Source organism: Myodes glareolus, chromosome 5, assembly GCF_982192425.1.
Source record: "Myodes glareolus chromosome 5, mMyoGla1.1, whole genome shotgun sequence".
Classification (NCBI taxonomy): Eukaryota; Metazoa; Chordata; class Mammalia; order Rodentia; family Cricetidae; genus Myodes; species Myodes glareolus.
This window is the reverse complement of record NC_142030.1, coordinates 114864200-114936288: the sequence shown is the minus strand read 5'-3', so window position 1 is coordinate 114936288 and position 72089 is coordinate 114864200. Positions and strand designations below refer to the sequence as shown.

At 40.1% G+C, this 72089-nt stretch overlaps 1 protein-coding gene and 1 long non-coding RNA gene across 4 annotated transcripts; one reads left to right on the top strand and one right to left on the bottom strand.

Moving 5' to 3' along the window:
• Positions 1-36674: 36674 nt before the first annotated feature.
• On the bottom strand, positions 36675-52971 carry Serpinb8 (serpin family B member 8). 3 transcript variants are annotated; one of them, XM_048443882.3, is made up of 8 exons: positions 52671-52946; positions 49384-49464; positions 46718-46899; positions 45354-45491; positions 43031-43148; positions 40942-41084; positions 40292-40444; positions 36675-39423 (listed from the first exon to the last, which is right to left on the bottom strand). In XM_048443882.3, the coding sequence occupies exons 3-8, from the start codon at positions 46883-46885 to the stop codon at positions 39019-39021; spliced, it is 1125 nt and encodes a 374-aa protein (XP_048299839.1). In that variant the 5' UTR covers positions 46886-46899; positions 49384-49464; positions 52671-52946; the 3' UTR covers positions 36675-39018. The 3 variants fall into 3 exon arrangements, with proteins under 3 accessions (XP_048299839.1, XP_048299840.1, XP_048299838.1); XM_048443883.3 differs by lacking the exon at positions 49384-49464 and having other exon boundaries at positions 52821-52971; XM_048443881.3 differs by lacking the exon at positions 49384-49464 and having other exon boundaries at positions 52671-52944.
• Positions 51593-55133, top strand: LOC146895020 (uncharacterized). Its single transcript, XR_015001478.2, has 2 exons — positions 51593-51757; positions 52427-55133. It is a non-coding gene; the product is annotated as an uncharacterized LOC146895020 (long non-coding RNA).
• Positions 55134-72089: the final 16956 nt, after the last annotated feature.

Genomic DNA, 72089 nt, shown 5'->3' with positions numbered 1-72089 from the left:
TTGACTGTCTTGGTCCTTTCCCCCCTTTCCCCCTAATCTCCTTTGGCTTCCTGCTCCCCTGGTCCTTTGGTTCCCAGGCTCTCTGCTTTCCCCTCTGACCTCTCCTGTTTACTCTGGACTTTCCTAGATGCCTCCAGTTGTGCTTTCCTTTTTATCTATAATAAACCTTCTCCTCCAACAACACCAAGAAGCACCCCAGTCCTTCCTTTCATTTCTTTTTTCATTCACTAACCACTAACTACATTACTATTCTACAGAGCTCTATCAATATGATAACACTGCAGAGCCAGCATCCATCAGGACAGCAAACAGCTGAGGAGTGTCATTTTCCTTTGCTTGCAATTTTTAGAGGAAAAAAAAAACAAAACAAGAAAATGCTTAATTTTATTTTTATTTTGTTTATTTACTGATGCTGGTGATTGAAATCAGCACCCTGCACAATGCCACTAAATCACTCCATCACTGAACTACATCATTAGCTCCAAATCATAGTTTTTAAAACCGAGAAAGTATAACAAAACAGCAAGAAAAATAAACTACAAACCCAAAACATGAAACACTGTTTGTTTACCCCTCATGAATTTCTTTATACCTTAAGCTATCTTCCAATATAACGGAAGTCATATTTCACAGCATCTCCTACTCTGCACTTATTTATCCTGTTTTGCTATTAGCATATTTAGAAGAATGTATCTTGCTTATCTTGCACCCCTAGTTCTTAACCAAGGTTATGTTCACATAGAAAAGTGAAATAATGAGTAAAAAGATAAAAATACATCATGTTATTTGGCTCTTGCATAGCATCCATTAAATTTTAGCAGATTGAGAGAACCTCTAAATACATACTGTTAACCCTGAGAGGCTAGTAAAGGCCTTTGGGAGACTCCCAATCAGCAACAGATACTTCCTGTACCATTTGAAGATGGTGACTGGAGATGCTGCCTTCTGAGACCATTTATTCATCTTTGAGAAGAATAAATTAGAAAGCTGTTTGTATTCCTGAGCTGACATGCTTGACTTCCTCCCACAAATTCTGGTTGTATTCCAAGAGATTTCTGTGAATAAATATGTCTCTCAGAAGATTATTTGTTATTGATTATCAAAGCTTGTCCCTGCCATATTTCATTTTACACCAAAGTGTTTACAGTCATAAATTTTCATAAAATATAGCTAGAACCTAATTGAAATTACTCAACATAGCAACAGCAAAATGATAGCTTTTCTCACAGGAAAACTAACCCTTGTTTAATCAAGACATCGGAAACAAGCAAGCACTATGGTTTGTATCTGTAACCCCAACTACTTGGGTAGTTGAGGCAAGAGGATCAAAAACTCAAGTCTCACACTGACAACATAAGCAAGACATTGTCTCAGAGCAAAGTTTAAGCCACTGTAGAGCATCTGCCTAGCACATGCTAGGCCGGTCCTGGATTCAACTGCAACCCTCTCGTACTGAGGAGAGGGAGAAATGGGAAATGAAAGAGTACAGCTGTAAGTCTTGGAGTGCTAACAATACACCCTCTGGTTTCTGTAAGTGTGGGCACAGTGAAGCCATGGAAGCAGAGCACTCCATGGGTAGAAAGAAAGGTATGCTGGGGTTTCAGACTTCCAGACTGTTGACTCTCCATGGTGGGAGTGGGGAACAAAAACAGTAAAAACAGTGGAGAAAGCCCTGTCAGTTTAAAAAGGACAGGTAGTAGTGGGGGAAGGTGTGTGGGCCAGGACCAGACCACCTGGGGGTTAGAGTCGCAGGAGGTGGGGTGTGAGCCTGAGGGCTAGTGTGGGGACTGTGCTCTGTGACAGCTTTGTCCGGATTAATTGGGAACTAAACGCTCATCGTCGCCAGGGTAGCCAGATTTAGGTAGGAATCTTCTCAGGGATCCAAGCTGAAATGGTCAGAATGACACAGACCTTGTAAAGTTTAATGAGAATAAAGCAGGATCCTGTATACACAGGGTAAAATACAGTAAATGGCTCCAGCCATGGAGAGCACTGAAAACAGTGAAGGGACCTGAGCAACAGTATGATCAAAATTGATCACTTTTATTTTCATTGTCGATGCCGGACATGATAGTAGAGGTCTAATAGACTCTCACAGGGCAAGTCAGCTTTTGGGTACTTGTTCTCCAGGTGTGCTCTGGACCCACAATCAGCAGAGTCTCCAGGTTCAGGCTTTCCTCACACAGGTTTGAGCAGAAGCTAGCAGCTAAAGCATTTGCTTGTACACAGCTCATTTTGTCAGCCGGTGTTGTGTGGGAGAGAGGGACGCACCTGTTCATGCTCTGTTTGTCCTTCCTCTGGGGTCCCTTCACATATAATTGCTAAGGGCAGTCATATGAAATGTAAATCTTCATTTCTATGTGGCCCGGCTGCTCCCACCAGTCACCTGAACATGAAAGATGTTTGTCTTGATTGCATCTCAGGATTGAACGAGCAGTCAAAAACTGCTCTCACCAAGGCTTTATCACAGGGGCTACAAGTCTCCATGACAGGACTCCTCCTGAGGCAATAAAGCATCCCCTTCCATTAGTGAGAAGCATATGAAGGTGTCAGAACTGCTTCCCTGGGACAGGGGCCCCTCAGGCAGGTAGATGTGCTATGTATGAAGAGAAGTTTTCAAAAGCTTTCCGCACTCTCTGCCTTGGGCAGAGCAAACAGGGCTGAGACCATCAAAGATAGCTGCTGGCCTTCAGGGCTCCTGTGTCAGATAGTAGATTGAATTTCCTTGTTTTGCTCCTCCCCACTACACTTGGTTCTGGTTTGTTTGGTTTTGATTTTTCATTTTAGCATGTTTATAAAGTTAGTCTCCTTTAATTTTCTTGCCCATCCATGTGTAATAGTGAAACAGAATAAAAAACCAGAACTCCCTCATCAGAACTGACTGAAAATGAATGGAATCATCAGGGAAGATCCATGCATGCTGAATCCCATCTTGGATCTTCCCACTTGAAAGTCCAGCAACATACAATTACCCCCAGTCCAAACAACAGCTTGAGCTACAAGTAATTAGTCTGTTTTCCTTTCTCCCTTCCCACAGCAGTGGAAGCCCAGAAGTCAGGATGGAAAAGGAGATGTAAGTTTAGACCGAAAGACTATTTTCCTCAAGACTGCACATTTGAGAAGTTAGCCAGTGAAATTCTCTTCTATGTTTTAAAGGATAGGCATTCTGTTTTCACATCAATACAACATTGACATGAATAAATTTTTTTATGACTGTTAATATGTTTTCAGATCGTTAATTAGTGTATTTTAAGAACACCAATTATACATAATTCTTCATATTTAACAAAGGACAAAACAGTGCTTTCAGGAAAATGGAAGGATTGTAACTCAGCTCAGAAGGAAAGCTAGGACATTTCTATTAAGTCTATCAGAAACCATGAGAAAAAGACTCTTTTTGTCTACCTTCCATGAACTTACCTGATATTTGACCTGAAGAGAAGAAGAAGTAGGGAGAGAAAAAACAGATCTAATGGAGTAAATCTTTCCTCTAGCTAACAACTCACTAAGGTAACCCAACTCCAAGGAAACTTTGGTTCTTCTTAACTTAATTATCACTTAGACCTAAAGTGACCCCAAGTGGAAAACAGGGTCTTCCAGAGAGTCCCTATCCCTAAGATCCCAGAAAAAGTACCCAGATCTCCACCAAGATTCTGTACCCACGGCTCAGAAAGCATCATGGAAGAGGGGGCAATAAAGATAATGGAAAGTCAGGTGACAGTGGTGCATGAATTTAATCCCTGCACTTGGGAGGTGGATCTTTGAGTTCGAGGTCAGCCTGGACTACAAGAGCTAGTTTTAGGACAGGCACCAAAGCTACATTGAAACTCTGTCTTAAAACCCCAAAAAAAGAAAAGAAAAGAAAAAAAAAGATTTTCAGAGTCAGAGGCCCAGAATGTCTACTCTGTGATCATTTCTACTAGAAATGACAGGGAACACTCACGATACTTCAACAATATGGCTGTTTAAATAGTCCCTGGAGAATAACAATATCAATAGATAGGTTAATGTGGAAGGGGAAATCTCATGGGATGCCACACCTAAACAAGATCTATGGGCAAATAAGGTTTATTTAAAGTAGAAGAGTCTTTCCTGAGGCTCAGCCCCCTAATTTATTATCCATTTTATACAAATTATATAACTATTATATATACATATATATATATATACACATTTATCTGTAATATATATTTAATAAAGTAAAACAAGCCATGAATTAGGGCGGGAAGAAGATGAGGACACATAAAAGGGGTTAGAAAGAAGAAAAAAAAGGGGAAATGATGCAATTGTATTTTAATTAAAAAATATTTAAGATTCTGATTTCATCCCTAACGCTTAACAGGTATTCCATAGGTCTTAAATCTCTTTGCCTTTTCAAGATTTCATTTTCTGCTCTGATATGGCTGTTTTTGTGTGCTCTCTGACACAAATGTCAACTGGTTCAATGACAAGCTATAAAATCTATTCAAAATATTGAATTTTGGGGATGTTAATGCCAATGTAAGCCATGAAAGGAAACTTTTCAAGTTAGTTTTTATTGGTCACATTTTAATTGTCAGTGGAAACATTTAATATTCTAGTTTTAAGAATTAGTGAATACAAACTGAAAATGTCTCAGATAAAAACAGGCAGTAGGGGACTACCACTGTTTGTCATTAGGAGCATGTCAAAGAGATAGATAGCAAGTCATATGAAGAGTGATGGACCCCTACAAGCTAGCCAACCTCTAGTCAGCTGATGCTCCAATCACAAGAAAAATATAATATAGTCTGGCAATTAAGAAAAGACACAATAGAAATAAAGAAGAAATAAACAAAAGAAAGCAACATCTCAATCTTTGCCTCAACTTATTTGATAATCTCTTCTAAAGTTTGGAAGGCTATTCCATAATTAAGTGGATGAAGAATAACTGGAGTTCCATTATTTGATTAAATCCAGTCATGCTGGACTCTTGCACAGTCATCTTTGTAAAGTTGTAATGTGTTAAGTAGCACACATGTCAGATAATACAAGTGACTTACTGAAATGTTTTGCAATTGAGTTAACCCAAAAGATTCAATGTTTAAAAATTTGCTTAGTAGCAAATACTTATTTATACTTATAATATACTTCTTTCATAATTGCAGGTGGTAAAAGCCATTCCTACTGAAATGGAAACAATCATTCCTGCTTCATAATATGAGTACTGAAAACTCAGAGTAGCAACAGTGAAACAGTTTATTTTACAACCCTGTAAAGTTGGGTGTTACTGTAGTAAAAAAAACAAAAATGAACAATGTGTAAATTTGCAACAAAGCAGTGGTTTTTGTGTCCCTGATTCTTTTTCTCTTCCCTCTTTAGTTTTCACTGGCAGAATTCTCTAGAAGGCACAGTCTCCTCAGCATATAATATTGCTCCAGATTTACCATCACATTGGCTCAGGATGTAAATCCTCATTTAGTGTGTATCTTGGAACTGGAGATTTCCTATTTTTCTAAGTAGTTCAGTCCATAGACTGGCTGTAACATTGCAACCCTAGGGTAAACTGAGGGTGCCCAGACCAACCAGCATTGACTGCCAGCTAAGAAAGGCAGGGAACTAGTGGCTCTTGCTCACCTATAGTTCTTTGATTAACTCTAAAACACATCTCATACTGAAAATTAATCATACTGGTTTATTTGTTATGTTAACTTAATACTTATAGTTGGTAGGAAATTTTATTATTTTCTACTACATTGTCTGAAAAACTCTGTTTTTTCTGTTGAGGGTCGAGGTGCAGTATTTTTTATCCACTTCTTCTGCCTTTCTCTACAATACTGTTAATGTTCTAAAAGAAACCAAACTTCCTTCAGTCCTAATTATCAGTGTTAATATGTATATCAAGCCCAACTCATTGGACATAGACATCTATTATCAATGGTGCGTGAAAGGAGATATGTAAGTCAATTGTGGATTGCTTAATTGACTGCTTTTTTTGGAAATATTGGAAAAGAATTGGGATCTCAAATCTACAGATTTCTCTCTGGCCACAAAAGAGCCTCAAACTGCTGAGGGACACCAAGTAAGATCTAGAATAAAGACTGCCCAGTCAAAGTCAAAGTCACAGAAAGAGAGACAGGAACAGAATGTTTATGAGAGTGTCAAATATATTATTCTCATTTGTTACTTTATAACATAATTTGACTTCTTTAGTAAACATCACCCAAGAGAAAAATATCAAGACTAACTCCATTTTGATGGTTCTCCCACCAATGTGCTTTTGAATACTACAAGGAAGTATTAACTTTTCTGCCATTTAGATTGTTTAGAGCTGCGTAAGATTGACTCAATTTCTTCCCTAATGAATAAATTTCTTCTTTCAGCTATTTAACAGCCAATTGGACAGTTACATCTCACACCCCTCTAAGGGAAGGAAAGAGAAATCATGCCCAATGTTATTGGAATCATACACTCTTCACTTATGGATTTTATTGTTCTTTATGTGTTGCTGGCAATTTCAGATGCTACAGCAATTGAAGTGTTAATTATGCTGTTGGGCCTGGTGATCATTTTCCCAGCTGTAGGAGGGAAAGAATGGTCTTGATTATTCAGAGAGATGCTCAAATAGTGTCACTTCATCCAAACACAGCTACAGCCTTCTAGTTCCAGGAAGGGCTAGACTCTTTATACATTTGTCTTGTAGACACAAGCTAGTACCTGAGACATGCCAGGCTGTCATAACAAGATTAAAATTAATTTGACTGTGAGCTAAAAATTGTGCCAGAGCTAAGCTTTCTGTAAGATGAGAGCAGCCATATAAGATTCACAGTCAGCTTTTATCCCTATCCAACAGAAAAAACATATATCCTCTCAACTCTTCGTTTGAACTGTATATTTTACAAGGCAATACATATAATGCATGTGTGTGCATCTGTGTGTGCTTGTGCATGTGTGTTCATGTGTGTGCATGTGTATGTATGTGAGTGTGTGTGCAAGTGAGTGTGCATGTGCGTGTGGTGTGTATAATGTGTGTTAGATATACCTGTATTGGACATGTGCATAGTAGATGTTCATGGAAGGGGAACATATGTCTATGACTGGAAGCCAAATCAAGACTTCAGGTGTATTCCTCTGTCATTCTCTGTGCTATTCCCTAGAGACAGGATCTTTCAAATGAGCCAAGTGCTTTGCAACGCAGCAAGCCCCAGTAATCTTTCTCTCTCCACCCAGGTTTTTTAACATGGGTTCCTAGGATTGAAATTCATATCACAATACTTGTACAGTAAGCACTTGTACCCATCTGCTTACCCCCATACCATGTCTACGAAGAATCTGTACCCGACTAGAAGCCCTACTGCGTTCATCTATTGCCACCTTATTCTTCGCCCCCAATAGTGCTTCTTTGCTTTAGGATAGCATTAACATCCAGCATGTGCATTGAAGAGTTCTTAATCCACTTTCTGCCCTATGATATTTGTGGAAATAACACATCTCCCAACATCTCTAAGCTATTAATAGCACTCAGAAATTATCCCTGTCTGCCACTCCAGGCTTGCTATTTACTGGAAAAACAGACATTCAGAATTCACAGACTGCATAGCCCTTTCTATTTGGGGTGAAAGATTGTTCCTACCAAAAGCCAGAATAGAAGCAGTGAAAATGAACGCACTGATTCCTGTGGACAATAATGGTCAACAACTCCAAACCCAAGAATGGGGGTGGGAGACCCACCTCCACAAAGGGGGACATTTGAGCTACCAGAGTAAAGCCCTCTGATATGATACAAGTGATATAAAGCATAATACTGAATTCCTAGTTCCACAGTGACAGAGCAAATGAAAAATAAGAATGGAAAGCTGGGTAGTAACCCCTGGCAGGAGCTAGCAAAGCACCAAGGTTCAGGGAGGCACACTGTGTTGGAACAGAAGAGGGGTATTAATGAAAGATAGTGAAGGGTTGAGCACAGACATGAGGAATTAAGGAAAGAAACCATTTCAGCAGAAAATCAGTAAAGGGGACTACCAGCACTCTGAAATCCACACCTGTCTCAGAGAAAGGGAGGAAGAGTAAGAGCTGATGTTATCATTTCTAATGCCATGTGACCTGAGGCTATATCTATGAGGGGCAGTGATTCTGTAAGGGGCAACAGTGGGCCACCCAAGGCCTCGGTGGGTCCCCTTGGTGGTGGAAGACTGTGGTGGGAGAGAGACAGATAGATACGTCATGCAGAGAGAGCTGGGGTATAGAGTTTATTTAGTGGGTTATGGAGGGGGAAGGAAAGGGGAGATGGGGGGAAGGAGAGAAGGGAAAAGGAGAGAGGAGAAAGGCATAAGATGCCTCACCAGAAGAAGGCAGACAGAGAGAAAGCAACAGCTCTGTCTGGAGAGGAGACTGGAGACCGCTTGCCTCAATGGAAGGGGAGGGAGAGGCTGGAAGTGGGCAGAGCTTGACTTTTAAAGAGACAAGATACCCAGGTGACAGACCAAGTCAGTAGATTGCAACATTACAGACTAGGCTAGCAGATTACAGCATCTGATACCAAGGATGGACAGATAATCACACCTTCATGGGGACTGAGGGATGCCTCATCCAGTAAAGTTGTTTGGAGAGCAAGCCCTAAAATCTGAGTTCAATCCCTGGAAGCCACAAAATGGTTCAAGGAATGATTCAACTCCATGAAGTCATCCTCTGACTTTCAAACACACAGGACCTGGAAGGCATGTTTACGCACACACACACACACACACACACACACACACACATACCATTCATGGACAGGGGAGAGAAAGAAGCAGAATGTGAGCATCTACCTGCAACATCTACCTGGGCTGTAACTACACGGTACAAGGAAGAATTGGTTAACGGTCCGAAGTGCATATGACATCGAGGAAAGGAGAAGAGAGACATGGTCAAATTGGGTATGGAGTGTTTGTGGCTTCTGATGAGGAGAATGACTGAGGAGGAAATGGGGCCTTCCTGTCAGCTAGTGGCTGGTGTAATAGCCGGCTGGGAAGACCCCTCCCCCTGAGAGTCACCTTGATCCGGATTCCACATCCGGGAAGCTCACCAAGTGCTGACCCCTCCCCAGGGAGGGTCAGGACCACTCCCACAAGCTATTTGGGCCGCCTCTGAAAAATAGAACAAGTGGTACCCAGGGTTTTCATGGGCTCCCCTCTCTCCCTTTCACCATGCTGTTCCTGCCACCCAGGAGCCCTGCATTTATTAAATTTAGGCAACTTTTATTTGGTCTAATCTGGTTTAACTGATATTATTTGCATCATCAGAGAGGCTCCTCTTAAGATTATTCCTAACAGATGATGGTTTCCCACCAAGAGGGTTTGTTTTTCCCATGGACTCAGCACTGCATGCTGGAAAACACCCTTCCTGTGCTCTCCACCAGGCAAGATCAGCTGGTGTGTGTGTATGGGGGGGGGGTCCTCTTTTTGAAGTATGTGGCTGGTAGGGTCCCTGGGGTGACCTATTAGCTTTTCAGGTTTGCTGTTGAAGTCATGGTTGCACCAGAAGCCTGGCCCGTGCTGCAAAAGCTGGACTTTCACTGAGATGAGATATAGGTGTTAGAGACGTCCCCACTCATTTCTCATACATCCCCATTTTTGACTCAAGGATTGCCCCGGTGAACGAACGGTGACAGACTTGAGTCCCAGAGACAGCATGGATGTCTAATGGATTCTTGCGATTCAAAGCTGATTTCTAAAATGCCCTTGGGTGGCCTTTTACAAGCATCCTTTTAAGTTGGGGTTAACATCTAAAGCAAACAAGGCTCCAGAGCCCGTGGTTTCTAGATGCGTGCTCCCTCCTCACTACCCTTCCCTCAGCTACTTGCTGTTTGTCTCACTCTGGGTCCCTTTCCTTGCCCTGCCCCCAGCTGTTTACTGTGCTTCCCTGGCTTACTCCTGTCCCTCCCCCCATCGCTGCTGTTTGCTGTTTGTCTCACACAGGAACTCTCTACCAGGGATCCATTTTCCCCTGTCCTTCCACTCTAAACCTGTATAAATGTTTCATCCTTATGTTTCTGTTCCCTCTTACAGCATCTGCTAATCTGGTCCTTAATGGGACCACCTCTGTGCCTTACTGGCTTTTGCCATCTACCTGCTGCAGGATTTTTTTAAATCGGTCAGCTGACACAGGTTTCTAAAAGTGTTTTATTTGTCTCTCTGTTAGAATGATATGGCCATAGTATGTCTGTGTAAGTATGTGGATTTATGTTTCTGTGTGTATGTGTACTCATTTTAAGATAACTCCAGACTAAAAGAGCTCTGGAAAATACAAACACATGGGTAACTGCCATTTTGACCCCACCACCATCTTGGATAAGAGTACCCACATGTATTAGGATATTTGACTTATTAAAATATTTCTTTTAATATTCTTCTTATATTTACTAGCATTGATAAAGTGTAACTCTTAGAATAAAATACACGTCTAAATTTAGCTTATATGCCCAGTTTAAATAACAGATAATCGTACCCAATTCTCAAGTGTCTTTACAGATCTGAGGGTATGGCATTTAACAAAAGAGCATTAACACAGAGACACGCCAGCTTCTGCAGCACTCTATAGCTCCTCCAAGAAGATATGTGGTTACAGAAGGACCTTCTCCCTCTAGACTTTCCCTTGGCCTTGGCAAAACCACTCACACAGCAAAAAGCTTCCTTGATGCTTCAGCTGGGGAATCGATTTTATCCTGCCAAGCCAGGTAGATTAAATCTCCTTCCACCCCACAGAAAAATCTTTGAGTCTCTCATACTCAGCAGCTAATGGCAAGCACTGCTTCTAAGACTGGTGTTCTCCAAGGACCAAGGAGCGGATTTGGGATTGCCTCTGTAGCGTAAAAAGCCATCTCATTTTTGCTCATTTATCCCTCCCAGATCTGTCTAATGGCATTTGATAACTTAAGGTACTGTTAACTTATATCATCCATGACATTTAATAAGGTTTAAATGCTAAAATACACACAGGTGTGCCTCTTTAACAAGCTTCATAGTCCAGGACTAGCAAGTTGCAGGTGTATCTTAAAAATCCAGAGTTCCTGATTCCCTTTCATTGTTTTTTAAAATGTTCATACCTTTTAAACTAAAGCAATAGCCTTTTGCTATGACACCAAGATATAAATCTGTCCCAGTTCTCTTATCAAAAAATCATGTCTGGTAAAAAAAAATTAAGTCTCCAGAGCATTTTGCTAATGCCAGCCACTCTCAAGCATATTTTACAGGTCACTCCTGCTGCCTGGGCCAAGACTAACCTACAAAGCACTCTCCAGATAATTCCAAACACCTGCAACAGCTCCTGGGACTTTACCATTGATACCAATTTTCTTGGATCAAGGGTACCTACCAACTAAAATCTGGTTTTATATGGTATTATGTCCCAGGTATACACCCGAACCTCACGTATACAACCAGGGCACTTTCCTGTCCCATTCTTTGTGGCAATTAATGACTTCCCAAGGCTAGCTCCATTTTATAGGGCAAATAATAACAATTTTTTTTTCTCCTAGGCGCCTGCCTTCTCATCTCTGGTGTAGGAGGTCCTTCTGTCCACGTGTTGCTTTTATTGGTTAATGAATAAAGACCTGCTTTGAGCCTATGGCAGGGAAGAACAGAACTAGGTGGGGAAAGCTAGGCTTTATGTTGAGAGGAAGAAGGGTAGAGTCAAGGATAAGCCATGGAGCCAACTGGAGACAGCAGCTGGGAACTTTAGCGGGTAAGTCACAGCCATGTGGCAATATACAGATGAATAGAAATGGTTTAAATTAATATAAGCGTTAGACAATAAAAAGCTAGAGCTTATGAGCCAAGCAGTGATTTAATTAATATAGTTTCTGTGTGATCATTTCAGGGCCAAACAGCTGGGGACCAACAAATGGCCTCCCCTCCTTTTACACAGCTCCCTCAAAAAAACAGCTGCCTGAGGACTCCGGGATGTTAGTAAACCAGGTGAAACTCCAGCCACACCTCTCGCTGAGTGAAAGCTCACCAACTCCCAGTTCTCCCCTCCTTTACATCACCCCATGCCTGCAGAAAGTAGCCAGACCTGAGCCAAGGCCCCTTTATAAAAAAAAGGAGCCCAAAATGTTGGTCATAATCATCACCTCCATTCACTGTTACCTCTTATACAAAGAGTCTGGAATGCAATACTTGTCTGGGACCCCCACACACACCCCGGGAGTCACCTTGATTCAGACTCCACCTCCAGAAAAGCCTGACATACAGTAACCCCTCCGTAGGAAAGGTCAGGACCACTCCCACATACTATTTAAACTGCAATCCAGAGAAGGAACACATGGTCTCAGGTTTGCATGGGCCCCCCCTCTGTCTTTTCCCTGCCATGCTATCCCAACCACTTGAGAGTGCTGCATTTATTAAACATGGGCATCTTTGATTTGGTCTAATCTGGTTTATTTGTAATTATTTGCATCAGCAGAGAGGCTCCTCTTATACCTAACAGCTGGGTTATCACTTGGAATTTTGTGCCTTCAAGACCACATGAAGCTCCAGTCTATGGGAAGAAGCACTACTCCTGCTTGTTATGTCTGCAGGAAAGCGTTAATTGCTTTATTTATTTGTTTGTTTGTTTTATGTGAAATTGGAGGCTTTTTAGGGAAACTGTCTATTATAAGCAAAGCTGTGAATGAAGTGGAATCTGCCTGCCAGACAGAAGCACTGGGTGGACTCTTGGCCTGCCAGATGCCTGTGGGTGTAGAGAGAAAGGGAGACAGAGAGAAAGAAGGTAAACATGGAACAACTCAGATTCAGGACTATGTGAACCGGCAGACACACACACACACACACACACACACACACACACACACACACACACACACACAAAGAGGAGATGTGCATTTTACTTACAGCAAAAATCAGGAACAACTGGGATGCCTAGATGTTTGGTCCTGTAATTCACAGCAGACAGGCATGTTTGAGACTAGAAATTTAAGGTGGCCACAAATTGTATAAGGATTGAAAGTAAAATTAGTAAGCAGCAAAAACCCTCTGTTTGATTCTTGTAGTACTTCCTGCCCCACCCAGGACCCTGTGTTTGGAAGTAAACCCAGTCTCTCCTGCATGGAATGCAGACTCTGTACCACTGAGCCTTATCCAGGTATCTTTTTACTTCTTATTTCTGGAAGGTCTCACTAATTTCATCAAAATGACCTTGAGCTTGCTATTCTATTGGCACAGCTGGCATTGACAGGTCTTTTCTGTTGCCATTACAAAGATACTCTGATATCTTATTGGAGCAGTAGGATTCATGAGATAAGGTCCTTGGAGACCTTATATCACATGTGAAAATCAAGGTATTCTGTCTCTGCTTGCTATAATACAAAGATAATGTGAACAGGAAACATATAAGCAATTTTACAAGGATCATGTTAGAAATTATGTGGATACAAATATTAAAGTGAGGCAATGCAAGCAGAAGTCAGCTATAATGTACTATTGCACAACAGAACAGCCCAAGATAGTGTATGTACATTTCAAAGAAACTAGAAGAAAGGATTTTGAATGTTTTCAGTACAAAGAAAGTGATAAATGTCCAAGAGGATAGAAACATGCTCCCTGATTTGAATGTTTGCATATACTCAAAAACACAGTGTTTGCATGTGTTGAACTACCATATGATACTCCAAATATGTACGATTTTACGTATAAAAAAGGAAAAGCTACAGACAAAAATCACATAAGAAAAAAATTTAAAATACGAAACTCCAAAAAACTTTCTATCAAGATCAATAGTACCCAACTGACTTTTTAAAGATTTGAAATACAGTGAATTAGGACCTGATTTTCTTTGCATGGGGTACAGAGGGTTTTCCATGCACTTCCATGGTGGTAAGATATGTCTAACAGAAAAGTTTATTGGGTCACTGACTTCAGCATAAAAAATGGGTCACTGTAGTTCATGCTTAACAAACTGTGTATCCTTAATGCAGAGCACTTCTAAAGAGGGAAAAAGGAAAACTTGTTATTCTCAAACTGTCTTATGTGTAGTTAGTATTAATTATGCTAAACAAATACAAAGGATATTTTACTTGTTCCCAATACTAAAACAAAATATACTGTAATAATCTAAATCTTGTAATAAACAAATAGATAAGATACAATAATAACTCTAAAGGAGCAAAGAAAATAAACTCATTTTAAAATGGTCCTTAGCAGGTATAATGAAGAAGATAAATTAGAACAATTAGGAATCAATGAAGATTTTCCAAAAATTGCTATTTTCAAGGAATAATTGAGGAAATATTTGGGAAATGTGATCATATATCAAAAATAGGTCTAAATAACAAATGTGTTAGGCAATTAAAGAAATTAGCCAAGAAACTCAATTAATGTGGCATTATTTTTCAGAACCAGTATAGCAAACTGAATATCTGCAGCACGGTACACAAATTCAGAAGAGGATTGGGAAAAATTTTTCTCATATTTATTATCAGTTGATCTTTTTCCCACTAATCATAAAAATCATTAAAGCTATAACATTAGACACTAAGTGCCCAACCAAAAGTGACAATAGAACCACAATAATTTTGAACATAATTTTTAAAATAAGGCACACATAACAAAACAATATCATTTTGCCTCAGCATCAGATTTAAAAAATAATGAAAAACTGACTTTGCCCTGTGACTGTAGAATACATGTAATTTATATCTGTAGACATGAAAACATTTTACATGCTGATCAATTATAACTCACTTGTTTAGAAGCCAAGCTGTGTAAATTGAGCGTAATTTTTGGCAAGGGAAGACTGTTAATTATCGTCATGTAAAATGAGTTTCTGATGAAAGATCACAGCAATGGGCCAGAAGGGTAATTTCCATTTGTCCATGCCCTCTGATTGATGTCAAGACCAAGCTTGCAACCCTTGATTATGTCTCAACAGTGAGAGTAATTTTAGGATTTAAGCTTTCATTGAATTGGGAGTTGTGGTTAGTACTAGTGTAGGTAGAAAAAGATTCTTTCTAAAAACCTCAAAGCCAAAGGAAAACATAGCTTTAAATGGGAACATTAGAGACAAGTGTTTAAAGGAAACAAAATCATTAATGAAGATAAATGAGTGGATAAAAGGCAGTGATCAGTAGAAGAGCAATGTTCTGAGCTGGTTACAATCCTAATAAATTATTTGCAAGAGAGATGCCCAGAGCCCATGGAGAGGTGCCCTGTCTTCACTCTGGAGCCAGAATGGTCTGCAAACACATAAGATTGCCCAAAGGGAAGTCAGGTTGTGATGAAACTACCCTGGTACTGTTAGAGACAGACAATGGTCTACATCACACTTTTATGAAGAAAAATTAAATCGACGATATAACAAGATTAAGACAGTTCCACATTGTATGTTATTAAATTGCATTTTTTTGGAGGTCACTTTCATGTTCAAGATAGCTAGTAGCTTTTATCTCACTTTCAAACTGCTAAAAAAAAAATTTCTCTACCAAAACAAGTAAAATCTAAAGGTATCAATGCCAATTTATTCTTTTAACTTAAATGTTTTGTATGTCCATATTTCAGTTGCAAATGAAATATGATCCTAAGTATATTTTAAGGAAATATTAGATTTCCATAGCCATGCAACATTCACAAATTATGACATGCTACATGTGTTAGTGATCCCCATCATAGTGGTTAGGTCATGTTTGTACACAGAGAGAGGTTATGTGAGAAATATTTATTGCTCTGTACTACTATAGTAAGTTCAGTAATATAGAGATAAGCAAAACAGTTCTCTGCTCAAAGAATTTATATTTTAGGGGAAAATAGGATTTGTTGGGGGAGGACAGAGAATAGTTCTGATTTTGGAAATAAAAACAAAATCTGGAGATGTACTCATTTTGGTTCAGCATCAAGGGAGCTTCCTAGAGTTGTAGAATACAAGATAAGAAGAGAATCATGGATAAAACTTAGCAAGGTGGGAAAAGACGTTCCTAGGAAGAACAACCCAAACAGAACGGTTGTGGATCCCAGAAGACACTTCCACGGTAGATTTCTAGAGCTGTGTGTATTTCAGAAAAGGTAATGTAAACTGTGTGGTTCACACATACTTTGTGCGGTACAAAAGGCTCAACAGGGCGGTACCAGGAACAGCAGCTATTTCTCTTTGTTTTAGTTTTGATTTGTTTGGTTTTGATTTGTTTTGATACCAGTTGCCTATATCCTGGAGCTCACTATAGAGCAGGCTGGCCTTGAACTCATAGAGATGCGCCTATCTCTGTCTCTCAAGTGCTGGGATTAAAGGTGTGTGCCACCAACACCTGGCTCAAATGGTCTTATACATAAACGACAAAATCTGGCCTTTCTCCAAGCAGGAAAACCAGTTGGTACTGTTGTGAGGGGACCAAGTTCAAATTCTTCTAAGTGTCTGTCCTTTCTTCACAAAAGTCACTGCTCATATGATCTCTATCATCTACAACTTCCAACCACAGAGATTCTAAATACATATAACTTTCAATAAGATCACCTCAAATGAAGAAAAAAGAATAAATATTATCAAAATATTCCAAATAAGACTAATAAGAAAAATTTCTCAAGGTAGGATCATTCATGGTAGAAATGTGACTGGGCTCGAAATAGAAATTCTAGATTATATGTTTGGGAAGGGGATGCTACTGGCCCAAAACTAACTTGATAACAATCAATAATCATAAGTATATTTTATGACAGTAAAGAAAATAAATCAACAGGCCTATAACCCAGGCCTACAATCCCAGCTACTCAAGAAAGAGGAAAAAAAATGACAAATTTAAGGGTTGCCTTGGTTGCAGAGTAAGTTCAAGGTCATCCTGGGCAATTTGAAATGTTCTTGTCTAAAAAAATAATGTCTTGGAATATATTACATCTCAGCAGTAGACCCTTACCTATTGTAGTACAGCTCGGGGGTAGATCCTTACCTAGTGTAGTACAGCTCAGGGGTAGACCCTTACCTATTGTAGTACAGCTCACGGGTAGACCCTTACCTAGTGTAGTACAGCTCAGGGGTAAACCCTTACCTAGTGTAGTACAGCTCAGGGGTAGACCCTTACCTATTGTAGTACAGCTCACGGGTAGACCCTTACCTAGTGTAGTACAGCTCAGGGGTAGACCCTTACCTAGTGTAGTACAGCTCACGGGTAGACCCTTACCTAGTGTAGTACAGCTCACGGGTAGACCCTTACCTAGTGTAGTACAGCTCACGGGTAGATCCTTGCCTTGGTTCTGAAGATAAAGCACGCACACTTTGCCCTGTATGTTTTGTCACACCATACAACACCAACAAACACTGCTTTAAACACCTGAATTAAGACTGCTATATTGTGAATCATAATGCTTTTACTGTTACAGTGTTTGCTGTTCATATAGAAATATAATCTTTTAATTGCAGAGAACAAAAACAATGTTTTTCTACCACCATTCTTCAGAATGTAAATATGAAATTATTCAGAATGTAAATATGAATTCTTGATTTTAAAACTTGCTGTTTAAGAAGAGGTGAGTTAACTTGGTTACAAAATGCCTGCTTTACAAATAGGAGACCCTGAGTTTTTTAGGTCTCCAACACTCACTTAAAAAACTGGGCGCCTTAGAATACATATATATAATTCTATAACCCTAGAATTAGAGACATGGATACAGGTAGATCTCTGAATCTTTCTGGACAGCTAGTCTAGCCAATCAGTGAGCTCTTAGTTTAGTGAGATTCCCTGTCTCAAAAAAGACAAGTTAGGAGCAATAGAGGAAATACATCCAACATCCACCTCTGGCCGACACACACATGCACACACACACACATACTCACACAAAAAATAAACATTTAAAATGTTATTTTCTAAGTTGTTAGCTTTAATTTCATTTTTAAAAGAATTAAATAAATTTTCAATAATTAGAAGAGATTTCTCAGTCATTTCTGAAATGTAATGCACATGTATCTTCCATTCTGTACTGTGTATTGACTATTTCTGTGATCAAACACCATGACCAAAAGCAACTTGGGAAGAAAAGGGTTTATTTGACTTATGCTTCTGATTCACTGTTCATCTTTTACGAAAGTCAACACAGTAACTCAAACAGAGCAGGAACCTGGAGGCAAGAGCTGAAGCAAAGGTCATGGATGGGTTCTGGCTCCTGGCTTGCTCTCTATGGTTTGCTCAGCTTACTTTTCAGAGAACCCAGGACAACTAGTCCAGAGTGGCAACACCTACAATGGACCGGGCCCTCCCACATCAATCACTAATAAAGAAAAGATCCTAGAGGCTTGCTAGGAAAGCATTTTCTCAATTGAGGAGCTCACTTCTCTGCATCAAGTTGTATCAAGTTGATATAAAATGAGCCAGCATATAAAATAGTATTTTTAGTGTTTTGAATTACTAAATAAAAATGCTGATAAACTTTGAAAAACCTTGCTGATGTTCTGCATTCTCCAGTACTAAATATTCAGTCAAAATTTAGCTCTTTATAGAAAAATAAATAAGCACATCCATTCCATCTTTATACAATTTTGCTTTCATCGTTAAAAATGGTAAAATCATATGTATATTAAGAATTGTTTTTAGAAAATATTTTTTTGATTTCTTATCATTAAATATTCTATTTAGATCATTATTTTTATGAACCTGTGCACCTGGGGTCACATAAAAATTTCTTAGGTTAAAGGGATGGCAAGGAGAAAAGGTTTTTAAAAAATCATACTTTTACAGATAATTCTTAAAAAATTTCTTTTTGTCCTCTCTTTTCCTCTTCATATCCTCAAGAAAGCGGAAGAAACAAACTGTGATATAATACATTTGGTTGACTCTAAAGATAAAATTACTATTCAGCAGAAATGATGGGGAAAGCAAAAGCTGCACACATGTAGTAAAAGTGCTTAATCTTCTGTTACTTTACATGTAAGCATTTGTGCTTAAAACTCGGAGCATAGATACCGAGAGTCAGGATCAGTCTTGCCATAAATCATGTCCAGAGCCCAGGCACACTGGCAGGCAAGGAACCATAAGGGAGATGATGAATTGAGTCCCGAAGTATTGACAGATCTGACTTAGAGATATGAGATAGGAAAATTAGTTTGCAATAGAATCTCATGATTAGATGGGATGGAAATCAGAAGGGCTCCTGCAACCCTGATTGCTTTTTTATTATTATATTCTTGGCAACTTATTTGGTACATCAGCATATATTGCAATTTTCACCCCGCAGTCCCTTCAGTAACACCTTGTGCACGAGTGAGCTGTAAATAACAAGGAAAACCAGGGACAATGAACTGTTATTGTACTATGACTAATGAAAATAGGTCCATTGCACTTTAGGAGAAATTTACTTATTCACATGCCTGTGGAGGATAGGCTAATGCTGATACTTTAACTTTGTTTAGGACAAAGTGGAGTAGACTAACTTAGCCAAGGTTATCCAGTGGTTTGTGGAAGTCAGAATTTCACAACAGAGTTCTTCCCAGCATGGCTCCAAGCTACCTCATGAAGAACAAGGGCATCAGCAGCATCTTCCAGCCATACCCCAGAGTCTAAACATAGATTCCATTTCAGCATAAAGCTAATTAGCTGGTTGGCACAAAACGTGCATTTTCAAGCCGAGCTCAATTTTCACAAAGCGTTAGCTGAGAGATTTATATAGGTTTTATCATATTCACCTTCTCCTACATTTCCCTGATTCCCAAACTCAAAAGAACCAAAGGCCTTTGGTAGTCACAGAAGAAATGGTCAGTGAAGAGGTGACAATGAAGATGGATGTTGATGGATGGAGGAACTCATGAGCCTTCTAATCTCATTGTCTGTTCTCACTGATTCTCATTCATTTACCCAACATACCTGGAACTTGCCTAGTAACTGAGTTTCTGTAATGTTAAATTTGGAGCACAGACTGAATTGTGTGTCCTTATGTAACAGGAAAGGGCACTTAACACTAGTGACTGGTTAGCTACTGGAAAATTCTGAGCAACTTTGTGGCACAGTTAGATTGCCGTAATTGGTTATGGCAACAATCTAGATGACAAGAAAAGAGAAGTTACTACAAAGGGTTCAAAGTGAGTCTGGTATCGTGGCACATATCTATAATCCCAGCAACTGAAAAGCCGTGGAAGGGGAATCAGTGCTTACACAGAGAGACTCTATCTAGAATACAGAACAAAACGAGTTCAGAAATGATTTCCCCTTCCCAAGAGAAATATTAAACAGTTGAACTAGGTCATTGTTGTTGGGAATAAAGGGTTGAAAACAGGTGAGAGAGACTTGTACTTACAAAAAATAAAAATAAACAGCCAAGGATAAGGATGCAGGAATGAATAAATGTAGGAATCAAGAGAAAGAAGAATATGTGGCCAACCAGGCTTCTGCTTAGAGAAAGCCACAGGGTGGGAAACTGCACTATTGGCTGAGACTGGACTCAAAAGAGACAAATCGGACAGAAAGCAACTGATTCAGGAGTGGAAAATGTCTTTACTCTAAAGTGTAAATGTCTTGAGTTTGAAGTTCAGGAAGCAGCCAGAAGATACCTGCACTGGGTGCTTTTCCACACAAGTCTAGACATCTAGTGAGATGTACCTGAAGATATCAAAGCATTGCGACTCAGTTCCTTATCCAGCTGCTGCTTATCCTAAATGAAAGTTACAATACTTAGAATTACAAGAGTTGGAGAAGTTCATTTCTTTTCACTTTGGCATCATTTATTTTAATATTTTTTTAAGTTATGAAGTATTCTTTTGCTTGGCGAGGACTGGGAGGATGTTTGGTTAAATATCCAGATGTGGCAAGCATCATTGGACACACTTATAAATAAAGAGTGATAGAGAGTACAACTCACAGATATTTCTCCTGTTTTTCCTTTGTTCCTGCTGCCTTCCTTAGACTTTCTTAACATTTTTCCTCTCTCATCAGAATCACTAAGATAAAAGTCAGCTGTAAACTATTAAAGAAAAGCAAAGAAACAAATGATTATGATTATCAGACTGAATGAATGTAAATAATATCATGTCTTCACTCTATAAATACTAATATGAGTTATTTTTCATACCCATTTTAGTAGGTCTAAGTCCTTTTAAGAGCTTCTGAAGAATGAAACTGTGTCTGTAATAATCAAATTACAAGTTGTAAGAAATCAATTCTAAACATACCGATTCATTTTGCATTGATTTAACCTTGCCAATATTTTTCAAGAGTTTCTTCCTGATATCTCTGCTTTCACTCAAGGTGTCAAGAGATTTAGATGCAGCAGCTGAACCTTTTTATTTTTAATTAAAATTTTTATTTGTTTGAGTTTGAAATAAACCCAAAGTTGATCACTGTTAAGTTTATGAAGAAAAAATGTGAGAATGTTATTTAAACTATAGTAGATCCATTCTCAGTTATTTTGGAAAACATCTCTTTAAAACGAAAAAGTTGTTACTTGTCTAAACTATAGGACTGGCCTTAGTCAATTACATATAGACTCACAGTGACACCAAGTGGTATTAAGTGGAAAATATTTTAAATTTTGGTTTGAAAAATTGCAACATGGTAAAACTGTGGAATTATAGTCAGCAAGTCTATAATCTACCTTTGTATCAGATCTAATTTTTCATTAATAAGTGATTTCTTTCCAGTGAAGACCAGGGTCAAATAAGATATTCTATTTGGACAACCATGATTAGTGTGTAAATAACCACAGTAAACTCAAGTAGTTGATTTTGCTTATGTTTTTAGAAAGAGGCTGAGTGATTTCAGCATGCTACAAAACATCAGTTACTAGCAGTGATCATATTTATCAATCCTTTGGAAAGTTCTACCATCAGAAGTCAAATCCCTTTTGTTCTTTATTAGGCCCACAAGATCAATTTTCTACCTAAAAATACCTAAAATTTTGCTTAAAAGAATGAAATGTTACTATGACAATGTTCCCTTTGAGTATCATACACCATCTTACAAAAACCCATCACCATGCATGAGAAACCTTCTTTTCAGTTGTTGAGAAGGATTGTCCAAGAAACTCTAAAACATTATAGACTATTGTCACTGTCCTTGGTTGTTTTCAAGAGGTGGAAGGTAAGTCCCTATTGCTGAAGACACCATGAAGGTACACAGACACCCATGAGCTAGATCTGACATAAAGTCTTCTCCCAAAGACAGGCTTCCATGGTACCAGAAGGCACCATCCAAGCTTCCAAAGGAGGAAAATAACTATGCAAAGCTGTCATTCCTATGGACCACCACAATGACCAGCTTGACATAAATATCTTGGCAGTAACCAACAGCTTTCTAATTATACTTAAGACTCACTTAACAATAAAGAAATCTACCTGGTACTGGAAACCTACCCAACTACCCAGAACTAATGAAGTTATGGATCTTGGAAGAGAATTTACACTACCAATTTACTAAAATACTATAATTGATAACTATATTCAGTTTTTCTACCAACAGATAAGATTAGTCCTTACTCCTCATCAAGGAAACTTCTCTTTGCAACAGAGGCCATTATAGAAAACCATAACCTATCAAAATGAAGAATTGCTGAGGCCAGTCCCAGCTAATACGTCTCAAATAGAACTCCTGAACATAAAACTCAGGGATCATTGTATAAGAGGGGATGAAAAGATGATAAGAACCAGAAAAACAGGGATCTTGCTGTGAGATTATATCTCATAGGAACATCAGAAGCCACAATTATGAAATCTCACCAACATGACTGCCTAAGCATAAGCTGATATTATCAAAGATGATATCAATATACTTGTTAATATGAATGGGCATGGGGAGGATCCTGGGGCCTCAACCTTAGACAAAGCATTATATAGTGTGGGAAGTCCTTCTGTATATGTGTTGCTTTTATAATGAAGAAAGCATCTGCTTTGGCGTGTGATAGGGTATAGTAGAGCTAGGCAAGGAAAACTAAACTGAATGCTGGGAAAAAGAAGGCAGAGTCAGAGAGATGCCATGTAGCCACTGCCAGGAACAGACAAGCTGGAACCTTGCTGGTAAACTACAGTCATGTGGTGATACACAGATTAATAGAAATGGGTTAAATTAAGATGTAAGAGCTAGCCAATAAGAAGTAATAGAACTAATACGCCAAACAGTAATGTAATTAATACAGTTTCTGTGTGGTTATGTCAAGGCTGAGCAGCCAGAAACAAACAAGTGGCCTCTAACTACAACTATGGGCAAATAAAGAATACTGAGAGTAAGAAAAATAATCCTTCCCAAGGAAGAGCACACCAATTGCTTATCCAATACTAAGCAATTATCCCTTACAGTTATATACAAGTAATATTATATAGACTGAGCAGGTTATAGTTATGTATTTAGGAATGTATACATATATATTGGTATGTTCTTGTTTAGTACATTTGGCTCACTGTGGCTTACACTGTAGTTGTTCTACTTGTAGGCATGAGTCCCATTTTTCCTGTGTTCTTCTTAAAATTTATTTATAGGATTAGAAAATAACACAGTAGTTGAATGTTAATAAATATTAATTCAGAATATGAAATACTAGTGGAAGATTGAAAATGTCCTCTTCAGGGAATTTCAAAACTTCAGACTCAATATTGTAAAGTAGATGATATTCTATAATATAGGGGAAATAATTACATGTGTATTTAGGTGAAAGTTATGTACAAAATACTGAAATTCAGTATTTCTTAACAAGAATAATATGGTTCAGTTTTTCAGAAGCAGCATTCCATCTCACCATAAAATTGTACAGATGCACATAAAATTGGTAATGTACCTTCCATAAAGTCCATACACTGACTTGAAATACTATAAATATAGAACCCCAACTATAAGACATTTGCTTGCAATTTTATTGAAAATCCAAAGACTGACTATCAGTATGGACCATTTAAAGTTAGATCTAGTAAGGCAGATAGGGTGCAACAGCATGTATCTCTCAAAAGAGGTATGCATGTGTAAATGACAGTACGTCACATCAGGATATAGCTCACATAAAGGATGCATATAGACAAACATAAGTGCAGAGTTACATAGAATCATCAGCTATAGTGAGACAGTTATCCTAGAAGAAACAGTACCTGGGCAGATTTTTACAACTGTATTTATTGGAAGAAATATTTTGCAGAGCACTGTGAGAGGAAAAAGTGAACTATGCACAATGCATGCAATGGAGACAGAAATTCTTGTTCTGTGATTGTGTGTCCAGGTCTGAGACATGGGACTAAAAGTTCAAGATTGATATCCAAGATCCCTGATAAACCATTCTCTTCTCAGACAAATGAGGTATATGCCAGTCTAAACGGAATCCCAAGGATACAAGTTTGAGGCACTTGCTCTAGGAAAGTCAGCCTACCACAATTAGGATTTCTATTGCTGTGATGAAACACCATAACCAAAGCAAGTTGGGGAGGAAAGGGTTTATTTGGTTTACACTTCTACATTGTAGTCCATCAATAAAGGAAACCAGAATAGTAACTCAAACAAAACAATATTCTGGAGGTAGGAACACATGCAGAGACCATGGAAGGGTTATGCTTAGTATCTTGCTCATCATACGCTGCTCAGCCTGCTTTCGTAAAAGAACCCATGACTACCAGTCCAAGGGTAACACCACCCAAGATGGGCTGGGCCAGACCTCTAGAGAGAAGTTTCTGTCCCTCCTAGTTCCATAGCCATTCAGTCTCAAAGAAACGCACAGAGACTTACACTAATTGTAAACTGTTTGGCCTATTAGCTGAGGCTTATTATTAACTAGCTCTTACAAATTAAATTGACACATAATTCTTATCTATGTTTAGTCACATGTCTTGGTACCTTTAATCAGTGAGGCATTCTCATCTTGCTTTCTCTGTGTCTGGCTGGTAACCACATATCTCTTTTTCCTCTTCACAGAATTCTCCTAGTCTGGTTGCCCCACCTATACTTCCTGCCTGGCTACTGGCCAATCAGTGTTTTATCAAACCAATACAAGTATCAAATCTTTACAGTGTACAAAACCATTATCACTGATTGGCCCATAGTCAAACTGATTGGCCTATAGTCAGGCAGGAAATATATGAAGAGTGATCAGAGAATTCTGGGAAGAGGAAAGGCAGAGAGTCAGTCACCACCCAAATGCAGAGGAAGCAAGATGAGAAAGCTGCACAGAGAAAAGATAACAAGCCATGTTGCTAAACCTAGACAAGAATTTTGGGTTAATTTAAATTGTAAGAGCTAGTTAATAATAAGCCTGAGATAATAGACCAAACAGTTTATAATTAGTGTAAGTCTCTATCTGTTTCCTTGGGACTAAATGGCTGCAGGACCAAGCAGGACAGAAACTTCCATCCATAAGACCCCATGAATCACTAATTAACAAAATGTCCCACAGTCTGAACTTATAGAGACAACTGCTATCAATTTTCCCAATTGATGTTCCTTCTCTTCATATAACTCTATCTGTGTCAAACTGACATAAAACTAGCAAGCACACAGCCATTTTTCTTTGAACAAAAATACTTATATAATAAATGAAATGAAAGTTTCAATAATTGCTTTGAACTTTGAGGTACTTAGGACAGATTTTGAAACATGAGTTTATCCACAAATCTTTAAGGCATTTCTTTCCATCTTGTGGTCTTTAAGATGTTGCAAAAAGTTAGTCATGGAGTCAGGAGTATATTGTCACAAAGTAGAGAAGGAAATAAAAATCTTGAGTAAACTTTGACTGCCCAATTGATGTGGGATTCCCCTCTCTGCTATGAATATGTTATATTGTTATTGGTTAATAAAGAAACTGCTTTTGGCCAATTGTTTAACAGAATATAGCCAGAATGGAATAGATGTACAGAGAGTAGGGAAAGTCAGAGAGAAGTCAGGTAGCCACTGCTGGAGACAGACACGGAGTGCTGGATGGAACCTTACCGGAAGGCCACAACCATGTGATGAAACACAGATTAATAGAAATGGGTTAATTTAAGATATAAGAACTAGTGAATAAGAAGTGCGAACTAATAGACCAAACAGTGTTATAAGAATATAGTTTCTGTATGGCTATTTCATGTCTGGGCAGCTGGGAAATGAACTAGAAACCCCCACCTATATCCAATTTTATTAGTTTGTTGTTATTGTTGTCTGGTTCCTAGTAAGCCTAACTTTCCAATAAAATTAAAACACACAAATACACACACACAAACAATACACACATACACAGATACATAAACACACATATTTTCTCAGAACTCCCAAGACTGAGCTTACCTTCTAAGAACCAACAACCAACCAAGAGAGACTACTTAAAGGACACTTTCCCAGGATTAAATGAATGGGCTACAAATGTCAGAAGAGTCAAAACTTGATTCATGATGTCTTGTAAATCTGGAGAAAGTGGGTTAGTCCAAGTCCTGATCTTAAACCTGGGAATGGTTGGGTGATGGTGATGATTGAAATTCCAGACAGGCTGAAAGCTGGTGTCTTGTTTGCCAAGACAACTTATGCAGCTTCTTGGTAGAGTACCAGGTCCCATAAGAGATAGCTCTGAAATAAGAAAAGTTCAATGTGCTACAGTGAGCAGAAGACAAGAGGTAAAAAGAGTTTATTTCATTATATGCACAGCTGGAGGGTGAAAATGATATTTGTGTGGTCCCATGATATTTTTGACCACAGAAGTGAAATGTCCTCAGGCTTTTCCATTATTAGAAGAAGAAGAGAAAGAAATAATAAAGTAATATTGTATACTACCCTAATCAATACTTATTTTCAGCTCAGAGACTTCTTTGATCTTATGATTCTAGTGATCAAGAGTTACAGAGAGTAAGGACATTGAGAAACCATGTTCATATGCTATTTGACCTATAGAGACTTTTGTTCTATGAATATTAGTTTAGCTGGGTCAGGAGATGTCACTGACAAGAAAAGGAGAGTCCAGATGTGAGAATAAGCTAGTTATAGAAGGATACAGATCTGGTCAATGGGTCTATTATTACTGAACTCAACTGAAATTTCTTATCTAGTCTTTACATAAGGTTTACTAGAGAATTTCTCATGTTCTCAAGGTGTTTCAGCCAGCAGTACTGTGTTTCCTTCACATTTATGATTCTTTTAGATTGGCCTCTAAATTGTTCAGATTACTGATACATGCTACCATTTTTTAGTACATATGCCATCATATAACAGGCTCTCAACAATTTTTTAATGAAGGTCTAACACCACTTGCTCACTACTCCCAGCTCAGGTGTACCACTAACAATAATTATCCTAATAGGCACACTCTGAAAATATTTAACAAAATGCTCTATTAAATAAGGACATATGCTAAGGTGCCAATCAAGCCATGCAAACTGAGTCTTAGATTCTATATCATAAAAGTGGCATTTGGATTATTCTCCCAAATCACTACTCAAATATTTATGTCTACAACTTTCTAGTAGACTCACTTTTAATAATTTATCTCTATTTGCATTATGGAATTTTGCATGCTTCTTTACCTTATGTTGACACAAAGATGGTAGATTTCTCAAAGGGAATCAAGATAGTTTATTCTGAAGATATTTGAGAACATGACCTGGGAACATAGATTTAGGTCACTTCAATTTCATGAGCCAATGTGGAGACAGTTTCATGAAATTGTATAGTTTTACAAAATAAAGAAATCATTTATTAGGACATGTTTAAAATATGTTGGTGCGTATAACAGAGAGACAGATACAGCAAGATGAGAAAAGTCTTTCTACATGCCCATAATGTTATCTGATGACATTCTTAGGTTTGGGGTTAGTGAAAGTCGGCATCTCCTAAATTAATAGATTTATAAGGGTTTATCTTAGTCATAAGATGTTAGTTCTGACCAAAGGTTGCAAGGACAAGGAATGACTGTTCCACGGGGCTAGAACTAGACCAACATAAGAAAATTAGCCTTCAAACTGCAAGATCCTAAATATGTGTGTGTGTGTATGTATGTATGTGTGTGTGCACATATGCATACATACATACATACATGCACACACACACACACATCTTGAATAGTCTCTGCAGACACAACGTCTTTTCAGTTTTGCTCACTGTCATTGCTATTGATAGTTTTTTTTTTACTGTCTCCTTTGTGGAAAAGAGATCAACCTTTATCCTCTTCTTGATAGCAAGGTTATCAGAGTCCCCGGGTGATGCACAAATAATAAAAACTCAGAGAAAGATACTGGGGTTCAACCTAAAGACCAGAAAACAAAGCAACCAACCACTGGCTCTGACCTCAACCTCAGACCAAAAAAGGTGACCTTGCCTCTAGGAAACCTCAGAATCAGAATCAGACTGAGAGATGTCTCCTCCCATTTTATCATCCTTTCTGTTTCTGAGATTAAGGGTGTGCATCACTATCACCTGGGTTTTATAGACCAATCTTGATTCTGAACTTTTATCTCTAAAAATATCCCTGTATTGTGCTCAAACTTAGGATAGTATGGGTTGCATGGGAAGAATCTCAGCTTTTATTACAGGTCCCCTAAAAAGCCTTGTTACCTAGCAGACAAGTGAACCTTTCCCAGATGAAGGAGTTTGGGGAATCTGCACTTACCACCTTAATGCCCAGAAAAACCTGAAGCTCCAGTGGCTCTATCTGGGAACTGATTCTTGGGTGACTGACCCTCTACTAGTGAAGAAGTGGCTAGGGCAGTCTAACAGCCATACACTTTGTAATAGCACTGTTAATAACACTGCACCAGGGAAGCAAAATGAGCCACAGCCCAGCGGCAGATTTTTGTCTCCAAATTTGCTCCTTTCTCTATTTGAATGTCACTTTTCTAATTAGGAAGCAAAGCAGATCAGCTAGAGACCTTGCTTAGCACTGAAGGAGGCTTGCTAACCCCTTTCCCCGACACAAGGAGCAGCCCTGGAGATCTGTTAGCAGAAGTCTTCATTCTGATGAGAGAAACTTCAAAGGCCCCAAATGAGGAAAGAGGTATCTCTGGAAAATGTTGAAATGATAAATAGCAATATTTCGGCTGACAAAAGATGAAGATGAAACAAATGTTGGAACAGAAAACATGGTTTTATTTTGCAAGCTCTGGCTGGCAGCTATCATTAAAGTCCTTAACTGAAATGAAAAAGGTGTCGATTTAACAGCACACTGGAGCCAACTAGGATTTCTAACGACAAAATTCATCTTTGAAATAACAAAAGCTTATAAAGCAGCAAGAAAAATGTCAATGCAGAAAGTAAAGTATATGGCCCCAAAATAGTCTTGTGCTGAACATTTGTTAAAGAATGGCAGAGGCTCAAGCCACTTAGGGATCATCTGGGCAAACCCTTTCATGTTTCAAAGGAAAAAGTGGACACAAAGAACTTTCCCTAACTTGCTCAAGGTCATGTAACTAGTTACCGACTTAGGAATTGTTAGCGGTCACTTCCTCTGCTTACATGAAGCGAGATTCTGAGAACTTCTATCTGGAAACCCACTCTTGCCCAGTTGTTGAGGCAACCGCACTGAGCACTGCAGATCAAGTTCACCAGATGCAATGACCTGGTATTTGTCTTTATTTCCTTGAAACATGTGATGTGCACTGAACCTGCAACTTTCAGTGACCCACCTTAGTACCATGCCCACAACTGTGTAGATGGTTGCCCTCTGCAGTTAGTTCTAGCTGACATATGACAACAGGGGCAGAGAACAAAGACTTCAGAGTCCAAAGTATAACAAGCAAAAGCAGAAAGAGCTAGCAAAGGCCTGGTACATCCTAGAAATTGAATTGCACAGTACTAAAGATTATACATAAAAGCACAAAGATAAAATATTTATGTTTTTCAAATTCTACATAGTATGGGCAAGACGTCCTGAAAAAAGACAAATCTGAAGAGCCTGGTTCAGGACTATGGAGACATTGGGATGCTGCAGGTCCAGAGGCTATTTACCTTAGCTTTAGCCTCTGAAGCAGCCATTTCTCACCTATCTCTGTGTTGGAACTAATGTATATTTTGTGCCTAATTGATAGAAACTGTTTTGAAAGCTATTAACGTAGCAGAATACCAGTTTCCACCAGCCCCAAACCTAAGAATATCACCAGATAGTATCTTGGTCCTACATAAATGCTTCCCACATTTTGTTGTAACAACCTCTCTGATGTAGTCACCAGTGTACTTGAAACTTGCTTTGATTCATCACTTTCTTTGCTCTGTAAAACTAAGATTATAAAGCTGCCTCCACATTGGACTGTCAAATTTGGAGTGTTCTAAATCTGTGTTCTCTGGACACAGTCTCTTAAAACAGCTCCAGAATAAACTGCCTGTTATTCCCTTTAAGGTGAGGACTATAGTTGTTGCATTGTCAATTATGTGAGGAACTCTCACAGTGAATCACTAGATGAGACATTCTGACCATATCAGACTTTTTCAAAATAAATAATGATGTGTGATGTGTGTGTGTGTGTGTGTGATTAAGCCTGTAGAGATAAAAACCTCAGAAAAGAAAAGAAAGAAAATGAATCAAAATTATTCATACTAAACATATTTTGAAAATAACCTCTAGACAATCTGGTGATGATGTGGAAAAATTGTTCTATGCAACAGAAAGAAACAGAACATATTATTTATGAAATGTTAGGTAACCCAAATCCAGAAAGACAAATATGGTATGCATTTCCTTAAAAGTTAATATTAGTTATTATGTAAATGAAAATGAAGCTAAAATCTGCAGGTTCAGAGAAGTTACACATAGAGAAAGGGACTAAAGGTGACACATGGATCTCCCTGGGAGGGAGAAAGAATATATTTTATAGGTGGGTTTGGGGGAAAGAAGAGAATGGGAGGACCAGGTGAGAAGTGGGAGGGGAGAAGGAATTAAGGGAGGGAATGAAGCAGAGACAGTTAAAACTGAAGGGCATTTGAGGGGCAATATGGAAACCTAGTGCGGCAGAAACTTTGTGTAATACATGAAAACTATCCTAATGAAATTTCCAAAGAATGAGGGAGACAGAATGCCAACTAGCCAACTTTAGTCACTGAACAAAATGTCTAGTACTGGAACTGGGTTTTATTCAATTGAGTTGCTGGCCAAAAGGGTCCCATGGAAAATCCTAAAGAACCCAGGATGTTTGCAAGACCAAAGATTGCTCTCCACAATCTGATAGCAAGGCCCCATTGCTAAAGACAACACTCACACACATTACTGTACATGGAGAGTAGAGAAGGTACCTACATAGAACCTTCACCCCTTTGGTATGGGAAGGTACTCTGCAGGCTACCAAAAGAGAAACATAAACACCACACCCATCCACAAACTCTTTGATCTTGGTCTACAAGAGCTAGTTCCAGAGCAGACTCCAAAGCAACACAGAGAAATCCTGTCTCAAAAAAACAAAATACAAAACAAAAACAACAACACAAGTCAGAAAAAAGGAACAATAAAATGACTACTAATGACATATGCTATAGTCATAAACTGATGCCTTATTCAGCCTTCCTCCTGCTGCAGATCGGAACAAATAGTGACTTACAACCAGACAGTACGAAGGGGGAGGAGGGGCCTTGAAGCAGTTCTAAATGGGATTTCTCCATTCAATCCATCCCCTCAGAGTTGAGGCAACCCCGCATAAGAGGAGGCAGAAGGAGTTGATTAGAACTCTAGGAGAACAAGGCCCTCTGAATGAGTAGAGCAAAGCTCATATGAACTCACCGTGACTGTAGCAGCAATCAATCATCAAGCGCTTGCCCAGGTCTGCACCAGGTTCTCTGAATATATATATTCATACAGCTTTCAGCTTAGTGCTCTCATGTGAACAAGAGGGTCACTGAGGCTTCTGCTTTCTGTTGGACTTTTTTGTGTTTCTGTTGGTTTGTTTGTCCAACGTTGATATGATATCTTTTGTTTTATTTTTTTTAAATTGGAATATTTTTATTCATTTTTTTATTTTTAAAATTAAAGTATAATTACTTACCTTTCTACATTCTTTTCCTTCCTCCAGATTCTTCCATACTCTCTGTCTTGCTCCTTCTTAAACTCATGGACTTTTTTTTAATTGTTATTGTTTTACACACTCACATATGTGTGTGTGTATATACACACACACACAAATGTAAACACAACTTGCTCGATCTATTTGGCATTACTTATAGGCATAGATTTCAAGAATAGCCAATTGTTCTGAATAACCAGTTCAGGGGTTTGTTTGCAGAGATAATATTTCCCCACTATCAAAATTTCTGATTACCTTTAGTTAAGTTTAGGATGTAGCCCCATGAGATTCCCCCCTTCTATGATAGCATGTCTATTGGTATTGGACTTCTTTTGATCTTAGCACCACAACCTACTTGAACTATGTCTATGTCCAAAAAAAAAAAACAATTAAAAAAACAGAAAAAAAAAACTTACTGCCAAGTAACCATATATAAGAACCATTTTCTCAACCTCTTGGACTTTAGTTTATAGAAAAGTTGGAACAAATAAATTCATCACACTTAATGAGGAATTCTTATCGTGAAGTCTAAACTTGATTCAAACTTAGGATTGCCCTGCTTCAGTTTCATGCATGCTAGGATTGGATATAGTGCTACCATGCCCAGCATAATTTTATTTTGATTCTGACCACCATCACCTCTTATTTCTGAACATTTTTTTCTCTGATGACCTTCTGGTATTTGTTTTTCATTGTCCCATGATGGCAAGAAAGATTCATCCTGGTTGTTTTGATTATAGCCCTGTTGGTGGAAAAGGGTTACATAAAGTGACAGACATGAAGGAGTTGGGAGTCAATGAAGTTTTCAGGCCAAACTAAGCAACTAAAGTAGAGAAAAGTGGCTCAGGGTCAGGCATTCCTAGCATCCACTCTGCTTATCTTACGGGTTATGTCCTAGCAGCGCAGGGATGCTGTTTATATTCCTTTGTCAGATCTGTACTTCTGTAGAATATTAATAAACAGTTTAGCCACAAGACTTTACAAAAGCACAACTATCAAGCAACAGACAAAAATTAGCCATAAAGCTTTGCAAAACACAACTACCAAGAATACAACGATCTTTGAAAATTACTCCTGTTTCTAATGGAAATTTTTCAACAAACTCTAACTGGAGATGTCTTCAAGCTGGTAAAGGACATCCATGAAAACCTCTTTTAAACATGACATATAATGAGGAGAAATTGCAAGCTTTTCCCCAAAACCAAAAACAAAACATGATGCATAATTTGGTGCTTCTAATCTAAAACCAATCCAAAAATGAGCAGAAAAATAAATGAAAATTCTTCCATTAGGAGAACAAGAAGTGTTCTCTTCATTGGCAGACATAAGTCCATAATCACATCTTCCCACACTGTTTCTCTCTTACTATGATGAGGTAGCTATACCTTCCTCACACTGATGGCGCAGATTCCCCTAAATAAAGCCAAAATAAAAATTTTGTCTATTCAGTGGTTTTATGTCAATATTGATTAAGGACATCAGACAAGTTATGCTACCAAATCTAACTGTTTTTTTTTACCATATCAACAGAAAATCAAGAGTTAAATATATTTTTATATACTAGTAATGAATAACCAGAAATCAAAAATAAAATGTAACACTATAATAGCATAAGATAAAAGATATTAAAAATATAACAGTAATTGTGAGAAAACTGTAAATTGAAAACTATAAATACACTGCAAAGATAAAAAACTTAAAAATGGAAAAACATGCCTTGTTCATAGATTGGAAGGTACATATGTCTGCTCACTCTAGATTTATGTTAATAGCAATACAATTCTAATAAATACCTCATTAAATTTTGATACAAATAGACAAACTAAATCTTAAATTTAAAGAAGTTCAAGAAACTTAAGCAAAAAAATTTTGAAAAATAAGCATGATGTTGGAAGACTTATTTATCTTCAGAGTTCAGTATTAAGTATAATAATCAAAATTCTGTGATGTTATTGATATAAGATAGACATGCTGATCAATGAAATACAATCATTCAAAACTATAACTTCATATCCATGATTAACTTGCTTCCAACACAGACACTAATGCAATCTTAGATACAAAGGATAACACTTCCAATATAAACAACTCAAAATGGATCCTATCCCTAAATTTACAATTGAAGACTATTAACACTTCTGAAAGACATATAGCTCGTTTTTGACACTTTGGACTAAATGAAGAGATCCTTGATATGATAGCAAACACATTATGCATCAACAAAATACAACATGGTACTTGATTAAAATTGAGAAACTTTAAATTTTTTATAATTATTTTATTTATTTATTTATTAAAAATTTCCACCTCATCCCTGCCTTCCTTTTCCCTCACCCTCCCCACCTCACCTTCACTCTCTAGTCTTAAGAGCAGTCAGGGTTCCCTGCCCTGTGGTAAGTCCAAGGTCCTCCACCCTCCATCCAGGTCTATAAAGGTGAGCATCCAAACAAACCAGGCTCCCACAAAGGCAGTCCATGCAGCAGGATAAAAACCCAGTGCCATTGTCCTTGGCTTCTCAGTTAGCCTTCATTACCAGTCACATTCAGAGCGTCCATTTTGATCACATGCTCCATCACTCCCAGTCCAGCTGGCCTTGGTGAGCTTCCATTAGATCAGTCCCACCGTCTCAGTGGGTGGACACACCCCTCGTGATCCTGACTTCCTTGCTCATGTTCTCCCTCCTTCTGCTCCTCATTTGGACCTTGGGAGCTAAGTCCAGTGTGAGTCTCTGTCTCTATCTCCATCCATCGCCAGATGAAGGTTCTATGGTGATATGCAAGATATTCATCAGTGTGGCTATTGGACAAGGCCAGTTCAGGCACCCTCTCCTCTGCTGCCCAAGGAACAATCTGGGGACCTCTCCTTGGCCCTGAGAACCCCTCTAAAGACAAGTCTCTTGCAAACCCTAAAATGGCTCCTTTAATTAAGATATTTACTTCCCTGCTCCCATATCCACCCTTCCTCCATTCCACCCATCACATTCCCCCAAGCTCTCCTGAATCCTCCCCTTCTCCCTTCTCTCTACCCATCTCCCCTTACATCCACCCCCCTACACCCCCGTGCACCCAAGTTTTGCCTGGCAATCTTGTCTATTTCCAATATCCAGGAGGATAACTATATGATTTTCTTTGTGTTCACCTTCTTATTTAGCTTCTCTAGGATCACGAATTATAGGCTCAATGTCCTTTAACTATGGCTAGAATCCACTATGAGTGAGTACATACCATATTCCTCTTTTTGGATCTGGGTTACCTCACTCAGTAAAGCATTTTCTATTTCCATCCATTTGCATGAAAAATTCAAGATGTCATTGTTTTTTACCGCTGAGTAAAATTCCAATGTGTATATGTTCCACACCTTTAACAATTATTCTATTGAGGGGCACCTAGGTTGTTTCCAGGTTCTGGCTATTACAAATAGTGCTGCTATGAACATAGTTGAGCAAATGCTTTTATAGTATGATAGGGAATCTCTTGGGTATATTCCTAAGAGTTGAATTGCTGGGTCCTGAGGGAGGTTGACTCCCAGTTTCCTAAAAAATCGCCACACTGATTTCCACAGTGGCTGCACAAGTTAGCATTCCCACAAACAATGGATGAGTGTTCCCCTCACTCCACATCCTCTCCAGCATAGGCTATCATTGGTGTTTTTGATTTTAGCTATTCTGACAGGTGTAAGATGGTATCTCAAAGTTGTTTTGACTTGCATTTCCCTGATCACTAAGGAGGTTGAGCAAGACCTTAAGTGTCTTTTGGCCATTCGAAGTTCTTCTGTTGAGAATTCTCTGTTCAGTTCAGTACCCCATTTTTCAATAGGGTTAATTAGAGTTTTAGTGTCTAGTTTCTTGAGTTCTTTGTATATTTTGGAGATCAGACCTTTGTCTGATGAGAGGTTGGTGAAGATCTTCTCCCAATCAATAGGTAGCCTTTTTGTCTTAATGACAGTGTCCTTTGCTTTACAGAAGCTTCCTGCGACATCTGTCACCTCATTGATCGCCAGGGTTGATTCAGCTGATCTGGCTGGCTAGGCGAGTGTCCCCTTCTTCCCTTACCGCTCCATGTGCGTCCCTCCCAAAGCTGCGTGCTCGGCCGAAGAGGATGACCTTCCCCGAATAGAAACTTTAAATTTTAAAAGTATTTTTATGAGAGCAAAAGTCCAAAACATGAATTACAAATAAAAAATTGTGTATAATCCACATATATGATAATTTGTTCTTATTTTAATTCTCAATAAGATAATATACGCAAGTATAATATGAGTGAGAAATTTTTACGATACTTCACCGAAGACCATATATGGATAGTAAATGATTCCATGGGGGGAATGTTGAACATTTAGAGAAATGCAAACTAAAACCATTCTGACATATGACACTTTATATAAATACAAGAATAATGATGGTTGACCACATTTTGGTGAGCATGTACAGCAACTATATTATTGTTGAAAATGTTAAATAAAACAAACTACTTGTGTAAACAGTTTGGAAGTTCTCTCCCTCCATCTGTCTGTCCATTTGTCCATCCTTCCCTCCCTCCCTTCCTTTCTTTCTCTCTCCCAGTATCTGTTTCTGTCTGTCTTTCACTGTCTGTCTGCCTCTCTTTCTGTCTCTCTCTGTCTCTTTCTGTCTCTGTCTCTCTTTCTCTGATACAGGGTCTTACTGTGTAGCTCCTGCTGGCCTAGAACTTACTATGGAGACCAGGCTGGCCTCTGTCTCACAGAGATCCTCCTTCGTTTGCCTCCCCTAGTGAGTGCTAGAATGAAATATATATGTCACCATAAGTGGCTTGGCTGTTTCTTAAATGTTATACCTGCACCTCCTAATTAGTCAAAAAAAGCATTAGGAAACAAATATGTGAACATTAGTGTTCTTAAAAACTTTATTTACAGTTACCAAACCTTGACAACATTGCAAATATCTATAAGATTATGAATGGATAAACAAATTATGTCTATATAATGATGTATAAAGTAGAAACAAAAGAAACTATTGATATATAGTATAATGAAATATATAATATAATGTAATACGTAAAGTATAAGGCAATGAAGGAGACTCTAAAAATGTTTTCAGTAAATGACAATAAGAATACAAAAGACAGATACATTATTCCATAACAAATTATGAAACAATCAGTAATTACCTGAGAGTGGGTGTAAGTGGCTGAAAGGGAACACTGAGTAGATGGATAGCACAGTTACAAGGTACATCACAGAAATGGGGGAGAAAGGTTGTAAGAGCCAGAGGACCAGCAAGTCTGCTGTGCGATTGTGTCTTCTAGCTATGCCAGGGAAGCTAAACAATGAAATCTCAACAATATGGCTACCTAAACAGGACCTGAAAGTTGCAACAAGAATTGACATCTCAATGTAGATAGAGAAAATATAATGGGGCCACACCCTTAGATGAAGAGTTACAAACAATTCACCACTTCTGAGAAAAAGAGAATGTGTCATCCAGGACGAGTCCCCGATTGGTTCTCTAACATTCCTAGAAACACAAATGCAGGGGACACTAAATGGACTCAGCACATTGCATTTATATGTTGACCCATATACACGCATATTTAACTATGGTTAAATACAAAGGAAGAGGAGTCCAAAGTTAAGAGCAATGCCTGTTCTTCTGAAGGTTGTCCTCATCAACTTAGACCATGAAACCCAATATGGACAAGTTCAACAGAACCGCCATATACAGGCTGCCCACACATGCTTCAGCATTGCCAGGGCATAAATTTTATTTCATTTTTTTTCACATAGGATCAGTATTAGGGAGCAGAAGGAAGAGGAAAATGATGAAATTACATTTTAATTAATTTTTTAATGAAAAAGAGATATTACAAAGTTTACAAAAAAAAAGTTGCAGGTGTGATGGTCCTGTTCTGTGTCTTAAGTATGTAGATGCCATCATGGGTACATGCATGTTTCAGAACTTACTGAACTCTACTTTGTTATTCCTGTTCTATTCAATTATTTAGCATTCTGCTCAGTTTCCCCCTCATCCTCACCCGACTCTCTTGGGTCCCCTTCACTCACTCTCAGATTCATTTAATTGTTACACACATACATTTATAAATACAACTTGTTGGATTCATTTAGTGGTGTTTGAATGTATGTACACTTAGGGCATCAGGGATGCATTTGATTCACATCTGAGAATATGGTTAATTAGACATCTGCTTTGTAAGAATTGTTCAGTGTGAAGCTTCCTTTGGGGTTGTGTGCATTAGAAAGTACTGGTGGGGAGATAAGGACCACCCACACTGTGGAACTTCAGAAAGAACTGGGGGAGATGACCACCACACTTTAGAACTTTGTCTCTTAACTACTTCCTGAAACTTACTTACTGAACTTATTTCTTCTTTTCTTTAAATTTATTTCATTTTATGTACACTGTTGTGAGGGTGTCAGATCCCCTGGAACTAGAGTTACAGACAGTTGTGAGAGTTGCCATGTGGGTGATGGGAATTGAACCTGGGTCCTCTGTAAAAGCAGTCAGTCCTCTGAACCGCTGAGCCATCTCTCCAGGCCAAGGCCTTGAACTTGTACTTGAAACTTGTGGGAAGAGTTGTCTAAACGATAGACTTACAGGACTGTACAGTAACACTGATGGAATGAGAGATGTGAGACAGGGGACAGTTACAGCAGTTATTCTGTAGCTGTAATGGGGACCTTCAACTGGCATTGCCTGGTAAGACTGGCAGTGGTGAAGATGCTAGCAGCGTGGGATAGCACTTTGGGAGCTGGGTTGTAAATAAGGCTGGAGACAATCAGAAGCTACTTAGACACTACAAACCAAGTATGGCCTTCTCAGCTCCAAGCTCCCACACATGGCATTAGAACTGTCAGCAAAAATATTCACCAACTACTAAGTATACTCTTTATTTGTGCAGTGAAACCACCTTGCCAATCTGGAAACATGGGATTTTAATTCTGGCATGTGGCAAAAAATGATATGTAAAGTAATCACGTTACACTTTCTTGTCTTTTTGACACAGGTATCAGAAGGTTAGCCTCAAGTTTTCTATGTAGCTGAGGATGACTTCTGGACTGATCCTCCGGCCCTGTACCTCCCAAATGCGAGGATAGCAGGAAGGCACCATCACACCTGCTTTTATAGGGTACTTAGGGTGGACCCCAGGGCGTGGTGCTTGTTATGCAAGCGCTCTACCAACTGAGATGCATCCTCACCCCACGATAATGCCTTTATGGAGAAGAGAACCTGCCACAGAACAAGATGCTGCTGGTTTTGTGGTGCCAGATGAAGAAAAGGAATGGGTGGTCAGCACAAAATCTTGGCTCTACTCTACAGCTCCGGGCATTCCTGATCACAGCGGTGGTTGCTGCTGCTTCTGTGCCTTCCTCATTGACCTCAACAAAGCACTTGTGGGCAACCTTGGACACAGGCACATTCTTCTGAGTTGCCATTCCAGAAAAATCAGCCTTTGTTTCCTCAAAGGCATCTGTCATTCCCAAACTTTGAAGAAAAGATTCCAGGTCATAACTCTCCTCCAGCTTTAATCTGGGGAGAAAAACTTGGACTTTACTTTCTGTCATGTTTTCTGGGTTTGTCCAAGCTCTGAACTTCTCATAGGTAAGTGCTTTTTCTACCTGAAATGACAAAGGGTCAATTTTTTAAATTAGGAGGACAGTTGGCTACTGTCACTTGCATTTCTTCATTCCTTTACTTAGTGAGGAGTGACAGCCATTTGACTTTGTTTCTATTTCTAGAATTATCTAAATTTCTTCTCACAAGGCTATGGTATTCTCATTCTTAACTTATGCCCAAAGCTTTCTGATTACATAGAAAAAAAAAAAAAACAATGAAATCAAGTGTCCTTACCATCTACCCTGTGCCCTCCCATGGTGGGCAGGAGCTTTGCCAGCAGAGAGCTGGCTTACCAGAACACTGCTGGCCATACACCTTCTACTTTCTAAGTCTCTGTTTAATGGATTTTATTCCTTTGCTGTTGTGAAGAGGATTAAATTAAACCACAGACCCATACTTTAGGTCTTTGTGTTCAAGGTGTGCTCCGTGAGTCAACTGCACTTGCCTCGTCTGAAAACTTGTTAGAAATGCAAAATTTCAAGCTGAATTACAACCTGCATTTCTGAAAATATTACAAAAGGTTTTCCTAAGCACATAATATGTGGGAAACTCTGCCACCATCCAATGCTATCCTTCTTCCAGGATCTTTGCTGAAGAATGATTGGCCTACCAAGTAGCCTCACCCTCCTCAATTAAAAACATGCTGTTATATTTTTGGAACATTCTCATCCTAACTTCTTCAAAACTTGTCTACTTCTGGATAAACATGAAAAGAAATGCATACACCTGTTCACTGAAGGGAACACCTGCGTGCTCATCGAGCACTACTTAGAGTAACCCTTAGCTGGAAAGTCTGCAAATGCAGCTGAGAGACGGACCTAGAAAATGAGCTCAGCTGGCGTGTACAGACACTCTGTGCCCAGAACTCACCACAGCCAGATCAGTGTTTTCATCAGGAAGCAGAACAGCCATGCACAGCTCCTCCTCTGCATAGGGCAGAACCAGGACCTGCATGTTCACCTCATCCACACGCCCCATCGTAAACTTTGCATGCTTGAACATCATCTGCACTGTTTTTTTCTCCTGATGAAAATGAAATTAAAATTAAATTTCTAAAATGATAAATATAATTTACTAAAAACAAGTTATATCCGACTCTTGGGACTCAGAAGAGTCTAAGATGATTAATATTTCTGTGCACTTAGTCTGTTAAATGTAAAATCTTCCTGAGCCCGTTGCAGTGTTGAATGGGCTTATGTTCATTGGATGAGGTATCACTAGGTAAAATCACACATTTGTGTAACCTGCTATGGTTAAACTGACAGAAGTAAAATTCCACTTCATATTTAAGGTAAGAAGGAATTGATCATGGATGAGTAAAGAAAAAAAATAACTATCAGTGTACACATTATTGTAGTTTTTCTTTCTACCTCTAATTAAAGATATAGAAGAGGTGTTAATTTAATTCAGAAATAGGATAAGAATCGATAGTGTAAAATAAACTGTTCCTTTACTCACCCACCATCTTTCCAGCTTACTACTTTAAAAAAATAACAATACATTGAAAAATACTGCCCTACCTGGTTAGTTTTAAATGGCATGCCCCTTGTGTACTTTCTGTCAAACTGAGCCTTCCACTTTCCTTTGAAATACATGGCATTCACGAGAACAAGCTTAGTCAGTGGGCAGATTGTTCCAGGACTCAGAACTTCTGAAATTTTACCTGTAGAGAATGTAATAAAAAAAAAAACGTTTAAAAGAAGAAGAAGACTGTAAGAAAAGTTTATTGTGAGTCCGAGACAAGGATGGTGATAAGCATTCTCCTATAATCAATTATCCTGACATAAAATTTAAAGGCCAGATTACGTAGAGAACTAGACTTCAGTCCTGTCCAATGCATCATTTGTCCTTAAACAATAACCATGTTTCTTTTCCTCATAAGTCTTTGGCATCACATAGACTGGCTTCAACCTTGTTACACAGTAGAAGCTACCATAAAACATGCAGTCTTCCTTCTTCAGCCTCACTAGTGCTGATGTATCAGATATGTGCCAACATGCCCTGTATAGAGAGAAGTTTGAAAGCAGGTATGGCTGCTCTGGTTTATCATTGAGTTTGTGTGTTTATCAGTTCCGGATGAGAGCGTTTTCCTGAACTCCTGCTCAATTCACAGAGGTAGCAGTTGGCTACACTAAGAAAATAAGCCAATATCTTTGATTCTAACAATGCCCTCTTGGCCTTAGCACTACAAGATCACAATTACATTACTATGGGCATTTTACTTGGATTACTTCTTGGTTGGGTACAACTCCACTGCGCATGGTAAAGGATTTAGTTAGTGATACCTGAGTCAATTTCAATTGACACAAATACCCTCAGATACTGTCAAGTGACAATTGGAAGGTAAATCCAGTCCTGGTTAAGAATCACTACTTAGTACTAATTTCCAAAAGTTCAGAAATATATACCTGTAATATATACAGGTATATATTCACATACATATATGTATAAATGTATGTATATATGCATAGATGTGTGGGTATATATGTGCGTGCGTGTGTGTGTGTAGGTATATGTAGGTATATATGAAGGAAGGAAGGCTATCAAAAAAGTAAGCCAGAGAAAAAAACTATGGAAGCAGGATAAAGGGCTCAAGTTCAATGACCAATTAATGGGACAAGATGATCTTAAAGACAGCCTTCAGCTCAACTATTCTGGAAAAGCAAACTGTTCTGGGGTCAACCTACATGGAAGATGTGAAGAGAGAAAGAGAAGTGATTGTACACAAAAGGCAAACTTCTGAGACCGCTTCTGCTGACGTACTGACATCCACAGGCACGCCAGAGCCCACTAGCCTATGGGAGGCTCTTCCCTCCTGGACTCACGGTCTGACCGGTTTGTAGTGTGATCAGGGAATCACTGCTAATTGAAATATGGTGAGAGTATCATATCAATTAAATGTATTAGATACTAGGTTCTAGATTGTCACTGGAACAAGTAAATGACTTTTAATGTCTCCACATCTTAGAAGTCTCTATGTTTCTTGCTTGTTATTTAGGGTGCCCTTTTTTACTCAATATTCAAATCAAGAGTAGGCCAGAATATTTCATGAGGAGGAAAGGAAGAAATCAAGTTTGTGAATGTTACAACCCCAATAGTATCAAGACAACAATTTTCTAGAGCAAATTTGAAAAAGATTCATGTTTTGAAACAACTGTGGTTCCTCTCATCTTGCTAGGAGAAGGAGGAGGCCACCACATTAAGAGGAGGATGAAGGCTGCAGGTGAACTGATGAACTGCTCGGATTCCAACAGGTAGGGAATGGGCCAACTCTAACTGATACACCATCTAAACTTCATCCCAAGAGAAGATTCTTCTGTTTCAGAGAACAGCAGGATTTTCCCTAACAGAACATTACCAGGGAACACAAAAGAAGCATTTACCAGGGATACCAGGGACTTTCCAGCACAGTTTTAAGGGAAGCAGTCTGAGACTCAACTTTAGGTCACTTTTTAAATTTTACAATCTGGTAGCCCCAAGGAAAGCCCAGGACACACATCATTGTAACTCTAGGTCATAGGAGCAACGCCGTGGAAGACCCTGCCCAGTCTTCCACAGAGCTCACTGTCCCTCCTAACTCCAAAGTCCACCTAAACCAAAGCCTCCTACCTTCCGTCTTTTCCATCACCCAGTTGTTGATGTGTTTCCTGCACTCTTCAGTGTCCTCAGCAAAGGACAGCTCTTCCAGCTCTGCCTGATAGAACTTCTGGCAGGAATCCTTGAAGGTCTACGGGCACAAACAGGGGTTGGAGTCTGTTCAGCTAAGTTTCTCACAATTGGGGGAACAAATGTTTTTTCTTAACATTTTCTCTAGCATAAGGGTCTGTGGAGGTAGTGCTGTATTTCAAGATGTAGTCATGTAATTTTCAAAAAGATGTGGATCTCCTACACTGCCCAGTGCTGGGAGAAATACTGGATGCCAGGTGAAAAGATGCATCTGACTGGGTAGCATGTAGCCTGTTAAGAGGACACCCTGTGCACAATGGGTGGCCCATGTCCTGTTAACAGAATACTCTGTACACAATGAGTGGCCCATGGCCTGTTAACAGGATACCCTGTACACAAAGACACTTATGCCAGGTTAGGACTATTGTCATCCATGCACAAAGCACAGAAATGTCTCTTCCAGACATGCCAAGATGACTTTGTTTGATTTTCTGTTTTCCCACCTGGCAGGCACTCACAATTTTCTACTTATTACATTGTCAAGAACTAGAATGTAAACTTAAAAGTAGACAAGAAAGTAACCAGAATGTTTATGTCTGGAACACAATGACTGGGCAGTTCTCAATCTTTAACAAACTTCTGTTTCCAAAATTATTTACATTATGATTCATAACAGTAGCAAAATGACAGTTATGAAGCAGCAATAAAAATACTTTTGTAGTTGGGGTCACCACAACATGAGGAACTGGATGAAAGGGTCACAATATTAGGAAGGTTGAGAGCCAACCATTGGATTATAGGGAACAAAGAGAGGTCCTTGGAAGTAGCACAAGATAGTGGGGATCATGGATCCTCATTAAATATATGGATATGAATGAGTGCATTTGTGTATGGGAGCCTCTATGTACATTTGTTTATATCTGCAAAGTCAAATATAAGTGGAAGTTAAATTAGGAGATTCCCTAGCACAATATAACCCAGATAACTTCCCTACAAAAATGTTTTTTTCAGATACATATGTAGTGATTAACTTCACTCTCTGTTCAATACCTAAAATGTTTTAGAGCCCATATACAGAAGAAATGTAGCCTGTGAGTTATTGTGCCACCAATAAGTAAAGCTGATGTTCAAAGTGAACATGACTTCATTAGAAGAACCCTGGGATACAGAGTCATCTCTAGTGACAGATAAGACTAAAGCAGCAAGCCAAGAGGGACAGAATTAACCATAGCCAGGACAGTGTGCTCCTGAGCCTTATGTCAGAACACTCAGAACTTTCAGACAATAAAATGGTCAAGCTTGCACCATTCATTTCCCTAATTTCATGCCAGTGACAGTCCGCACATTATGCGACATGACTGTCAGACCTCACTTATTATAGCGGACTGTGAATTTGGAATTATATGCTTAAGCAGGAAGACATTTTTATCTTAGACTATTTTTTTCAGTGGTTGGTGAAACTGGAAATGACCAATGCAGGCACAAAAGACCCATTAATGGCACTGGGACCTGTTTCTACTGCATGTGCTGGTTTTTGGGGACCCTAGTCTATTTGGATGCATACCTTCCTAGGCCTGGATAGAACTGGGGGGGCCTTGGACTCCCCACAGGGCAGGGTTCCCTGCCCTCTCTTAAGGAGGGATGAGAAGAAAGGAGGGTGAGTTGGGGAGAGAGAGGGGAATGGGAGAAGGGGAGGACGGATAAATTTTTGAATGGAAAAATTAAAAAAAAAAACACTAGGCTACATAAAACATTTTAAAAAGTGGTTACTTATCACCTGTAAGCAAAAAAAGAAAATAAAGCTTTACCAAGCAGCTGAAAAAAATAATGTGGAAACCACAGCCCACAACCAACCCATCAGAATCTATTCAACAGTGGTGATTTAGAAGACAAAGTAGATCTTAGAGACCTTGAGCAGTTGTCTCAACAACACTCAGCCCCCAAAGCACAGGTAGGGTGGGGAGGGGCTCTACACAACGTGGTGAACGACATGGTCACCCAAGGGGAGGGAGAACGCATGAGGATATTTATCTGGGTACAAGAGGATGATAGATTGACTTCGACTTCATGGAAGGATTTGTCAGGAAAAAAACTTGAGAGGACATAATTCAAAAGCAATCCTAAAATCCACAATTACAGTGTCACAAGTGTAATTCTAAGAACATTTCTATGGTGAAACCATTGGACTTTGCTGCCTGCTTTTCTTCAATTTTCATCATTGTTATCGTTTTCAACTTTTTTTCCTCAAGGTCTGAGTACAACGTACCGAAAGGAAATCACATGATTCTTCTCCAAAAAGTCGGCAGGCACTTTTTAGCAAGTACTGGGTGTCAGTTTTGTTAACTTCTGTGAGAAGGGTCTGGAAACCTTGGTGAACATCTCTACCTTTGTTCAAACCAAGTACCTAGGGGTAAAATAAATAGACTGTTGAACATGGTCATTATCTCCCCTTCTGCACACAAACCCAGCTAAGAGATGACAATGTGACATGTTCCTGCAGTACAAGGAGTCCAGGGTGACTGTCTCAGTAGGTTTAAGGCCAGCATGTTTGCCGTCTGAAGCTGTGATGGGGCTGCCCAGTGCTTTGTAGGACATTGGCAGCATTTGTGGCCTCTGCCCACTAGATGGCAGTAGCACCTCTCTGCTCTGAGAACTAAAGTACTGAGCCCTCAGGACCTGTCTCTGGGGAAGCAAAATGCCCTCTTTGGGTGAGAGTCCCTGGTCTGCAGGAATCATCCATCCTAGAAAGGCATCATATGATAACCCAGGATAGATGCACAACACAGAAATTAGACAGCAGGAGTGAATCTAAAAACCAGGGAATACAAGAATAAAACAGCAGAAATAAAAAGGAAGAAGCTTTCAAAATTTCTTATTTTCCAAATCAAATTATGATTTACATATCAAATCATAGTGAGTGTATGACTCCGACCAAATCTCACTCTCAAGGTTTCTTCCCCAGAGAGGTCGGTGAAAAGATCTCAGATGTGGTCCCTGGTTGCACATCCACACACTACCATGCTAGTGGCCAAGAGATATCCACATGGTGACTTATGTGATGCTTTTCTCCATGGTTGAAAGTATGTCTCCAAACTATCACGATTGTGTCGTTTGCAGATAAAGATGTAGACAACTATTTGAGAGCTGGCAGATTATGTGTTCCCTCTAAATGATTCCCAAGGAACTAATTCCACACTTACGTTCATTTTCTTCGGCAAAGTCACCCATCCCACAGAAGCTTACTTACACAGCTGCATGACTCTTTAAAACATAACACTTCAAAAACTAGGAGGTAACAAAGATGGGTGCACCTTGTTCCTTTGTGTGGGTCAGGACTCTAAATACAATTTTCTGCAAGTGAATTTACCAGAATGTTTGATCACTTTTATATAGATAAAGGAATTTAACACTCAATGTCTCCTGTAAACTGTGGAGATGACTGATCCCACACGACTGCCTTCCTCCTGTGCTGGTCCACATCTGAAACACTACAGTGTCTCTCCTGCACCATCAGCCACTGACTTCTGCCCACTGGCTGAAGATACAGAAAGAACCCCTGGTGTAGGGAGCCAAAACCAACCTGCTGTTTGTCTCCCACACACCCCTTCCTGCAACTTCCAATAAGCATACCTGGGACATTTGCGCTGCAGTGTTTCCTTTGGCTCCCAAGTAGACCATGGCCAGAGCAGAGGAGACACTCAGGGGACAGAAAAACAGGTTTCGTGACTTGTCTTCTTCACCCAATACTTTTAATAGGCTGATGGCAAAAGAGCCATTGGCTTCACAGAGGTCATCCATTTGAGAGGTCTAGACTGAAGGCACAGAACAGAAATACATCAACAGAGGATTTCTGTAGTCACATGGTCACCAGGGTCTCCATCAGAGGACACTAGGCATATCAGATAAAATATCTGTCTGTACCTCAAAGATACCCAGTCCTACGCCTAAGCCCTGTAAATGCTATTTTATTATATTCCTTAGCAATAAGTACATTACTATGGTATTTAATTAAGGATTTTAGACATTAACACTAACCTACAGTATTAAGGAAAGTGTAATAAACTTTCAAATGCTCTTAGAACAGAGAGAAGTAGGAAGGTCGGGGTAAGGAACAGAGACGCAGGCAGAGGTCCCTGTGATGGGAGACCACCAATGTGGCCACCTCAAGAACTTGGAAACGGAAAACAAATCCAAAATTCTCCCTGGGGCCCTTGGTGAGAGCAGGGTACCCGGCTCTGCTATACAACTACTGAATTTGGACCTCTAGGACTGGGAGATGATGAATTTGTGTCCTGAGCAGTCACTAGGCCTGTAGGAAAATTGAAGGGTTAGCAGCCTAAGAGAAGCTCTGGACTGGAAAGCTGACTTGACTGACCTCACATGTGGAAGCCTTTGCTGAGGAGATCCACATGCCAAACCTGGTGGCATCACCACTTCCAGACTTAGGGGAACTGACATGCACATGGAATCTCCATCACCAAAGTTTCTGCTTTTCCATCTTGTAAGCCCCCACCCCACCGTGCTACATCCACACATACAGTTTCAGTTCTGCAGCACTTCAGCTGTTCTAATTAAAGGATTTCTGGTCCTGAAGATGCCCACCTTCTTCCATCCATGTCCACACTGCCTCCATCAATCCTTGTCTTACAAAAATAGTATACACCCAATATGAAATCAAAATCAAATCTCTCCACCCCCCACATATATACAAATGTAACCAATGTTCATGTGGCCCATGAACATAGGACTCTCCAAAAAAGTGGCTCAGACAACCTCCAAAATTTGTTTAATCTCTCCCTCTAACAGTAAGTCCCTTATTAAGTAGCCCCTGGGGTATACTGCCAGCCACTGTTCCTAGCATTGCCTCTTAAGCCCCAATAAAACATGAGGTTAATAAAGAAATTTCTTCAAGGAGGGAGGGACTGGAAGGCTGAGCAGGATGTGGATGACCCTTCCGGAACTCCACTGAGTCACTAGAGACTGGAACTCCTGGATTGCAGAGCCTGTCCTGACTAGTCATCACACACAAACAGAACAAAACAAAACAGACTACTGCTATTTTCTCCTTCAGTGTGATGTCTTTAATATAATTATTTTAAAAATTTCTAAGAATAATAACTAATTTTCTGCAGATACACAGTGTATTTCTATTACCACAAAAAGTAAAAACTGGGAGGATAAAAATTCACCAGTTTTGGAGGCTCTATTTAGGATAGTGTAACCTGAAATGTGGACTGTTAGAGATGAAAAATTTATGTGAATCAGTGTGACTCCAAAAAGATACAACATTTTCCACAATATCTCTTGAGATTGGTGTGGCAACCTGCAAAGAGGGTGTGTGGGGACAGGGTTTATTTCACACGAAACCCAAACCTAGAAGCAATGATTTTGATCTGTTCTGGCCAGAATGCCTTTCCTTCAGCTTTACTAAAAAGAAATGAAGCTAACTTTGGCCAAATATGCAAAGGAAACAGATTTCCTCCTGCTTAGAGTCCTGACTTCCTTCCTCCCAAAGCTTTTACTTTAGAAATCTTGTCATTATTAAGGTCTTTGCCCTTTGAAATGTAAATTAACTGCCTCCAGCCAATTTTATACCCACACATGCCCAAGAACCACAAAGTCATCCATTGAAATGTGGCTACCCAGTTGAGTCCTATTAACCTGATTCTGGAAACAGTAATACCCCAGTCTAGGTCTGGCCTAGCAGCATTGGGTGGGACAGAAACTTCTCTCTACACCTAAAAGCTGTTTCTATAATATGCTATCTTTCCTCCCATATGCACACATAATTTTAACTGGAACTTTTAAACCCTACAAGAAGATTATGTCCTAATTTGGAAAATTAACAACAGAAAAAAAAAACCACAATATGGCAAACACTAGAAACTTTACCTAGAGCTTATGGCCATGCACATGTTCATTTCCCTGTGTAGACAGATCATGAACTCAGAATGTCACATACAGTAGCTTTGCACTCATACTTTATTGATGTCCAAGGACTTGATGGCCACTTGTATCTCTCAGACGCAATAAAAAGTAGGGAGCTGATAGCTCAGACTGGGGAATTTTCTCCATTGCTCAAGTTTTTGTATAAACTCCCCCTACCCAGGCAGTTTTTAAGAGAAGGCATGTTTATAGAGCAAAATGTGAAGTTCTCTGGGTCACCACATTATAAAACCTCTCTAGGACTTGCCATCAAAGACTACAAGTATCAGGTGGCATGGCATGCCATGGGCACGCCCCAGTAGAGCAGGATCTACCTCGTCTCCAGGCAACATTTGTCCCCACAGCCTCACCTTACTCTTGACTTTTCAGAAGACCCAGGCCTAAACAAATTGCACAAATTTCATCAACCACAAGGTGGCGCCAACGAAACTCTAAGAAAAAGAAAACAAAGTCTGATAAAACATGACTAAATTCTGATTTGATTCTAACTTAGGATAAAACCTTGGGGTGTGTGCACATGTGAGTGTGTGTGGGGGGGGTGTGTTTCACCTTGTCTGAACAGGCCAAGAGAATAAACACAGCTACTTTACATATAATTGCTCCTAATTACAAACTCCTAATTCTGGTTCCTTTCATGCCTCCTTTCTTCATCTCACTTCCTTGACCCCATTCCTTTGTAGCACCCAGGCAGTAGGCAACAACATACCACAGTTTAGTGAGCACATGATCACACACACATGTAAACGCACTCACATGCACACACCCACTGACATGTGTAAACACATTTGCATGCACACATGTTCATAACACACACATACATATGAAAAGCATGGTCCTACTTATGACAAAAGTTAATCCAGGACAGGCGCTAGGTGACAAAAGACTCTGTCCTTGTTTTCTTGTCTCAATCTTAGTTACACAAGAAGCTTTTGAGAAAGTTGGAAGGTCAAGCAAAATGAACTTTGCCTAATAAATCTAAAGTAAAATTATTTTCAGTAAAATACTAAATAATACCTTTAGGGTTCATTCTGCAGCTAGACTGGCACATAAATGAATTAGCGTTCAGTTAATTTTCATTTTTACAAGTGAAGAAATAAGAATGACAATTAAATAATGTTCAGAGGATTCACAGAAGTAACACCCTGAAAACCAAGCCCTCTGCTTCTGAGTGTGTGACACCATTCTTCCGCTGGGAGCATGAAACACTCCATTTCTCCACAATCTCCCAATGCAAACATTCAGGGGGCATTTGTGCTGTTGTCTCCTGTCATGTCTGTCAGAACACGTCAAAAGAACGACCCATGGGGAACAATGCCCCAGGAACTGTGAGACAGGCTCCAGAAGAAAAGGAAGAGGGCCTTTTGCCTCAAGTGCAGTTTTCCCCTGGATAGTTCTTGGATGTGATTTCTTGGCTCCTGTATTAAATATTTACGTTCCATTTATAGGGTGTGTTAATTCTTGGTAGATGTTGGAACATAGTATAGGACCCAATCTGATGACAGGACACGCTGACTGCCGTCTTCAGTGTACTCTGAATCTAGATATGACCTCTGCCTTGCTTTCCTGGTTTCCCAGATATAATCTATAGTGCATGCCAGGTAATTGTGTTTCAATTGGTCTGTCTTGAGAAAGTTCTATTAATGTTTAGTATGTGCTTGCTGGCATTTATTTATATTTTTCTGATCATGTTTTCTGAACAACCTCCCTCGAATCGTTGCTTTCTTTGTTATACAGGACACACACACACAATTAAAGTCGTCTGCATTAGACTGTAGTCTGCCCCATTCTTTCAGGTCCTCGGATCCCAGGTCTCACAGACACAGATCTGCAAGAGTCGACAAAAATCGACAAATGTCTGGAGAAAACAACAACAACAAAAATAGTTGTCAAATCCCTGACCACAGAAACAATGAAATGCCTGATTCTCTAAAGCAGATAATTTGTCAAGGTTTCTGTGCCAAGGAATCCCACCAGTAGTGGAAATGATTTAATAGAATCCCATGTAGCGATCTCAAAGACGCTGCCTCTGAAAATGTGAGCAGGAATTCTGGAGGGGATACTAAGGGGGAATTTCAGTCTGAGAAACTGGCAGGCACACACACACAAAAAAGTAGGCAGATCATGCTTGTGTGGCATTCTGGGGACTGGTCTGTTTGGAATTCTGTGAGACACCAGGGGGAGATAAAATGGATCTCTTTTGCCTAATTTATGAGTCTAAACATGAGCTAGGGCCTAGAAGCCAAACACTTCTAACAAAGTGTTATATGTAGATATAAGGTCTTAGGAAAATGACACAGCTCACTATTTGGAATAGAAAGGGGCTAGGGAGTCTGTGAGTAGGCCACTATCGTGGACCACTGACAGTTGATATAGATGAGACCCTGACGGGAGAAATAGGTATTTTCAGGTAGATTGGTTGTTATGAATTAGGAAAGAGGGAGGAGGCAAGGATCAGTGTGAAGCTCCCTGCAAAATGCATATTTAGGTCAAGAGGCATAGGAAGTGCCTATGAAGAACTAGCTTGGAATGGGGAAGGTGTTCCATTTGGGAAGTGTGGGACCTATCAAGTCATCCGAAGCTGTAAGATGGCAGCCACTGCAGTTTGGAAATGTAGAGCAAAAAACAGACGAACATTCCAGAGCAAGAATTAGAGGCTTTGGACATCCTGACTCCAGCTTATGTTAACAGATGAAATTTTCAAAGAGAAATCCACCTTATTCTAGGGTATGTCCAATATTTGAAGGTTATATAAGAGACAGAGGGAGGGAGAGAGGGAGGGAGGGAGGGAGGGAGGGAGGGAGGGAGGGAGGGAGGGAGGGAGGGAGGGAGGGAGGGAGGGAGATGGAAAAAGGGAAGGAGAGAGGGAGGAAGAAAATAGAATGAAATCGTGACCTCAGAAAGGGCTGATCAGGAGAACCTGGAGGATATGCCTGTGTGGTCTACCAACCCCAGCATAGGTGGACGCACAACCTTGACATGGGACAAACAGCTCTCCAAGGCCTGCAGTGCATGGCTGTAGGGCAGGTGCCTGAGAGCTGAAGAGAATCTAGAAAGTGGGGCGCTCAGCTGAAGAACATTACACAGGCAGGGAGAATGCCGGGTGGGGGTGGGGGGCCGCTGGGATGAAGAAGCTTTGTTTTATGTTGACAAGAAGCAGTCAATGAAAGAAAGATAAAAGGAAGGTAAGAAAATGTTGGGAGGGGGCAGTTCAGTGGAAAACTGTGTGAGGTGAGAGAGAGGAAGGAGAACAGTACTGACAGTAAATGAGGAACAGAGAGGAATTTTTTCCACCCAGCGTGGGATGGACCCAACACTCCAAACTAGCCTGAGGCTCCACGAAAATTTCTGGCTCCTAGCAGGTCACTCCCTAGCATTTTTTTTCTGCACCCGCAGCTTCTTTCTTTCGCGGATGTAGACGCTCCAGCGCCCGCTGCCAGGCATTAAAGCCCAGGATTTGGGGTCGCAACAGTGTCATGAGCCCGCAAATGTCTGGAAAGCAGCCTCTGCGTGCCTGGGAAACACGCCCACCCGGAAGTAGGCGCCGGACCCAGAATGCGCCTGCGCTCTGCGAGACTCGCCCGAGGCGGGCTGCCCAGGCTTGGACTCACGTGACCCTGCAGCCCCTCGCCGTCCTTACCTGCTGTCTTGGCGTCCTCGCCAGCTCCCGGGCTCTTGCCTTTCCTTTGGCGGGATCTGCCTTCTCCCGCGGGGCCTCTCCCTCCCGGCTCCGCAGAGCAGTTTTCTGTTTCGGGAACCTGGGGGTGTGAGAGCCTCCCACAGCTCCTACCTTAGTGATTAACTGCGGCTGCGGCTTCTTCTAATCCTGCTTTGTGGACAATTAAAGTCCGCCTTGATCTGGGGCAAGGCTCCCTCGCGTGACTCAGAGTATAATGAACAGGCCCCAACAGTCTGACTCACGCTACCCAGAGTGGCACATGGGAGGGGACTGGCCAAGCAGCCTCCTACAGGACTGAGGGGCGGTCTGCTGACACCTGTACCTGGGTTTGAGGACAAAGCTAGGGTTTAGTGCCTCAGCACAGTGTGGATGACTTCGCCCCCTTTCAGGACTAGTTTGTTTTCCGAGGTCACTATGTGTTACCTTTGTGTTTTGTGTGTTTGAAAGAACAGCTTTGAAAGTTGGAATTTAACTTTGAAAATTAACCAGAGGCAAAGCCAGGGATTACAGCTATTGCTGGGGCATACACGACTGTTTTGCTTAGCAACCTAGCTTTTGGCTTGCATCCTCAAAGTTGATCACATGATGATATGTTGACTGTTATACAAATATACACATGATATACAAATGCCATAAAACATACAAATTCTTTAGAAGGCTTTAAAACTAGGAATAAGCATGTTTGTACTGCAAAAATTTATGTACTTTGTTTTGTGTGTGTTTTAGTTTGATGTTTTGACAGGGATTTGAAGATTTGGTTTAATTTTGATTCATTACTAACTGGATTGTTGGCCGTCCTAAAGAAAACATATTTCAGGAAACGAGCTGTTTAGAATGTAATACAAGCTTTCTTTACCAAACCTTTACCCTTAATTTTTAGCTTGTATGCTGGCTCATCTGTTTTGGTATAAAACATCGAAAATCTTAACACTTTGTACTGCATTGTACTCCTATTTGGAAGACCATTATAGAGCTTGGAAAGTCACATGTCCAGGCCTCTGAGACTTGTCTTTTCCAGCCTTCAAAGCATGTGATGTCATGGTAGAGTCAGAGAATCTGCAACTAATCCACCACAGAAGACCTGGTTCAAGTAAGCCAAAAGTTTATTTAGAAAAATGGTATCAGGGAGGTGACAGGGTTCAAACTTGAGACTGGGTCCTGATGCAGGGGCAGCAGCCAGTTTTAAAGGGGAAAACCACAAAGAGACAGCTTCAGACTCCCATATGTTATAATGTAATGGAAAGTTATAATGTAACATGGAAAGAAGAATTTAGGAACTTTCCACGGTGACACCTTTTCAGTCTTTTAGGAAGTTCTGTAGTTAGGTGATTCAGATTGGCTCTGGGCCTACCAATCAGAAGGTGGTGGACGTTTGTGGCTTACACCTCTGTGAGGGTCGCAGCGGGGGGGGGGGGGGGCGGCTAATAGGATCTAAAAATCAAAGTCTATGACACCAATGCAAGGATCATGTGAAGACAGGGTAAGTTCCTCTGAGTTTCTAAGAGCCCATCTTGAATTCACTCAGCAAGAGAGCCTTTATCTGCCTGGGTGTCAGTTGTACTTTCTTACAAAAGTATTCTCTAGACATTCTTCTGGGAGGCATTTACCAGGAGAAAAAAGCAGCATAATTAAAATGGTGACCCTTAAAAAAAACAAGAAGCGGAACAAGGATAACAACAGACATGTTTAAGTGGACAGGGGAAAGCTCACAGAGCTTAAACCCTATGCAAAGAACTCCAGGCAACTAATGAATAACTGAGTGGGAGAAATAGTCTTTGTTCTGGTAAAAGTAAATTGGCACTGATCCCATGAGGGCCAGCGGGTCCTAGGTAGGGAGCCACATGGCAAGTGAGAGACAGACAGACAGATAGGCATGCCATGCAGAGAAAGTGGGTATTTATTTAGTGAGTTATGGAAGGGAAGGAAAAAGGTCAGAGGGAGGCAGAAGGAGGATGAGGAGAGAGACGAAGAGAGAGAGAGAGAGAAAGAGGAGGGGGGAGGAGAAGGGAGAGAGGCAGAAGCTGCCTCTTCAGGACAGAGACAGAGAGGAAGGAAGGAACTCAGGCTGGAATGACCAGAGGGGAATGAAGATGGTTTGTCTCAGCAGATGGTGGAGCGAGTGGCCAGGGCTTATCTCTTAAAGAGACAGGACAGACCATTATAGTCTTCTTGGAGAAGAGCACACCAATTGGTTGTTCAATGACAAATTAGCAACCCTGAGAACATACGTATGAATAACATACAGATGTACAGATGGAGCAGTTTGTACTTAGGAGTGTGTGTGTGTGTGTGTGTGTGTGTGTGTGTGTGTGTGTGATAGCGATAGCAATGAATGGAAAAAGAGGCCCAAGAATGTGAAAGAGAGCAGTAATGGGAAATGTTGTAATATTATCTCAAAAATAAATAATTTTAAAAATCTGCAAATACATGACTATTTTTCTTTTAAAAACATGCTTAAGGTGTACATCATGACACATTACAGTTTCCAATGTCACAACAACAGCAAACAAACATGTGAGAGAGAGGCTGGAAAGATGGAGGAGCAGAATGGTTACATGTATGGCAAGACTAAAGGAGACATGACAACTCTGCTGGCATGAGAGGAGGCAGCGATTGACAGAGGAGTGGGTCATTGTAAGGTGGTCATTGAGAAGTGTTTCTGTTTTTTATTTTTTGTTTTGTATCTTCTGGGGAAGGAGGATATGGAAGGAATGGGAAATGAGTGAGATTGGGATACATGATATAAAATCCCAAGAAACAATTAAAAATTAGTTAATATATAAAAATAAACACTATTATGAACTTTGGTGTTTACCAAAATAGACTGGAAGTAATTGGGCTACTTATTACAACACATAATCATTCATTGCTAATCATTGCTTTTGAATCACAGCGCCAACACCCAGTGTCAGTCATCTCTTGTAATGCTTTGCCGGAAGCTGCTTCCTCTCAGCCCTATTCATGCAAAGCTGCACTTCTCCTTCTGTACAGATGCAGATGCCCCAAATGCTAGACTACAGTGCAGAAAAATGTCTCCTGATCCTAAAGTCTCTGTGGCTATCTATGCTCTGCTTCTAGTGAGGAACTAGAAAGGCTAAATGTGCGTTCACCATAAACACAGACACCAAGGTTCAGAGTGACAGTCATTTCAGAACAAACTCAGTCTTTGCCGATGTGTGTATCAAGTATTCAGGATGCTTTTCATCTGCAATATTATAAAGAAACTTCAGCCTCTGCTTGTCTTTAAACCTGAGTAGCAGAGATGGTCCCAAGGCAGGTGGTTGTGCCAGGAAGTCCTTACCCTGGAGCATGTGTATCTAGATTTAACTCTTTTCCACTTTAAGGAGTTATGGCCAACTATCCCTCCCCTTTTCTTGCAATATCTTTACCTCTTTTCTTTTCTTTTCTTTTCTTTTCTTTCATGTTTTTGTTTTTCTTTGGGTGAATTTTACAGTTTGGGGGGGGTTGTTTTTGTTTTGAGACAGGGTTTTGTTTAGTCCAGGTTACCTCAAGCTCCCTCGATTGCTGAGGGTGATTATGAACTTCCTGTCCTCCTACTTCTGCCTCCTGAGTGCTTAGTGCTAAGATTACAGACTGGTGTCAGGTCGCTGAACTGGCAGGGCTGTAGACAAAACCCACAGCCTCCTACTTGCTAGGCATCATCACTGAGTTGCATGTGCAGCCACGACTCCAGCCCTCCTGTATCTTTCCTTCCTCAGTCCTTGGGAGTCTTATCTGAAACATACACAGTGCTTCCCCTGTTAAAACAAATAACCACTTGGTTACCAAAAAAATTAAAAATAGCCACAACTCTATACGGTGTTTACAGCCAAGTTTCTAAAAGTGGGGAAGTATGCACTGACTGTTGCATATTACCACCTGTGCTTCACAGTTTCCTAAAGTTTGCTTTCCATGCTAGTCTTCCCTGAACGTGTCCCTGAGGCCTCAAGTTCGTCTAACTGTCATAGTCAAGAGATACGGCCCTGGTCGCCTTCCATTCTAGGTAGCATTTTCTTTTGGCCATCTCAGAATCTCCTCCTTTATTGGTCTTTTCTCCAATCATTTGAAGAATGCTTTTAATCATATGATAATGCTCTTGGCAGGTAGGGGTTTGTGACAGGGTTTCTCTGTAGCTTTGGAGCCTCTTCTGAAACTTGCCCTGTAGACCAGGCTGGCCTCAAACTCACAGAGATCCACCTGTCTCTGGATCCCGAGTGCTGGGATAAAAGGTGTGCACCACTCCTCCTCAGCTGATAATGCTATTTTTGTATAAACTTAGCGGTATTCATAAATTCAAGTTTCAAATTTTTTGTTTGTTCAATTGTTGTCTGGCAATATTCCTGGGGAGATATAGACAAACATCTCCTTGCCCCAGATAGGGAACTTATGACAAAGGACAGACACCACCAAAGACCAACTTGCTGAACCAATGAGTTTTATTGGAGATACTTACAGAAATATTGCTTTGTTGGCTAGATTTATGTCAACATGATACAAGCTAGATTATTGGAGTGTGGAGAACTTCAGGAAAATGTCTCCATAATATCAGAAAGCAAGCCTATAGGGCACCTTGGGCTAGTAGTCCTGTATTCTGTAAGAGAGTCAGCTGAGGAAGTCACTGGGAGTAAGTCGCTAAGCATCACCCTCCAGCTCTTGCCTCCAGGTTCCATCTCTACTTGAGTTCCTACCCTGACTTCCTTTAGTGATGGACTACCATGTGGAGGCATAAGTCAAATGAAGTCTTTGCTCCCCAACTTGTTTCTGGTCATGGTGTTCATCATAGCAGTAGTAACCCTGACAGAACAGTTGGTGAGGTGTTACAGAAGCAGAGGTGAGTCAAAGACAAAAGCTCAGAGGTTAAGAGCACTGACTGTTCTTCCAGAGGTCCTGAGTTGAATTCCCAGCAACCACATGGTGGCTCATGGCCATCTATAAAGAGATCTGGTGCCCTCTTCTGGCCTGCAAGCATACATGGAAGGGATGCTGTATACATAATAAATAAATAAATATTAAAAAAAAAAAGACCAAAGCTCAGCCAGTGTGGGTGACAGCTCACAAAAACTGGAAACTTGGGGCACACTGCTAAGTTTTCAGGCAGTTCAGCAGGTTACAGAGTATCCTTTCCAGTGGCTCAGTTTGTATAAGCCTTTTCCACACAACTCAGCTGGTCTCTGCTTCCAGGCAACTTGAATGAGAGATCTCCCAGCAGTCCTCGTTGCTTTATGGAGTTGGGGAGGGAGAAGCCTCGTGAATTTGGTCGGTTTCAGGGACTTTCTGAAGCTATTTTGAGGTATTTACTTCCTGAGCTTAATGAGCTTCATGAAGGATGAAAAATTTCACCTCCTTGTTGAACAAACTGCCACTTTCCCTCATGCCAGCACCTTACAGTGTCTTCCCAGTCTCCATATCGTCAAATCGGTACCAGATGATCAAGCAATACTTCTAGGGTCCACTACTAGTATCACAGCAAACACACACAGGGGCGGATGTAGAGCTGAGGACAATGAACCTGGGTCTCAGTTGGACCTACAGTGAAGACTGTGTGTATGCCCATTACAGGCTATGTCCTACGAACCACACACTGCTGTTACAGCTGCTTCCTCTGGGTCTTCCTCTTTGTACATGACATTGGACAAATACATACCTTAAATGGTATTTTAGAGAAGTTGCTCCTGACTGTTTTAAAGGTGTCTACTACCTCAAATCACAGAGGATGTCTTCCATGTTATAATTTTCAAAGTTGGAGTTGGCTAAGCTGTGTCTGTCCTGTGTTGCTATCCTTCTGTTCATGTGCTTTTTCAAGCAAACATTTGTGCTCATTTGTCTGTTTTTATAAGAAGACTGAACATAATTCATTGGCACTGCTCTCTGGGCACAAACACATGGCAATGTAGTTGCAATCATTTCCTGCTCTCAAATGGTGATGGATAAAAGAGACAACTTCAGTGCTATCACTGAGATGGAGGTCACCATGGCACCCTGGGAAAGGGGTGTCAAATGGGACAGATACAATGGACAGTGAAAGAAAACTTCCTAAAGGGAACATGGGTCACACAAAAGGCATAGGTGATCCTTATGGAATGAAGATAAAGAAGTGGGCACAATCCAAACATATAAGGAGCTTCTCACACCACACAATGGAGTTTGAACTTTTGAAAGATCCATGATCAGATTTGTGATTTAGATCAAACTTGGGATAGATGATCTAGGGACCCAGAGAAGAGACCTAAGAGTGTGTAAACACCATTGATGAAATAGAAAGAGGACACTAGAAAAGCCCGAAGGTTTGAAGAGGAATCCAACTGTCAGTTGTCAAAGGATAATGCGCATTCAAGTTAAGATTCTATGATTTCTTTTACATTTTAGTTAATTTTTTTATTTTATATGTATGTATCCTTTGTCTGGCCTATGTGTTACATCGTACCTGGAAGGAGAGAAAGGGCTGTCAGAGAGCTCAGGACTAGAGTTACAGATTATTGTGAGTCACAGGTTGGTTCTGGGAATTGAGTCTGGGCCTTCTTAAAGAACTGCAGATGCTCTTAGTAAGAGTGTTTGTTTGTTTGTTTGGTCAAACCTGACTACCTGAGTTCAATCCCCAGAACCCACATGGTGGGAGGAGATACCTAACTCATGCAAGTTGTCCTCTAAATACCACACAGGCAATATGATAGAGAGAGCAGGGAGAGGGCAACAAAGCAAGCACAAATGAAAGGGGTGTGCTTTGGAATATCTGATCAAACTGTGGCACCCCAAGAGTGTTAATAAAGTTAACTTTGATCAGGGGGCAGAGTCAATGACTAGCTGATCAGAATTAGGCACAAAGATTTCGGAGGACCCAGGATATGATAGAGTCACAGAAACTAGTAGGTAGGGGTGAAAAGAGTTCAGAGAGAAGATCATCTGATTGTTCCTCCTCTGCTTTCTTGATCTATCTGATTTTTACTCAATATTTGACTCCTAAGTTTTTTATTAGTAGTACAAAAACTTAGATAAATATTTCAGAGAGGAGCGGTAAAAATAAAATCAAATTAAAACTGCTCTCAATTTAATAAATATAATTGACAACTCTAATAAACTTGACAACTTTATCTTAAGAGTTACCATTCTTCCCAAGTTTGTATGCATGTTAACCTAGATAGATCACATTCTGTATCATAAAGCATATACTAGAAAATTAAAATAACACATACTATATGATTTTCACTTCGGACCACAGAACAATCCAACCAGAAATCAGCAAGAGGAAGATAAAGAGTAGTGAAATTCTCCGTCTGGAGACAACACAGCCAATGTGATCGTTGGCTCACAGAACTTGTGACTACTGACACCGAGCCTCTCTCCTCTAAGGTCTGTTGTCCCATAAATTGTGTAGTAAAATCTTTACTTCAGACAGAAGTTTCTGTTATGGGGATGCCTGTCATAAGTGATGTCATATAGAACTAATGAGCAGTAAACTAGTGGGTTGAGGAACTAAACATCTAATTTCATTTAAACTTATTTGCATTTTCATCAAGTATATTGAAGTTGTAATCAACACATAAAGTCAGTGACTATTTTTTAACATAGATATTGACCAACTCTATAAAAAGTTCAAACTATATTTGCTCAAAATATTCTACAAAATTATGATATTAATGAACACATAAAGTAGGTCATATAAAAAAGGAAAATTAGTAGAAATCACATAAATTGAAACAACTAATTTGTTGGTAATTTATTTGACTTCTACCTATTGACCTTCACTCAATATCCTTTTGTTTGAAAACCATTATACATTAAAATAGATTAAAAGAAATATATAAAATAATTATATTAATATCTTAAATATAAAGACAATTATTACAAATAATAAGAAAACAGTGAAATCTATTGAAAACTACATAGCAGATATATGTGTATAAAACAGAGATTCACAGCAAAATAAGACAAACACCAGAAAAACTTTCCAATCCCATTGACAATTAATATTCATAAGAATAATAGTAACTAGTATTGAGGATAGATGGAAATAAACAATTGATATATGCCCTGGGTATTGCATTATAAGAAACAATTACCACGACTATTAAAATTCCAAAGCTTCATTTCCCACTTCCACTGTCCTAAAATCCACCTTAAAACTGACTAAGCACAGAGCATAAAAATATGCACAATGTTTGCCCTGAGGTTCAGGGATCATAAAGGAAAAGGAAGTGGAAAGATTTAAAAAAAAAAAATCAGAGGCAGTGAATGACCTCAGAAAAACAGTGTTTTCCAAAAAGACAGGGCAGTAGCTGTGAACTCACGATGATCATGACGCCATGTACAAGACTTGAATATGCACAAGCCAAGCAAAATCCTCACATGGAAGGTGGAAGTAGACCTGACATCCCACTCCTAGCTGGGGAATTACTGACACTTAAAAGCTGCTATTAGATGGAGAGTCAGTTTTCTTAAATGATGTAAGGTCCGGTGGGTTGTCTTCCCCTCACCCCCACAAATATTAGTCTGGCAACAGACATTGGATTTGTTGCAGAACAATAAAAAGAGAAAGATTCAAACTTGGGTGGGAGTCAGGGAAGGGGAGTGAATATCATCAAAAGACATTGAGTGAAATCGTTAATGAATTAATACATTTTTTTCCTGGGAAAAAAGTCAACACAAGCAGTGCCAAAAAAACACAGTTAGTAAAAAGAAAACAAAATAATTTCAATGCCTAGAAACCAATTGAAATACTTACGCATATAAAAATATGCAAGTGTTAACAATTCACAAAATAAGTGCATAATCTGAGAAGTAGTGACTAAAAATAGTGGTTCTGACCACTTTCTTACTTTGGCTGATTCACAGGCAGTTCTAGCTCTGTGTTTTTCCAGAAATAGTTAGCCCTCTGGACAGTATTTGATGTTTGGCAGAGGAGAAAACTGAACTGGGCGCTTGGTGAGCTCCTTAAAGGCCTGCCTGAATGGAGGCCCATTTGTGGGAACTGGCAGCTCACATTCTTCCCAGTCCCCACCACACTGCTTTCAGTGATTCCTCAGTGAAAAACAAAAGTGACAAACAGAGCTGAAGTCATGAGGCTTTTCTCCAAAGAGACTACCGACAATTATAAACAAACCCTGAGTTCCCCTTTTGTTCATGTCAGCAAGAAGCAAATGGAAACCTCTATGAACTTAATGAGCCTGTTCAAACACGAAGGAGAACCCTTTGTATTATGAAAACTTTTAATAGCACCATATTTAACATTGGCACCATCAGAATTTAGGAAGGGCCACATCCAAATCTTAAAAACTACCTCATCTCCATCTTAGAAGTCATCCTGAGGTTCTCTGAAATTGATTCCTGAAGTAAACAAAAATTCTACAAGTGTTAGTACAAATGGGAATGATTTTTCCAGCCTCAGGCTAAATAAATTGAACCATTAATGCTTGTTGTTGGTACAAGTTTCCTTGCAGAAGCAGCTCTCAACTGTAACTCTCATGTCTTCTTACACACTGTATGGAATAGTGTTTTGGTAAATTGGCACGATCTGAAGTCATTTTCAAAGACAAAGCAGCAGTTTACAAAATGCTTTACCAAACTGGCCTGCAGGCAAGTCTGTGTGAATTTTCTTAAGTAGTAATTGATGTGGGAGGGCTCAGGCCATTACACGTGTGGTGCCATTCCTGGGCTGTAGGCCTGAGTTACATGAGAAAACAAACTGAGAAAGTCATGAGGAACAAGACAGGAAGCAGCTTATCTACTCATAGCTCCTCTGGAGCTTCTGTTTTGGTTCCTGGATCAAGGGTTCTGCCCTGCTTGAGCTCCTGACATCCCTCAGTAACAGAATGTGGCCTGAGAGTTGTAAAGCTGTGATAAACTCTGCTGTCCTTGGTCATGGTGTTTTAACACAGCAGTAGGAACACAAGACAAGACCCATGATGCTCCTAATATCAAGACTAAATTTCTCTCTCCACCCCTGGGGAATCTCACCAGCTTTGAGCTCTGAGTTACAGGATGCAGAAGTGACACTTGTTCAGACATAGTCCTTACAAAACAGAAGAGCTTCCGCTTTCAGTGACTCATAATTCAGTCACCAAAGTGTACAGAAGTTCAAACTGCCCTAAGAAAGGCCACATAGAGGGTCCCAGTGGAATGGAAAGGCTTCTTTGCTCCTTCTAGGAAGACTTAGCACTTAGGCTTCCTTGGATCTCACATCCCAGCTTCTAGCTACACCACCCACACGAGTGAGCTTCTGGCCACCAAGAATGGCCAAAACGTGGTACCATGCTCTATTTTGTCTTTCCTAATCCTAATCTCTTTGACACTAGCAAATATACAAGGATAAGTCCCTTGGGGAGTGTAAAGGATTGTCTTAATTAGTAAATTCACAGCAGCATTGAATGTATGGAAATATCTTTAGACATCTGGGACATCTGGGCAATAGTGCATGAGGAACATTGCCCCTGCAAAGGAGATGCTCAGGAGTAAAGAAAATATGGTTTCAATTTGTCTTCACCCTCCTTTTTCAAAGACTCCAAAGCAAAGGAATGATTCACTTCCAGCAGAACTTCCATGATAGTAAACCTGAAACCACACATTTTAAGAAAATATTGTGCAAATATAGGTTTACATTCCCACTGAAATTTTGTTCTGCATCTTAATAGTTATGGCTGATACTTTTGTTTCTTTGAGTAAATAAGTAAACATGAAGAATTGCATTTCTTTGTTGAAACTGGAGTTTATATATTGTGCTTTTAATACTAATTCTAGAAAAACTAATATTGTTTCAGTCATAATCCATTTTAAACAAAGGGACTAGAAGGGCCCATATCTGAATGTTTGTTTGCATACACAAGCTGGGAAGATTATTCACATGATTATGTCTTCAGAGTAGAATTAGAATGAAATATTAGTTTTCTTATTTCACTGTATTCCTTCCTTTTGACATAAAATTGTACTCATTATTTAATATATTGGAAGCAATCCAGTATAATAAACTAAAGCACAAAATTGAGCAAAAGACTCAAAAAAATTTATGATCCTGAAAACATAAAGCATTACTGTAAAACATGATAAATCAAACCACAGAAGAACATATATAAAAAGCTTGCAATTAACTTTAGTTATTCAATTCTCCCTCAAGAAAATATATGCATGTAGCTAAGCACAAACCAGAGAATGTGTTCCTGAGAATCCTCTGCCTCCCTCATATTCAGACTTCCTCCTTGTCCACAACCGCCACAGTCTAAGGCACTTGCTCTCAGAGGTTGTGTTAGTTAATGTAGATCATCAGCTTTATTAGACTGGCAATCACCTGTAGCTTTGTTAAGTTGGGAGCGTAGACCCTAACCCCTTGTATCTATCCCAGCCTCCAGGCCTGAGAGTTTGTATTGGTCTGGACTCCAAATCCCAGCAGGCCAGGTCCTAACCCTTCCTTGAAGTAGGGAGGTCAGGACCACTCCTAAGAGTATTTAAATGAACCCCCAAAAGAGGAACACGTGGTCTCTTTTTCTTCTGGTAATTTCCCGGTTTCCCCTTGTGGCCACCCAAGAGTGTAGAATTCCCTAAAACCTGGATATTTTTTGATTTGGCCTGATTGGGATTTTGTGTTAGCAGAGAGCTCGTGTTAGGAAATATTCCTAACATCTTGGAGGTCCCACCAAGCTAGGGCAGGCCAGTCTACAAGACGAGTTCTCCATGCCATGCTAAAACCAGCTCCTGGGCAACAGCGGCTGCATGTTGGTGAGTCCCTTTCTTGTCTATGCTATAGGGTTTTGGGGGGACCCATTCCTGGGCAACAGCAGTTGCATGTTGGTGAGTCCCTTTCTTGTCTATGCTATCGGGTGTGGGGGGGACCCATTCGTACTTATTTTTGTCATTTTTCAGATTCCTGTTGAAATCACGACCTATGCCAGGGGTTCGATTTCCAGCAGTGGTCAGACTGGTGGGGCTGGCCTTAGATGAGGTGAAGATCTGCTTTTTTGGGACACCAGGCATTCAGTTTCCATGGCCCCATTTGGATGTAAGAGCCATTTTGTCAAAGGCACTGGAGTGAACCTAGGTCACGTGGTTGGGCATAGACTCTAAAATGGGTACTTGCAGTTCAAAACCGGATCTGCTATCTTCCCTAGGATGCCTCCTACAAAATCTCTTTAAACTGGGCTTGACCAACACAATTTGTCCCGAAATGCTAATTTCCCTATGCTCTAAGATTTGGCCTCAATACGACCTTGACAATGGGACACATTGGACACCAGAGGGAAGCCTTGAGCTTACTGCCCTCTGGGATCTAGAAAATTTTTGTTGCCATAAGGACAAATAGACAGAATTTACATATGTCCATGTTTTTTGGGCTTTGTGCTCTCGCCATCCCCTTCCCCTTAGGAGCCAGTGTCTCTCTATGGCTACTAAGGTACCATGCTGCCAGAGGCATTGGCTCCTTCCCCACTCCCTCAAGCCCATACTACCCTAGCTTCTCCCTAGGTTCAAGGTCAACTTTCACCTTCCCCACCTTCCCCTCTCCCTCCTGCTCAACTCCCTACCCTTGAACCCCTCTGCACTCTGGGCTAGTCCCTCCCAATCCTCTCCATGTTTCCTTTTCTCTTCCAAATCTTTCTCAGGTAGAAAAGTGGTTCCTTTTCTACTAATCCTTCTGCTTACCAATTTCATCTCTTAGTCAGTAGCAGATATTAGGAAAGAGTTAAGAAAGGTGGAGGATGGTCCCCAAACTCCTATACAAGAATTGGTGAAAATGGCCTTTAAAGTTTTAATGCCCGAGAGAAATCAGCTGAGTCTTCCTGATAGACAAAGCTACAACAATCTGCAGGCCCAGACCTTAGCAGCTGTCCTAAGATCACAGGGATGGGGACAAGGGAAGCCAACCACAGGACTCTACCCTGATAGATCCCAGCCTAAGTCAACCTCACAGACAAACTGTTTTAAGTGTGGCCTAATGGTCACGTAGCACGGTATTGTACTACACCTGCTCCGAGGTTGTGCCCAATCTGCCAGGAACCTGGAAACAGGAAATCACAATGCCCCCATGCAGGCTCATCCTCTATGCCAAGCCACAGAGGTCCAGCCTCAACACCATTGGCAAGTGAAACTGTGCCAGCCTTCAAACTTCTTAGCCTTGCAGAATATTGATGCTACCAAGACTTGGTTTACCCTGTAACCATATCCAAGCCTAAGGTAAAGCTGCAGGTAGTGGGTAAGTATTCTCACTCGGGCCTTAAGTTCCCCTCACGAATTTCAGCTATGGGGGTAGATGGGACCTGTTCCTCCCCACTTAAAAACTTTGCCACTGCCCTGCATTCTTGCAGGACAATTTTTTTTCTCATTCTTTCTTAGCAATACCTGCTTGCCCAGCACTTTTACTGGGTGAAGATATCCTTAGCTGCTTCCCAAAAGCTTTGTTCTGCTTCTTGGAGCCCTTTTTGACCGCTCCTATCTCCAAGATCATATTAGGTTCACTTCTCCTGCCAGTTGTGTGCCTAGGCCAACCCACAAGGGCTCTCCACATATGTCAGTCTCTGCACCAGCATCATGGACACCAACTGGGTGAAGATTGGCAGGTGGATTTTACTCATATGCCTACTCAAAAAAAAACTCTGTTATCTCTTAACACCTGTGGATGCTTTTACAGGATGGATAGAAGCATTTTCGGTCTCTAGGGAAACAGCAGATGTGATGGTTCAGGGTCATGGAGCTTGTGTCAGAAGCTCTCAACATCTCCTGGACAATGGGACTCATCAAACAACAACTAACCAAGCTCTCCATTGAACTCAGGTTATCTTTGCCCTCCCTTCTCCCCATTGCCCTGACTCGCCTCAGGACCACCCCACGTTCCCCTACAGGCCTGCGCCCTTTTGAGCTGCTTTAGGGCAGGCCCTTTCTCCTTAACCATCACCTCCCAGTTCAAACTCCTCCACTGGCAGGGTACCTACCCTACCTCTTTCTTTGAAAGTCCCTTCTCTGTTCACACGCTGACAGTTGTCTTCCTGCTACCACACCAGTGAACCCTAATGCCCCTAAACCTGCCCCGCTCTCCCCAGGGGACAGAGTACTCCTCAAACAGTTAACTCCTAGGTCTCTTGAGCCTCAATGGACAGGACCTCACACGGTAATCCTCACCACCCCCTCGGCTGCCAAGCTCTTGGGACACCCATGCTGGTACCATCTCTCAAGGCTCAAGCAGGCACCTACTCAAGACTCTTGGTCTGTCCAGCAGACAGGACCTTCCACCCTCCGGTTTTCCAGGATGCCACAATGAAGGGCCTACCTGCTCCTAATTCTGGCACACTCATCTTTGGTGATAACAATTTTTTTTTCCAGACACCTGACTTCTCACCTCCCCCAAGGAACAGATGCCTGATGTCTCCAGGATGACAGTACATGGGATACCTCTCCAGCCACACCTCTCACTGAACGTGGACACCTAGCTCTCCCCTTCCCCACGTGTCGCCCCATGCCCGCAGAAAGTAGACAGATTTGAGTCTATGTCCTGTTTACCAAAGAGAGCATAAATGTTTATCATAATTATCATTCCAATTTTCTGTCACCCCTATATCCAGAGTCTGGAATGTTAAGTTGGGAGTGTAGACCCCAGCCCCTTGCATCTATCCCAGCCTCCAGGCCTGAGAGTTTGTATTGGTCTGGACTCCAAATTCCAGCAGGCCAGGTCCTGACCCCTCCCTGGTGTCGGGGAGGCCAGGACCACTCCCGAGAGTATTTAAATGAACTCCCAAAAGAGGAACATGTGGTCTCTTTTCCTTCCTCCTGGTGGTCGTTTTGCGTGGCTTCCCCGTTCCCCCTCGGGGCCACCCAAAAGTGCAGAACTCCCATTAAACCTGGTTATTTCTTAATTTGGATTGTTTTGATTTGGCTTGATTGGAATTTTATATCAGCAGAGAGCTCGTGTTAGGAAATATTCCTAACATTAATAAAGCATATCGTTGATCGTATCTACGAGGTAATTTCCAGAGATGACTACTTAAGAGGGAAAAACCTGTCATTATAAATTCAGAAGGGGAATAGGGAGGAAGCCAAGTTGGGAAAAAGGTAGCTAAGTCATATATACACATTCTCTCTGTCTCTATCTCTCTCTCCCTGCCTCCTGCCTCCTTCCTTTCTGCCTGCCACACTGCTAACTGTTGCACTCTACCATATTCTCTTCCTCACCACAATGAACTGAGCTTTCTGAAATTCTTCCATCCCACATATGTCTGGCTTGCCATGGTTTCTTGCAGATGTTTGTCATAGAGATTAGAAACTAACACACAGTTGTGTATATTGCAACCAACATTGCATATTCATTTCAAGGTGTACATGCCAAAATATCACTAACTGAATGGGTTAAAAGGATAGATTTCTTTCTCATAGTTCAGGAAGCCAGACATCAGAACCAGAATGTTAACCAGACTGGATCGCTTTTGAGACTTTGAGAGTTGATCCTGGCTTCATGTGGGTATCTGAAAGTAATGACATTTCTTGACACATAGAGGGAACACTCTAGCCTCAGAATCTTTCCTCACCTTCTTCTTTGTATGTCCCCTTACCTTACATGGACATTAGTCATTGGATTACAGCTTCGTGTTAAATCCTGAGCAATCTCAAACTCCTTAACTAATGAAATCTGCAGATTCTCTTTCCAGACACAGTGGCATTGTAAGGTTCCATGTGAACATGAGTTCTGGAGAACATATTCAGACCAACAGACTTGGGCTATAAGTACATGACTAATTCTGCTCACAGGTTACAAATATCTAAAGGTCAGGGAGCTCACAGGTCTCAGTAGAACCTGCCATACTGGTCATTTGACAGTAGACCTAGCTGCCCAAACAGAATCCAGGTCAATAATACAACTAAAGCAGAGAGAATGGAATGAGGCAACAGTGTCTTGAGGAGGAATAAAAAAAATCATATGACATTGAAGTGATATTAGTGTCTTTAAATATAACTGCTGTAGGTTGGGAAACTGGCTTAGTTGGTTAGGAACTTGCCTTTCATGTATAAGAACCTAAGTTCTGATTCCAGAACTGAATAAAAAAAAAACAACACAGGGGAAAGTATGTGCAGTCACAGAGACAGCTGGATGAAAGGTAGAGACAGGCAGATCCCTGGTGTATTTGCGGAAAATCCTGGTCAGCCAACAAGAGATCCTGTTCCAAACAAAAGGGGAAAGTGTTTGATGGCTTCTTAGCCTTTGCATAGATGCTGCACACACTCCTAACACACATGCATGGGAAGGGGGAGAGTAAAAGAGAGAGGTAAGGGGAGAGGGAGGGAGAGAGAGAGAGAGAGAGAGAGAGAGAGAGAGAGAGAGAGATTGAGGATAGCTGTTCTAAATTTCTAACTCTACTAACTGAGAACCTTTGAAGTAAAAAGTTCAAAGTCATAATGTCCCCTCTTCCCCTCTTACTCTACTCAAGAAATTCTCCTTTTGAAAGGAAGGTCATGACAGAAAAATCTGAATGAGAGAACAGTGGAGAAGTACAAGCCTAATAAAGTCTGCAAACACAACAGAGCAGACCTTGTAGGTGGGAAAGCCTCAAAACACAACAGCGCAGACCTTCGGAATGGGAAATCATGCAAAGACAGTAGAGAAGACCTTGGAAATGGGTGAGTGAGTTCTTGGGGGATAAGAATATGATATCTTTCTGTTTGTCATCTTTCATAAATATTAGAAAGTTGATATTTCATCAGATCATCTTGAACTTTGTGACATTTAAAGTGATATCTGAAAAGATTTATAGAAATTTGACACATTTGGCCAAAATATTTTGTTTAAAATATTTTATAAGGGAAACTGGAGAGATGGCTGAGCAGTTAAAAGCACTGACTCTATATCTGAAATATTCCTTCAATTTTTACTTTATGTTTACTTTCTTGCTTTGATAGAACAGTGGCATCTAGATAGAAAGCATATATTTTGATGCATTTAATATCTGAAAATATATTTATTGTAGTATACTTATGCATTTGGCTGGGTCTATAATCTAGATTTCAAACTATTATACCTTCAGCCTTTGAAGCATTGCTTCATTGCTTTTCAAACTTCAGTTTCGCCCCTTAAGTTTGAAGACATTCAGCTTCAAGCTCCATCCACTTTTCACTTCCACTCACTCTTTGGAAGCTCATGAGATTTTACCATTATTCCTAATACCCTTCAATTTCACAAATAATACGTCCTTCTGTGAGGCTGTTTCACCACCCTTCTAAGACCTGGCAGAACCCTTTCAGCCTAGTGGTTTAACATGTCCTCTGATACTGACTTGCTAACTTACCACAGGTCCAATCTGTTTTGCTTTTCTGTGTTTGGTGTGTATTATACTTGGATTGATTGTTCTGATACTTCCAATTCTCTTAACATTATGTTCCTTTCAAGAAACTTCTTATTGTTGTAATCATCATCTGGCACCTTTTCCAGCCAAGTCCCACCCCGGCAGCAGCACACAGGTCAGAAACCTTAATCTTTCACCTACCTATCAATTTGTATAGGGGGAAACTCTAATAGGCCACCCCCATGACGTGGTTGGGCAGGGAAAGGTAGGAATGATGGTTGATTGACAGCATCAATACACTAATCATTCTGTGATAGTATGTTAGCTGGAGTTCCCCTTTCTCATGCATTGTTTGACTGCTGCCTGTCTGGGCCCTGAGATTTCTCTGCACAGGAACAGAGCATGGATCTTCCTCCATGTCTACTGCTCAACCTGCCCCATCTCACTCTGCAGAAATCTCTTGTTTGTTTCATATTAATCATAGTGCACATTATCAAGCCCACTGCCCTTCCTAAATTGTTTCTTTCCATGTCACAACAGCTTCCACACCACAATAGAAAGATATTTCTGAGTCACAGTTTTGTCACCAGACTCAGCCGAGTCTCAGAAACAAACATACCAATACTGGATCCAACTTTCCAGTATCAAAATATTAATTTCTTATAACTTTTGCTTTCCAGAACTGAGTAATTTGGCCAGAACACTAGAAGTGGACAAGAACTTAAGTACTCCAACAGAATTGTCAGCTGAAGGTGAAAGAGAATTGGTTTTGGCAGAAAAGAAAATACAAGCTGTCCATGTGGATCAGGTGAATCCAAAGCTTAACTGCATTCTGGTTATATTACTCTCTAGGCAATCCTCTTCAGGGATTTTGGTGCAGAGGGAAGATATTATATTGGAATCGATATTTCCACAACAGAAACAAAATAAAAGATTAAAAACCTATGTGAAAAAGATTTGATTTTATAAGAAAAATTAAGATGTTGTCAACTCACAAAAATGGACCCAACAGAAATTATAATATCTTTATGAGGAAATTCCCTCTTTAAGAAAAGATAATATTGGCAAAGAGCTTGCAGTAATTTTGGGAGAAAGATTAGTTACAATTATCTCCAAAGTAAAAGAATTAAATTTATAAAAAGAGCCATTTGGATCCTTCCAGGCATAAGGAAAACACCAATCTCTGTAGTTTTTACATTCTATACTGATGCAAATAAATCAGGAAATTTAAATAGGTTGTTCAAAGTCCTTATAATTCTCTGCAAAAGTCAGATTTGTAAGCCATTCTCATGGTACTAATGGATTTTACAGGACCTCTCAATATAGTTACTGACTCTCGATATGCAGAAGGAGTTGTTTTACACATTGAAACTGTTGAATTTATTGCTGATGAAATAAAATTAACATCATTATTTATGCAATCACAAAAAAACAGAAATAGCAATCATATTATTTATATTTATATATATATATACAGATATATGTATACACACAAACACACACACACAAACACACACATTGATATGTATATATCATCAGATCCCATCCAGGTCTGCCAGGTCCTCTAGCACAAGATAATGACAAAATTGATTTGTTATTAATAGTAAGTGTGCTGGAAGCTTCAGAATTTCATTTAAAAAATCATGTCAATAGCAAAGATCTAAAAAAACTCGCTCTATCACTTGGCAATAAGCCAAGGAAATCATTTAAAAATAATGTCCCATTTGCTCCTTCTATAACCAAACTCCTTTACCTGCAGGAAGAAGCCCTAAAGTTATACAAAAAATGAAATTTTATAAATGGATGTGTTTAATACATCAGAATTTGGAAAATTAAACTATGTACACCTTAAATCGACATGTTTTCAGGATTTCAATGGACAATGGCTTTGAGTTCTGAAAAGGCTGATTCTGTAATTACACAGCTCTTAGAAATAATGGCTACCATGGGACTACCTGTACAAATTAAGAGAGTCAATGCTCCAGTATATATCTCAAGTAAAATTAAACTGTGTTTTGCATATTATAATATAAATCATATTACACATGTACCACCCAATCCTGTAGGACAAGTGGTTGTTGAAAGATCGAACCACACTGTGAAAGAAATCCTTAATAAACAGGTAGGGTGTACCAAG

Excerpts from the sequence above, each read along its gene's own strand:
- Serpinb8 (XM_048443883.3), bottom strand. The coding sequence starts at position 46,885 with ATGGATGACCTCTGTGAAGCCAATGGCTCTTTTGCCATCAGCCTATTA. Across the intron at positions 41,085-43,030 it reads GGTGATGGAAAAGACGGAAG|GTAAAATTTCAGAAGTTCTG; the intron begins GTAGGAGGCTTT and ends CATTCTCTACAG. Across the intron at positions 40,445-40,941 it reads TGCCATTTAAAACTAACCAG|GAGAAAAAAACAGTGCAGAT; the intron begins GTAGGGCAGTAT and ends CATTTTCATCAG.